The 72,089-nt window shown below is 39.0% G+C and overlaps 1 protein-coding gene and 1 non-coding gene across 2 annotated transcripts; one reads left to right on the top strand and one right to left on the bottom strand.

Annotated features, from left to right (window-relative positions):
• The first annotated feature begins 28,915 nt into the window (after window positions 1-28,915).
• Window positions 28,916-29,022, top strand: LOC141634809 (small nucleolar RNA R71). Its single transcript, XR_012539530.1, has one exon. It is a non-coding gene; the product is annotated as a small nucleolar RNA R71 (small nucleolar RNA).
• Window positions 29,023-57,978: 28,956 nt separating this feature from the next.
• Window positions 57,979-67,936, bottom strand: LOC141633569 (branched-chain amino acid aminotransferase 2, chloroplastic-like). The gene is made up of 10 exons (XM_074446017.1): window positions 67,726-67,936; window positions 67,553-67,638; window positions 62,797-62,971; window positions 61,741-61,917; window positions 61,503-61,634; window positions 61,320-61,418; window positions 60,723-60,839; window positions 60,396-60,491; window positions 59,329-59,441; window positions 57,979-58,205 (listed from the first exon to the last, which is right to left on the bottom strand). The coding sequence occupies exons 1-10, from the start codon at window positions 67,849-67,851 to the stop codon at window positions 58,088-58,090; spliced, it is 1,239 nt and encodes a 412-aa protein (XP_074302118.1). The 5' UTR covers window positions 67,852-67,936; the 3' UTR covers window positions 57,979-58,087.
• Between the last annotated feature and the right edge of the window lie 4,153 nt (window positions 67,937-72,089).

Raw genomic sequence — 72,089 nt, 5'->3', positions numbered from 1 at the left:
CCCATCGCGAGGCCTGGTCCAAAGTGGACGATCGGTGATTGAGACGATTGGAATTGGTTGGTTGTGTGTGTGTGTGATTGTCATTGTGTATCTTATTGTTGATATATATGTATAAATTGTGTGATTAAACCGACCCCGGTTGTTGTTTTGTAAACTGCGGTGATCCATTCGGGGATGGTGAGCAGATATTGAGCGGTATGAGATGAGTCCGGGATAGCCGGGATTGCCACGACATGATGATAGGAGCCTTCCGCTGTAGCTTATTAGTTATTTACATTTCAGTTAGAACAGTCAGTTTGAGAACATGTATTGCACTTTTGGTTTGGTTTTGAGAATTGTAATTCTTCACTAAGTATTTATATTTAAACGTTGTTTCTTCATTGTTTATTTGATTATCATTGCCTCGGGCAACCGAGATGGTAATGTCTTCATACCTGAGTGGTCCTGGTAAGGCACTTGGAGTATGGGGGTGTTACACTTACGATCTCAAGCCAGTCACATGGGGGGAAAAACAGTTGTATGCTTGAGTTCTGTGCGTTTTATATCTATAGTTTGAACCTTGTGCATGGTTGGATGAAATGATGAAATAAGTGGAATGTGATAGTTGTTGAAAGATGCATCGAGGATTGTTCATGTTAAACTTTGAGAAGGAATATGTTGGCATGTTAAGTGTTAGAACATGGTAAAATATGAAAGGTGAATTGTGAATTTGTATCTGATTGATATTGAGTATGAAGAATGTGATCATGTTATCTGTTTAATACAATGTTGAGCATGAAGTATGGTAGTGTTACATGTGCATATGAACATGATGATTTTAATGGTTGATTGTTGGTAGAAGCATGTGATTAAGGTCATGCGTCTATATATGTAAATGTCGTGTTTAATTTTAATGTGAGTATGATAAATGTTCAACTATGTACTGGTTTTTAGAGGTATTGAATTGTTATTGTTGCCTTATGTATGTTCAAGTTGTTTTGGCTTAGAAAACTTGATTTGTATAAAGAACGATTACGGAAGGGTTGTCTTAAAACTGACATAAGTCGATTTATAGAAATGATATTGCTATAATTCCAAGTTGAGGTCATAGATTGTCCTCTTACGATTATAACGATAGGTCACACGCCCAAAATGACCAAGTAACGAGTGAGATATGACTGTTTTACGAAAACTGGACGGTGTTGAGAACTGCGCCGATACTCGACCGCGTAGTCCCTACTCGGCCGAGTGTCTTTGATACTCAACCGAGTACTCCATATTCGGCCGAGTAATCTCTCTGTGATAATACTGTTTATCGTCTGGAGTCGTGAACTCGGCCGAGTAGTCTCATACTCGACCGAGTAAGGTCTACTCGGCCGAGTATTCCCAATACTCGACCGAGTAATCCTTCTGCGACAATTGAGTTTGCTTCTGGAGTCGAAAACTCGACCGAGTAATATAGTTACTCGACCGAGTACCTTGTACTCGACCTAGTATGTTATGTACTCGACCGAGTACCTCATTGGGCGGCCACTTTGAGCCGGTGGCTATGTTTTTACATTGTTTTGAGTCGTAGGGTATATACACATGTATGTTTTGAGTCTTAACGCATTCTTTTATATGTGAGATGGTCTTGATACGTAAGTTACCGGAAGTTATGACATGGAGAATGACGGCTTATGAGGGACATGTGTTGGGTAAGGAAGACATGTGTTAATGTGGTTGTGAAGGATAGTGGAAAAAGAAAAGGGAAGAATGATTAGCTAATCGAGGTAAAGAGCATGTTTTGTGAGATATGATGAGTGATATAGTCGTGTGTTGAGTAGTATAAAAGCAAGTGTATATGGGCAAGGGTGATGTAAGTGTAAAGAAGCATGAGAATGAAGGATTGAGATAAGGGATACGAATAGTGGCATATTTGGATGTGTAAGGGTTTATGGAGGAAGACAACTAGGATAGAGTTGCTTAAGGATATATGTAATGGAAGGTTGTTGTAGGAAGATAGGAAAGAGAGGTATATAGTGAACTTAAAGGAAGTTATGTCACGATGTGGATTTGTAGATAGTGGATAAGTTTGGGAAGTTGGAATATCAAGGGGTGAGCCTAGTGTGTAATTCTTTGGACAGTTAACGGTATGAAGTGAATTTTGGTTTCTAGAGATACGAAAGGGAGATACGACTAATTGAAGAGTAACTGTTAGTGCGTGGACTTGATGGTGACAAGGGTGAGTGTGAAGCAAGATGAGAGATGATAAATGATAAGAAGAATGATAAGATATTGATATGTATTAATGGAATTAGAGTTGTGGAGCTATGGAAAATAAACAAATTATTACAGAGATAGGTAGAAAGAGAAAGGAGAAGAATTATTAACTGGTATTATTGAGTAAAAAGGTAGAAAGAGGGATGGAAGTAAGTTGAGAGAACGTTGACCGAAGCTAATGAGCATGAAGGTAGGAAAATTATGAAATGTACGATATCCCCACTAGAGGGTGTGAGTTAATGGTTATATAGGAGAGCAGGACGACGTGTTAGCCGTGAGTTTCGAGGTATTAAGGGAATAAGAAGCTTGTGGAGTGTTGCAAGATCTGAGATTTTGGTGGAGAGTTAGGTAGCGATATGATAAAGGATAGAATTGGGAATAATGTTGAGGTATGTTCTGTTGATGGATTGGATGTTCGTTATTTGGAATGATAACCAAAGAGAGGAAACCGATTGTTATATTAAGAAGTGATAGTAAGAGAGTAGTCACATGAAAGATGTTGGTGTCATAGTAGTGTCACTAGTGGCTGAGGATGATGTTACTTTAGGGAAGTTAGTTGTTCTAATGAGGTTGATTTTGTGGAGGTGGTTAGTATGTTTGGTTGTGAGGAAGTATAAGATGTGGATATATGAGGTGTTCGCTGGAAGTTGGGTACTGATTTTATGGCTACATTTGCCGGAGGGGTGATAATTGTGTGTAAGAGAAGATATGTTAGGAAGGGCACCTGAGTTAAGTCCGGATAAGAGATATTCATTGTCAAGTGGTAACTTACGTGATCAGGATTGACTAGTTGGATGTGATTATGGGTCTAAGATGTATATAAATGTTTGTGTGAGGTTGTGACCTCACAAGAAGTGGTATGGTGTGATAGTTATAATGTTGTTATCTGAATGTTCTGTAATATATGTTGGATACAGTAACTTGATGGAATGATGATCAAAAGTCATAGTTTGGGTGGTCTGACAAGACTGGTTATACTTGCATGTGTATTCATGATATATGTTTATTCCATGGAAAAGTATGGATGGTATGCACGTGATTCTTGTCTATTTATTCCGTATGATATATGGTGTTGTGATCTAGTAAAGCAGCCTTGAGTAAGTTTTTCTTGTCCGAGATGTTATATTGAGTCAGTGTTTATGGGATTGTGTATGTTGTGATGCCTATCGGTGTGGTTGTGGTGCCTCCGGTGGTGATCCGGGCACGGTACTTAGTGTTGTGATGCGGGTATTTTCACACTGCGGTGCGGCTGTTGGTGGCGGTGTTGCGATACCGTCACTGGTTGTGGTGGTGTAGCTGAGATGATTATGATACGGGTTTTCGAAAGTGCATACCAGTTAAACATAGATTGTTGTTTTGTTTGCTGCTGTTCCTTGTGATTTTGGTTGAACATGTAGACTGTTGTTTTGCTTGTTGATGTTTCTTACCAGTTTCAGTTTGGGAATGAGGGTAGAGTATGATATGAAAGAGAGTTGTATATGTTTTCGTTGTTGTCATGGTATAGTGATATTCTATTGATGGGACACAGTTGTGAGAAGTTGTTACAGTAATTTTGATCTTGTTTTAAGATGAGGCATCGGTAGTCATAGTCATGGCAAGTGATTCGTGGAATATGTGTTGTAATGATCTGAAAGCGATATGTGGTTCATAATCTTTTGTTGAGATAGTGAGTGCAGGATATTGAGAATTGGTGTCATATTTAGTTATGTATGAGTTTTGCGGTAATGAAAGAAAAGAACTTGAGGATCTAGTGTGAGTGTACGTAACAGGTGTGGAGTGTGAGTTATGCTTTTGGTGATATGAGTTTTATATAGTTTATATAGAGAGGTGTGTCATGTTGCGGTAATGTGGAAGAGTTGAAGTTTTGGGTTAAGTTAAAGATTTTGAGGTATAGGTTAGGGGGTGTGACGAGTGAATTGAAGGATGAGAGTTGTTTAAGTAAGAGAGCCTAAGATATATGCATGGCGACTGTTCAGATTATAAGAGGTTATCTTTGACATGCGGTAGTGATGGGGATAATGAAAAAAATATAGCTAGGATTTAGTATTAGTGAGTTACGAGGACGTAACATTTATCTTAAGAGGAGTAGGATACGATAAAAGAGATTTTGATGGTTGTGCATATGGTAGTATAATTGGAAGTACAGTGTTGGTGTAGCATAAAGGACGGATATTTGTTTTGATTTTATTAAAGGTCATGACCATGCTTGTAGTAGTTCGATGTTTAGGAATAAGAGAATATTTCGATAGTGTTGACAGTTGAATGATGATGATTATGAGTCCGATAGTTTTGACAGTTGGAAGATGATGTTTATGTGTTTGAGTAAACTTCGAGGACAAAGTTCGTTTTAAGGATGGTAGAATGTAACATTCCGTTTTGATGGTTGATCTTCTTTTGTGGATTGAGTGCTATTGAGTGTTATGGAAGTGAGACAAGGTTGGCAACATTATATTGTGGTTATTAGGTAATGTTATGGAGTCAGTATTGGGAGCCTATGCTATAGTTGAGACGATATCGTGAGCCATGTTGTGGAAGGAAGAGTGGTTTGTGGAGTTAGTGTTAAGTGTCCATGTTTTATAGGTTGGGTTGGAACTTCGGGGACGAAGTTCTTTTTAAGGGGGAAGAGGCGTAATACTACGGATTTTATAAGCTAAGTACTCGGCCGAGTAGAGCCTACTCGGCCGAGTAGTTCCAAGAGTGTAGTTTGTTTGGGTTCTGCCGAGGAATACTCGGCCGAGTATGGTCAATACTCGACCGAGTAGAGGATACTCGGCCGAGTATACATTTTACTCGGCCGAGTATCCGGTCTGACGGGTTATATTTTCCGCGATTGATTTAGAAAGGATTAGAGTTATTTATAAACGCAAAACAGTTTCCTATTACATTTCATAAAACCTAATCACTCAAACGACGCTCTAATCCTCTCCAAATCTCCCCTTGTGTGTGTGTGTGATCATAGCAAGGGCATTCATCCTTTGTTTCTTTCGCCGGTGACGATGTGGTAATTGTTATGCATTTGTATGGTTGATTGCAGCGTAAGCACATTGCGAAACGGTAGGGTTTCCCTACTCAGTTTTTGTGTAATTGATTTGAGATATTTGTTGTATTGTGTATGATTGTTGTCTGCTGATCATCGGAGTGTCGGTGTTGTGGTGACGGTGGTGATGTGGTTGTGTTGTGACGGAAGTGGTGTTGTGACAGCTGTGATGCTGTGGTATGTGTGATTGTGGTGGAGTCACTTGCGGGAGTGGCTTCACACCCTAGTTCGCCCTCCGTGGAACCCGTCACGGGAGGGGATGTGCACATTAAGGGACAGGGATTGTTAGTCGCTCGTTGATGAGCTGGACTAGGTGGGGATGGGCCGCGGTCACCCACTGGCGGCGAGGATTACCTGTTGCGATGGGTAATCTGGCAGGGCTACACACTTCGGTGTGTGGTCGATTAATGTGTGAAATCGGGAGACCGAGGATGGAGGATAATCAGCCGGTTACATTAATTGTTTGTCTTATTCGAATTATGCGGTAACTGACCCCGTGTTGTTGTTTTGTAAAACCTGCGGTGATCCATTCGGGGATGGTGAGCAGATATGACAGGTAATGCAGATGTTTAGTTATGGGACAGACATGGGGAGACATCACTTCGAGTCTAGTTTCCGCCGTTACGAGTTTAGCCGTCAATGATTTCAGTTGTATTGAAGTTATTACACTTTTAGTTTGAGTTGGTTTGAGATAATGTATTTGCTAGCTCTTTATACTTTAATAAATGTTGTTTGGAAATTGTAACTTTGATATACTAACCTCGGGAAACCGAGATGGTAACAGCCTTTCATGCTAGGGTAGTCCTTGATAAGGTACCTTAGTATGAGGGGGTGTTACAGTACCGGCCTAGGCGTAGTACTAAAATCGCCACAGGGGGATAAGATAGTACAGGCTATAAGTTGTGCATTTGAAACTACCAACAATGAGGGTGAATATGAAGCCCTAATAGCTGGATTAAAGGTATGTATTGACCTTGGTGTACAAAATTTAAAGGTACGTACTGATTCCCTCCTTATTTCAATCCAAGTAAATGGAGTCTATACTGCAAAAGACTAAAAAATGATGCTCTATTTAGAAGTTGTTCAAAATTTAAAAAGCAAATTTCGTAATTTTAATATTGATCAAATACCTAGGGACTTGAATACCCAGGCCGATGCCCTAGCCGGCCTTGGATCCAATTTCAGCCTCCCTGATTTTGATAAAATCCCTATCATACATTTATTAGAACCTGCAATAAATAAACAAGATGAAACTTTCCCAATATATGTCGCCAATTAATGGACAAAACCTTACTATGATTGGCTCCAGCAGGGAATCCTTCCCCTGAATAAACAAGATGCCAGAGCACTTAAAATCAAAGCTGCTTCATATACTAATATTAACAATGTGCTTTTTAAGAAATCGCAGGCAGGACCATACCTTAGATGCCTGGAACCACAGGAAGCTGAACAGATACTATCAGAAATCTATGGAGGATACTGTGGCAATCATAAAGGTGGTAGGAGCCTGGCAAGCAAAGTACTCAGAATAGGCTACTTCTGGCCTACCCTGAGGGCCGATTGCTTGGAATTCAGTTCTAAATGCGAAGCCTGCCAAATTCATGGACCATATATCCACCAACCATCTGAGGAGCTACATTCCATATCCGCTCCCTGGCCATTTATGAAATGGGGCATGGATATAGTAGGAAAACTACCTCAAGCACCCGGGCAAAAAGTTTTCATGCTAGCAATGACTAACTACTTCTTCAAATGGATAGAGGCTGATTCATACAGGTAAGTCAAAGAGAAGGATGTCATAGCATTCATCAAACGTAACATCATATGCAGATATGGCATACCCTCAGAGATAGTATGTGACAATGGCACGCAATTCGTGGGAAAAAGAACATCAGCTTTCTGTGCTCAATGGAATATCAACCTGGTGACCTCCACACCAGGTTATCCAAAAGCCAATGGCCAGGCAGAATCCCGCAACAAAGTAATAATCAGTTGTCTAAAGAAGAAGCTAGAAAAAAGGGAAGGTAGATGGGCTGAAGAACTCCCTTTGGTCCTCTGGGCTGACCGGACCACGCCTAAAACATCCACAGGCCAAACCCCCTACTCCTTGGTCTATAGGTGTGAAGCAGTAATCCCAGCAGAAGTCGACATCCCATCAGCCAGATGCAGCCTGAATACAATAACAAGCAATACACCTTTAATGGAGGATAGCTTGGACTTAACAGAAGAACTGAGAGATGCAGCCAACATTAGAATGGCAGCCTATCAGCAAACAGTGGCCAAAAGCTACAACAAGACTGTTAAAGCCAAAGTATTCAGGATAGGAGACCTCGTCCTCAGAAAAGTTTTTCAAAATACAAAGCAGAAAAACGCAGAAAAATTGGCCCCAACCTGGGAAGGTCCCTACCTGATCGACTCAATAGTCGGTCGGCGCGCTACAAAGCTGAGACCCTGGATGGCGAAATGATCCCCAGAGCTTGGAATGTTGCACATTTAAAACTATTTCACATATAAAATGTATCCCCCAGCCCAGGTAAAATCTTTACCTTACCTCTTTTTGCCTGGCCTGATATGCAACTAAATGTATGATACTTGCCATTATATGAATAAATATCTTATATGATTCTTCTTATTATGTGCCTAAATACTTGTTAATGTTCTCGTTTTTCTTGTTTCCCCTACCAGGTAGAATCTTCAATATTTGTTTAAAATAATGCATTTAATTAACACCTTACTTAAAACAAATTTTCAATATTGAGGGACACTCCACTAGCATACATATTACTCATATACAAAAAATATCCAACTTTCAGTTGCAAAAATAGGACTTAAAATACTGAGCTCAGTTCAAATATACAAACTTGGGAAAACGTTTCCTGGATTGTATATCATAAATGGGTTATAAGCCCTCCAGACAGGCATGGGACGTAAGCCCTCCAGACAGACAATAACCCCACCCATGGCACAAAAGCCTGGCCAGATCCAGTGCAAGGAAACCTGGCCTGATCCAGTCAAATAACTGGCCCGATCCAGTACACATCCAATGCTACAAATATGCCTTATCCAACTATCCAACACACAAAGAAAAACTATCAAAGATCGATTGTTTAAAGATCGAAACAAAATGTTCATTCCAAAAACATCAACCCCAGAAACGACATACCCAAAATTACCGAAAAAAGAAACAAGTATCCATTCCAGGAACATCCCCCCTGGATGGGTTAAAACAAAAAACAAAAACACAAGTCTAAACAGGTTTCGAATCAGAAACCGACCCAAAACCTTCTACCATTTCCTGATCAGCAGATTTTTCCTTGGAAGGAGGAGAGTCTACTTCTTCTTCATGACCCATATTGGCCAAGTCAGGATACTGGGTGTCCAGAGCTGTCTCGTCCCGATCCGGATCCCACTTAGCCCTGTCAGATTCCGGATCCCTCATAGCATCAACCCGACCTTTCCCAAAGAATACCGAGCAAAGATCAAGCAAGCCGTGCCTCCACCAACTCCTTCTCAGCACCAAGATCTTCATTTTTCCTCGGTGATCCGCATTGCCCGCTTCTCGGCCAGCCAACTCTCTCTTAACAGCTTCAAGCTCTCCCCTTACAGCTTCGAGCTCTTGCTTGGCTACTTTCTCAGCATTTTTTGCAGCCACCTCGCAAACCTGAGTAGCCCTAGATGCCTTCCTGGCTGGCCATAGCTGAGACTAAAGTACTAACTCATTACCCCTGGACGTGTGCAAATCATGGTTAACCATGTCCAATTTTTCTTCCAAGCCAATGATTCTAGCCCGGGCATCCTTGAGCTGACAAGCAGTAATTAGCCCAGAGTCCAAGCCCTATAGAAGGATGAAAGGAAACCAATTAACCAAACCCAAGGGAAAAAAGGCAATACAAAAATACATAATAATAAAAGTAATAAACCCTTTGCAACTAACCTCCTTGGCTTGAGAAGCAAGAGCAACAGCCTTTGCCATAAGAGAAGACAGGAGAGCTACAACCTTAGTAGAAGATTCAAGGGCATTATTAGATAAAAGCTGGCCACTGACAATGGCAGAAAAATCATTTATCTGTGCCCGAACAACATCCATATCATCCAACTGAGCAGGCACCCCCCTGACGCTTCTTATTGGTTGGGCCTGAATAGGCTCCTTTTCTCCCCCTTCTTCCTCAGGGATAGTAGCCTCTCTTCTCCTCTTGGAAGGCTTGACAACCTCTGGGGACACAAGCGTGGGCGGCTCCTTATGAGGCTGAACATCAGAAACCAAAATATCAAGAGTCTTGTCGCTACCACTACCAGTGGCCTCTTGACTCTTGGATTGCTCAGAAATCCTAGCAACCCTTGACCTTCAAGTCGGCCGCATCAAGCTAGCCGCCTAATGAAGACCTATATACTGAATAAAAAAAATAATAATAAGTAGCAGGAAAGAAATAACAGGAAGACAGCAGTCAACACAAAAATATAAATAAGACATACAGGAGAGAGCGGTAGAGCTAGGCTTGCCTTTGGGCATTTTAACTACACTCAGCTTAGGCTTCATGTACCGGGGCAACAAATCCCTACCCAGACTACCAGGCCAAGTCCTTTCTTCCTCAGGAAGAGCAAGAAAGGCATCTATCCTTGAAACGGATTCCTCATCAAGAGGATCAAAGTTCCAGTCAGGTGCTGCAAACACCCCCAAAATACTCGGGTAAAAATTAAATATTTCGAATTCATACAATATAAAATGCAAATCAAGAATACAGGACACCTACTACTCTCCAAAGAAGGATATCTCAGATAATCCAGGCCAGACCCTAGGGTGTCAATCCGGATGAATAAGTAAGTCTTCGCCCAACCTTTATCGTCTCCAGAATCCAGATTAGTAATTAATGGAGACATTTTTGACTTAATTCGTAAATTAAAATGACCAGTAGAGGGGTTTTTCAGGTGATACACTGCCTTGATGTCATTGACAGTAATTGTAAGTTTATGTTTAGCACATAAATTCTCAATGGAATGGACAAGTTTCCAAACCATTGGCATAATTTGGAAGGGTGATACTTCCATGGCTCGTATAGTATCAATCATCAAAGGAGTAAAAGGCAACTTACAACCAGCCTTGAACGCCCATTCAAAGAAGCAGAACCAGCCAGGTGACACCCAATTAGCTCTGACCGGTGGTCGGGACTATATCTTTTCGGTAACTTGTCGTTAGAAGCACCTAGACCAAAACACAATTTATAGCTTCGCAAACAACTCTACAATTAGTAAAGAGGCAAGTAAAGGTCGGATCCCAAGGGACGGAAATTGAGATGAGATTTCTATTGCAACTAGTGGTGTCTTAGGGGTGTCACAATTGGGGTTGATGTAGAAGATCACTAAACTAAATAGCAATAAAAGTAAACAAGCAAGACGAATTAAAAGGGATGTAAACAATTGATAAAAAGCACTAGGGTGTCATGTGGTCATAGGGGATTCATGGGAATTGATCATACAAACATGTTCTCAAATTATAAGCAAGCAATTATTGTTGTGATGGATCGAGTTGGTTTATATCTTACAATCCTAGGAAAGTTTGTGTCCCGGAGCCGAATCGATTAGATTGTACAACACCTACAAGTCGACTTAGTCTTCCCTACTCAACAACATGCATGGTCTAATGAGACTCGAGTTGGTTTATGTCTTACAAGTCTCATTGAAAAGATAGGTGATGGGTAAAAAATGCAAGGATTCATAGGCTCACATTTCATCAAACATAACATGTGCATGAGTTGAGATCACAACAAGCAAGCAAAATAAACTATGAAAGCATATTAATTTAAGCATGAATCATTCCCCATGTTGGTTTCCCCTAATTACCCATTAACCCTAGCTAAGGAACTACTCACTCATTATCATGTTGAACATGCTAGCAAGGTTGTCAATCATACCAACAAAGTGAAACATGATGAATAAATGAAAGTAATTAGCAATAATTAAAAAGGGATTAAGAAAATTATACCTACTAATGATTCCAATAATAAAGCAAAGAATAAAAGAAGTACTTGATGCTTGATTGAGAGGTTGCCAATCTCCCAATAATAACCCAAATAATCTTCAATTACCCAAAATAAAGGATGAACAAGAGAGAGATTAAGGAAATAAAACTTGTATTAAAATTTGATTAATTGTTGATTACAAAATTAAAGAGAGATTTATTGATTGATATTAACTACACTAAAGATTGCTAAGAAGAACATGCTCTTCTAATTAGACTAATGGGGTATTTATAGTGGGGATTAGGTGTAGGAATTAGGGTTAACTAAGGGCTTAAATGACGATTAAGTCCCTACTTAAGGAAACGCCGGTCTTTTTGGAAGGATGGGCATCTTTCTTGAAGCTTGAAGAAATGAAATTGGTCTGCCTTGGAATCCGGGCGTCTTTAGCACGGGACGGGCGGATTCGGTGGTCTGTGCCCGGGCGTCTTGGGGTGAAGACGGGCGTCCCGAGTGCTTTGCCGGGCGTCTTGGGGAGAAGACGCACGGATTGTGGTGATGGAGACGGGCGTCTTCTGGAGAAGACTCACGGATTGCTGGGCAGTCTGCTTTCTTCTTCTTTTCTTCCTTTTTCTTCATAAAATCCTTGGGGATTTCCTCGGGGATGCAAGGATCTTTTCTCATCATTGCCCATCTACTATAGTATGTACAAAGGCCTTCTAATCTTGTCTCTCCTTGATGCTTGGTCATTTGAATTCAATCAATTTAGTCTCATTTTGCCATGAAAATGCAAGGTTTGCACTCCTTTCCTACCAAGGGATCAAAACCTCAAAGAATATGCAAAACAAAGAACTAAAGACAATAAATGAACCAAATATGCACTAAAAAGCATAGGAACAAGGCTAATTCGGGGACTAAATGTGCTCTAATTATGGTCACATCAAATATCCCCAAACCGAACCTTTGCTCGTCCCGAGTAAAGAGGTGACAAAGACTAGGACCATTATTTAAACTAACCTAATAACATAGCCGATATGAGACAATTAGCGGCTCTCACTTTGTCCCTTCAACTCACAACAAGACAACCATGAGGTAGGATGCCTTCTTGCAAGGCAAGGTGGGTCTTGCCAAAATGGCGACACATCCAAACATTAAGCACCCAAAATCAAATAATGGATGCATCTACAAAAGAATAGCCACTTTCCTCATCTAAGTGGCGGAAATTATCTACAAGGGAAGCAATTCAAGGGTACACACTCCTTCATAGATGCAATTTCTTCAAACTACTAAGCCTAGAAGGATACCAATAAATCACCTCCAAGTTGTGTCAAGCTAGGGTACCTTTGTCCTCAATCGTTAAATGCTTTTGTCAAGAGTAGACTCCCTATGGTGTTAGAAACATTGGAGGATCACGGAATTCCCCCTCTTGCCTAGACAAGAAGAAGGGTCGTCCCCTCTCTACCATGCACAAAAATGGATACGATGGATAAAGGGATCGATAGATATTTGAGTTTCACTTTGGTAGTTTGCTTTTGTATTTGTTTTTTTCCCCCCAATTTCTTGTGGCATATAACATTTGAGAACACTTTCTTGCCATTTCTTTTTGATTTTTGGCATTTCAACACTTGACAACTTTCAACTCTTCTTTGCATTTCTTTTTGAACATTTTCAAAGTCACCCCATATGTAGTGAGGGTGGCTTATATTTGAAGCTTTAGGAGTTCTATTGTTGCTCCTCTTTTCATTTGATGCATTTTTTTTTTTTGCAAACTTTCTTTCACTTTTCATTTCATTGAACTCAAATTGATTTCTTTTTGTGCCCATTCCCTTTGATGACAAAAATGTGGTAGAACATGGATGATGGATGGATGCATGGTTTCAAGGGTCACCTTGGAATAAACGGTAGCCAAGGAGTTATCACACCACAAGGTACTCTTGACTAGGCCTTAATCCATGGGTCAAAGGATACTAGCATGACACGTCCTAGGGTGTTTTACAAGTATTCTAACAAGCAAAGTCTTAAGAAGAAAAAGCATCTACAAGGGCCTGTATACACTTGTCAAGCTTCCCAAGTAGACGGTTTTGCAAAATTTTTCTAACATGCAAACTACATGCCATGATGCAACTAGCATATAAACATCCTGATGCAAATGATTCTACCAACTAATATGACATATACACTAAATGCAAGTCCTAAGTTCACATTGTTATACCGCATCAACCAAAATAAAGCCACATAGTCATTAACATAAAGAGGAAAAATGAGATTGGAAAGATCATACCATGCGGTCTTCAATATCCTCATGTCTCGGATGTGGCATAGTCGATTAATGTGAACAAGAATAAAACAAACACAATATATACAACACTATATACATGACTATACTACAAAGGAAATGAACTTGTTTTTGGTTTTTCAATTTTTCAAATTTTTATGGATTTTTGAATAAAAGTTAAGTTAGGATTCCCCATCCCCACACTAATATGGGCATTGTCCTCAATGGCCAAAATGATGGGAAATCATGCAAGAATGATGCATGAATTCTACACTAAATGCAAGCTATACTAATCTACACTACATGATGCATGGTTTTTTTGTTTATGACGGAGAGCGTAATTTAGATTACCTCCCGTTGTGTATGCATGTACTTCCCAAAACCGGGTTAGACATTATTTCTAATGTCCTAAGGTTGGGTGTAGTTCATGCACAGCAGATGGAATGCATGAAACTAAATTTGTCATTTTGGATTTTCAAAAATGGGAACAATGAAATAAGAACACCTCAATGGGGCCGAGGTGTTAGTCCTCTATGTTGCTAGGACTACTCCAACCATGATCAAGATAAATAAATAAAACAAAGAAAGAAGTAGACAAACTCAAGAGGGTAGGAGCCTCCAAAGCTTTCTAATCTTCCACCATATCATCATTAATATCGTCTTTCTCAATAGAAGTGGACTCATCACCACTTCCCTCTTCACTTTCTTGTTCACTTTGTTCATCATCCTCTTCTTCTTCTTCACTAGCCTCTTCATCAATGCTATCAATAACCGCATCACTTATAACCTCATCGTCACCCGGAATCTCACCTCTAGATGAACTCGGAAAGAAGACTTCCATATCCGTCCAACTAGGCAAAGGACATGAAGGATTAAGTAGTCCTTGCCTATCTAAATGAAGGAGGGGTGGATATTGGGCTAAGTAAGCATCTTCCCGATCCTTAAAAGCTTGCTTGTGCATCTCTTGCATAAGAAGAGTCATATAATCTTTGCTTGCTTCAACACCTTCGAGTTTGAACTCTTGGTACTTGAAAGGATAAGGTGGTGTGACAATAGAAGAGGAGGGCATTTCAATTTCACCCCTTTCTTGTCGGATGATGTATTCGGCTTCTTTTGAGAGGGGAAGGAGGTAGTTGGTCTGATGGACACTCAAACGACAAATCTTAGAAGGCAAAGTAAAAGATCTAGCTTCACTAGTGAGCCACCCATATTTGGTGTCAAGAGGGTTATGAGTAACCCACTTGTACTTGTTAATCATAGCATCCAAATTAATGATATGACCACCCTTTTTCGCCACATACTTGTTATCCTTTTTGAAGTTCGGATCAAAGTACTTAGCCAAAAGAGTGACTAGACCTCCATTCACAATAACGGTGGTGCCTTGCTTCCCACAATCAACATTTAGCCATCTTTCCACCAAAAGCCTTAGAGAATTGAAAGGCTTGGTGAATTCCCTTCTAATATTTAAGGCCGACTCAAGAAGAACACAATCGAGCTTGGTAAAGTGGTTGGTGTATTTTCTTGCAATGATGGTATTCCCTATGACCTTGTGCCACACTCTAATGCCCGGATGGTGGACTAATAGAGCGCGACTAGCATGATAGTTCTCAAATTTCCTTCCGGAAATCGCCTCCCAAAGAGGAGCGGGGTCATACTTGCCAATATTCTTGAAATAACTAGGTGAATCACTAAGACCCAATGTGTTTTAGCAGGATTTTCCCTGAATGGGTCCGGCTTGATTAAAGAATAATTTGGGTATCTAGTTCTATAAGTTTGGAATATTGTAAATGAATAACAAGGAATGACTAAGTATAAAGAATAATGTTTATATTATTTAGATAAGCTGAATACAAATTTGTTTAAGTAATTGGATACTCAGAAAATAATGAAAGATAAATAGTGAAGTAGTTCAATACTAATGAATAATGAATACCATTACCAATGCCAGATTACAATATTTATAGTCATACAAATATGAACGTTGTATTGATCTCCAACGTCCTTCTCTTTTGTCGGAGTTGTTACCGGATTAATAGGGCACATTCCCTATTAATTCGGTTGACTCGTTCTCTTCTGATTATTCTTCAACTCTTTCTCCTCTTGCACGTCTAGGTTCATGGGTGATATAGTCTTATAGTTAGACTTGGTCTTCCTTGAGAATAGGACATGAACATTTATCTTTATATAATCGTTTTGCTGCTCTTCAGCTTAATCCGGCCTGCTTAGGTGTGCTGCCAGGCTATTCCGTGCTTACCATCAGGCCTTCCTTCTGGGATTAAGTAGCCTATTTATCCTGTAATACTCTTCATCTACCAAATAATGGTTAGATTTGTCCGGTCTTTGTTTGCCTTAATCAGCCTTGTAAGGTCAGGCTAGGTTAGAATCAGACCAGGCTAAACTGGGCCTAACAATTGCCCCTTGACATTTTGCCCATGCTGGATCAAGCCAGGGGTGAGATGTCAACTTTACCGGGTTAAACAATAAAAAGAATTATATATGCTCAATGACTCTTAGACTCCTAGTTACCGTTAAACACTATAACGACTAATTTGTATGATGTCACGCTGACAGTTTTGTTTTTCCTAGGGTTTTTACACCGTTATTCCCCTTCTATAAATACGGTATTTGGGATGAGATTGTTTTTCACCAAATTTCCTCCACTTTCCTTGCTCAACTTTCTCTAAAATTCTCCCTTGTTTCTTAGGAGTCTTACTCTGCCAACTTATAATTTTTCAATAAATAAAATTCATCACAATAATTTAAATAATAAAGGATATGGGAGCCAAAAAGCGTCCTGCACCTCAGAAATCTGCTGCTGAACCTGAACCCAAAGACGTCCAGGAGGAGGAGGTGTTTGAAGTTGACCCTCCTGCTCATGCCATAGCTTTTAAATATCAGGATTTTATTTTTTCTGCCCTTCAATCTCTGGATCCTTACTTCCCTGAAGAGAACTTATTGAAAACAAACTATGACAGGGTTTTAAGGGAGAAGAAAATAATTCCTGAGTCGACTGAGGTATGGATTCCTGAGTCTTGTCCAGTCAGAGCTAACTGGGTGTCACCTAGTTGGTTCTGTATTTTTGAATGGGCGTTCAAAGCAGGTTGTAAGTTACCTTTTACTCCTTTAATGATTGATACCATTCGTGCTATGGAAGTATCGCCTTTTCAGATTATGCCAATGGTTTGGAAACTTGTTCATTCTATTGAAAATTTATGTGCTAAACATAATCTTGTAATTACTATTAATGATATCAAGGCAATATATCATATGAAAAATCCTGTTAATGGTCGTTTTAATTTGAGAATCAAGTCGAAAATGTCTCCATTAATTGCTAACCTAGACTCTGGAGATGATAAAAGCTGGGCAAAGACTTTCATGTTTGTCCTGAGTGAGAGCCTGGGGTCAGGCTTTAATTACCTGAGATATCCCCCTCTGGAAAGTGGTAGGTTTCCTGTACTGTTAATTTGCAATATATATTATACGACATTAGGACGTTTTGAGTTTTCACCTTTGCATTTGATGATTTTTGCAGCTCCTGATTGGAACTCTGATCCCCTCGATGAGGAAGCTATTTCCAGGATAGAGGCTTTCCTCGCTATTCCTGAGGAAGAGAGGGCCTGGCCTGCTAGTCTGGGCAGGGAATTATTGCCCCGGTATATGAAGACTAAGCTGAGCGCTGTCATGGTGCCCAAAGGCAAGCCTAGTTCCACTGCTCTTTCCTGTATGTTTTCTGCATGTTTCTGTGTTTGATTATTGTCTTGTTATGACTTCTCTTCTCATATTCATGTGCATTCTTTATATATTCTGTGTTCAGGTCTTCTGCTAGGTTGGCCACTTTACTACAAAAGATTTAAAGGTGGGGTGGCTAGAATTGCTGAAGCACCCAAGAGCCAGGAGGCTAGTGGGGTGACAAGACGCTTGACATTCTCGGTTTCGATGTCCGGCCTCCTCAGGATCCACCCAGGCTAGTATCACCGGAGGTATTCCAGGCTTCCAAAAGGAGGAGGGAAGATGTCGTCCCTGAAGAGGAGGAGAAAGAGAAGGAGAAAGAGAAAGAGCCTATTCAGGCTCAACCGATCAGGAGTATCAGGCAGGTGTCTGCTAGGATTGATGATATGGATCTTTGCCCGGCACGGATAAATGAATTTTCTGCCAAGATGGGCAGCCAGCTTTTATCTGCTAATACCCTTGAGTCTTCTACTAAGGTGGTCTCTATCTTGACTTCTCTTGTGACAAAGGCTGCTGAACTTGCTTCTCAAGCTAAGGAGGTTAGCTGTAAAGAGATATTTTATTTGTTATGTGTTCTTAGTGTCACTTTTATATTTGGCTGATTGATTTTATTTCTTGTAGGGGTTGGATGTTGGGTTGGCTACTGCTTGTCAACTCAGGGATGCCCAGGCCAGGGTTTCTAGCTTGGAAGAGAAAGTGGATAAAGTTAATCGTGAGCTGCATACATCCAGGAGTAATGATGTAGTGCTTCAATCTCAGCTGGGGACAGCTAGAGAGGCATCCAGGGCTGCTATAGTTTGTGAGGTGGCTGCAAAAAATGCTGAGAAGGCTGTCAAGCAAGAGTTAGAGGCTGTCAGGCAAGAGTTAAAGGCTGTAAGGGAGGAGTTGGCTGCTGAGAAGCAGGCTATGCAAGATCAGCTGAGGAAAAATGAAGAGCTTGGCACTGAGAAGGAACTAGTGGAGGCGCGGATTGCTGATGCTGCTCAGTACTTCTTTGGGAAAGGCCGGGTTGATGCTATGAGGGATCCGGATTCTGATCGGGCTAATTGGGACCCGGACCGTGATGAGGCAGCTTTGGACGCCCAGTATCCTGATTTGGCCAATATGGGTCAAGAAGATGAGGCGGATTCTCCTCCTTCCAAGGGGAAATCTGGTGATCAGGAAATGGTGGATGGTTGTGAGTCGGTTACTGGTGAGAAACCTACTTAGTTTGGAGTTTTTTCTTTTTGTTTTGGCCCATCCAGGGGGGGTGTTCCTGGAATGAATATTTAGGTATTTTTTTGCTCATCCAGGGGGAATGTCCCTGGAATGGATAATTAGGTTTGTGGCAAGGCCAGCTATTTTGGGTAAATAAATATTTGGTCTTTGTTGGTTCCTTTTTGTGTTTTGATAAGGCACTTTTGTAGTATTGGATGTCTTACTGGATTTGGCCAGTTATTCGACTGGATCGGGCGATTTTTGTCAGGCCGGATCCGCCGATTTATTGTGTTATGGGTGGGGTTGTTGCCTGTCTGGAGGGCTTATGTCCCCTGCCTGTCTGGAGGGCTTATGACCCATCTATGTTATACAATCCAGGAATAGATTTTCCGGGTTTGTATGTTAAGTTGAGCTCAGTGTTTTAAGGCCTGTTTTTGTAACTGAAAGTTGGGTATCAGTTGGATATTGGTGGGGGTGGCCCCCAATCTTTAAGATTTGTTTTAAGTAAAGTGCAGTATATAAAACAAGTATTAAAGATTCTACTTGGTAAAAAGAAATATGAGAATATTGACAAGTACTTGGGCACATCATGGGAGAAATTATATAAGGCATTTATTTATATAATGGCAAGTATCATACATGTAGTTTCATATCAAGCCAGGCAAGAAATGTCAAGGTGAAAATTATACCTGGACTGGGAGATATATTTTATATGTGAAATAGTTTTAAGTGTGCAATATTCCAAGCTCTTGGGATCATTTCGCCGTCCAGGGTTTGTAACCTATAAGCTCCCTGGCCGACTATTGAGTCAATCAGGTAGTGACCTTCCTAGCTTGGGGCCAATTTGCCAGCATTCTTTTCTTTTGTGTTTTGGAAGACTTTCCTGAGGACCAGATCTCCTACCCTGAATACCCTGGCTTTGACAGTCTTGTTGTAGCTTTTCGCAACTCTTTTCGATATGTCGCCAATCTAATCTTGTCGCATCTCTTAGCTCTTTCCGTTAAGTCCAGTGTTGTCCCTCCATTAGAGGTATATTACTTGTTATTGTGTTCAGGCTGCATCTGGCTGATGGAATGTCTACCTCGCCCAGGATTATCGCTTCACATCCATAGACCAAGGAGTAGGGGTTTGGCCTGTGGATGTTTTAGGCGTGGTTCTTTCACCCGAGGACCAGGGGGAGCTCTTCACCCATCCGCCTTTCCTTCTTTCTAGCTTCTTCTTTATGCAGCTGATTACTACTTTGTTCTTGGATTCGCTCGACCGTTAGCTTTTGGATATCCTGGTGTGGAGGTTACCAGATTGATGTTCCATTGAGCACGATAAGGTCATTGTTCTTTTCCCATTTTAATGCGTGCCATTGTCGCATACTATTTCGAGAGGGGATGCCATATCTACATATGATGTTGTGTTTGATGAATGCTATGACATCCTTTTCCTTGACTTGCCTGTATGAATCAGCTTCTATCCACTTGGAGAAGTAATCAGTCATTACTAGCATGAAAACTTTTTGTCCGGGTGCTTGAGGTAGTTTCCCTACTATATCCATGCCCCACTTCATAAATGGCCAGGGTGCGGATATGGAATGTAGTTCCTCAGATGGCTGATGGATATATGGTCCGTGAATCTGACAAGCTTTGCATTTAGAGCTAAATTCCAGGCAATCGACCCTCAAGGTGGGCCAATAATAACTGTTTCGAGTACTTTGCTTGCGACTTCTTCCACCTTTATGATTTCCACAAGTATCCTTCATGGATTTTCGATAATATCCGCTCGCCTTCTTGTGGCTCTAGGCATCCGAGGTATGGCCCACTGCGATTTCTTAAAAAGCACGTTGTTAATAATAGTATATGAAGCGGCTTTTATTTTTAGTGCTCGGAATCTTGCTTATTTAGGGGAGGATTCCCTGTTGTAGCTGATCATAGTAAGGTTTTGTCCAAGAATTGGCAACATAAATTGGGAAACTTTCATCTTGTTTATTTATTGAAGGTTCTAATAAATGTACGATGGGTATTTTGTCGAAGTCAAGGGGACTGAAGTTGGATCCTAGGCCGGCTAAGGCGTCGGCTTGGGTATTCAAGTCCTCGGGAATTTGGTCAATATTAAAATTGCGGAATTTTGATTTTAAAATTTGAACAATTTCCAAATAAAGCATCATTTTTGAGTCTTTTGCAATATATATTCCGTTTACTTGGTTGGAAATAAGAAGGGAATCGGTACGTACCTTTAGGTTTTGCACACCAAGGTCAATACATACCTTTAATCCGGCCTATCGTGGCTTCATATTCTCGCCTCATTGTTTGTAGCCTCAAATGCACAGCTTATAGCCTGTACTATCTTATCCCCCTGTGGTAATTTTAGTACTACCCCCAGTGCCCGTGCTCCTCATGTTGGCCGCACCACCGACAAAAATAGGGTCCATTCTAGGTCCGTTTGGTCACCGGGTGGGTTTATTTACTTCTTTTATTAGGTCGGGTTCTAGGGTTGGACTAAAATCAGCCACAAAGTCTGCTAGTGCTTGTGACTTAATTGTTGTCCTTGGTTCAAATGTTATGTTGTATGTGCTTAGTTTGGATCGACCATTTGCACATTCGTCCAGGACAATTCGGCTTCTTAAGTGCGGACTTGATAGGAAGATTGGTTCGACTATTATAGGGTGGCTTTCAAAGTATGGTCTTAATTTTATGCAACTCATAATTAAAGCTAAAACATATTTTTCAAGTAGGCCGTACCGATTTCTCGCATCCAAGTAGACTTTTACTTACGTAATAGACAGTGTTGTTGTCCGTCCGCTTCTTTGACCAAGACCGCACCGACAAAGAAGCTGTGGATCGACAGGTATATACTGTCGGGGTTCATCTTTGACTAGTTTTGCCAGCAAGGAGGAGGAGAGGATAGATATATTTTCGTGTCTTCAAAGGCACTGATGATCGGGGTCCATTGAAAGTCCTTGTTCTTCCTTAGCATATTATAGAATGATTTGCACCTCTCTGACGATCTTGAAATGAACCTGTTCGGGGCCGCTATTCTTCCATCGGATTTTTTGTATGTCTTTGACCGTCTTTGGTGGTTCTAGCTCCAGGATAGCTTTAATCTGTTCAGGGCTGGCTTCTATTCCTCTTTTTGTCACCATATAGCCTAGGAATTTGCTCACGAGACTCCAAAATGGCATTTTTGTGGGTTGAGCTTCATATTGAATTTCTCCAGTATTTGAAAGGCTATTTCCAAGTCTTTGACGTGGTCTTCTGCCTTTTTTGACTTGACTACCATGTCATCTATGTAGACTTCCATGGTATCTCCTATTTGGTCTTTGAACATCATGTTGACTAGCCTTTGATAAATTGCACCTGCATTCTTTAATCCAAAGGGCATAGCAGTATAACAATATATACCTCTCTCAAAAGAATGAAAGCTGTGCTTTCCGATCTGCAGGGTGCATCTTTATTTGATTGAATCCTACTGGAGGCATCCATGAATGTTAACATTTCGTGGCTGCAGTGGCATCCACCATTGCATCGATGTGTGGGGAAATGGATCTTTTGGGCAGGCTTTGTTTAGGTCGGTGTAGTCTACACAGACTCTCCATTTGCCGTTTTTCTTTTGGACGACTACTACATTTGCAAGCCAGTCAGAGTACATTACTTCCCTGATCATTCCCATGTCCAGTAGCTTGTCGACTTCTTGGTTGATGATTTCATGCCTTTCTGCAGTAAATTTTCTTCTCTTTTGCTGTATAGGCTTAAAGGATTTGTCAATATTCAACTTATGAGTTATAATATCAGCATCTATACCAGTCATATCAAAATGTGACCAAGCAAAACAAGACATTTTAGTTTTGAGAAAGCTGACCAGATTGGGTCTGACCGAGTCTGGTGCATCTGACCCTACAAGTACTTTCCTGTCAGGGAATTCTAGGTCCAACATGACCTCTCCTGTTTCCATCTGTGATTGTGCAATATACTCTTCCCTGATAGGTGACTTTAATTGCTATGCAAGGGACTTACCTGACTTTGAGGGTTTCAAAGCCTGAGTGTAACATTCCTGAGCCGTCCTCTATTCTCCCCTGATGGTGGTTATCCCCCATTTGGTTGGTATCTTCACACATTGATGGTATGTTGATGGGATTGCTTTGACATTGTGGATCCATGGTCCGCCCAGGATTACATTATATGAGGATATAGGCAATCCATTACTCCAAATCTTTCATATGAAGCCACGCCTTCCATATAGGTTGGCAGCCGATTTCTCCCAGTGTTCTTTGTTTCTCCGCCGAATCCAACCAGGACGCTGGATTTCTTGATGATCTTTCCTTCATCTATCTTCATAGCTTGGAGGACGTCAAGCATCACCAGATTGATTGAATCGCCTCCGTCTATCGGATTCTTGATACCTTAGTGTGCCAATTTGCATGGTGATTACCAAGCTGTCATGGTGTAGATCGATATTCCCCGCAGTCCGAGTCATCAAAAGTAATAGCAGGCAATGACTTGGACCTTGAAGGGGTCAAGTCCTGGATTCCCTGGATATTCTTTTGGCGGTGAGCTGGGTCGGACCACGATTTTCGATCCTCCATTTATGAACTTAACTTCATAGATGGGGGGAGGAGGAGAAGGATCTCTGTCGTTCCCTGAATCTCTCTTGTTTTGTCCTTCATCTTTGTTCTTTGGCTGCTGGATTAAGTCCTTCAAAAAGCCTTTCTTTAGGAGATATGCCACTTGTTTCCTGAGTTGGATGCATTCTTCTGTGGTGTGCCCGATGTCGTGATGGAAGTCACACCATCTTGTTGGGTCTTTCCTGGGGTTGTCGGATTTCTTGGGCCATCTGACCGTATCTCCCTGTGCTTTCAGCGTTTGATTAATCCTGCAGTATTAATAGAGAAGTTATATTCAGGAATAGTTGGAAGGCTAGAGAGGTTACCTTTGTGTTCTTGTGCCATGTTAACTTCAGATCGTTCAGGCCTGGAATAGGGTGCTGATCTGGGGTTACCTCCTTTCTGGTAGGAGCTTTTCCTGTTAGTGTGTCCATAGCCTTGCTTTCCTCCGGATGAGTTCGTCCTGAAATTGAGATCTTCTTCCAATCTGACATGCTCTAAGGCGATGGATTGAACAGTGGCAAAGGTTGGGCATGCTTTCTTGGTTAAATCTGCATAGATGTCACTATCAAGCAGGACTCCTTGCCTGAAGGCTTCTACCGCTGTCTCTTCATCACACCTGGGAATGGCCACCTTCTCTTTGACAAATCTTGCCAGGAATTCTTTGAGAGATTCTTTAGGAAGTTGCTTTACCCTGAACAGTTTCCTGGGTCTCTTGGCCATATCTCTGCTGCTTGCGAATTGTTGATTGAAAGCATTGATCAATTCTGCAAAATTCTTGATACCTCCATTTTGGAGATTAATGAACCATTGCAATGCTGCTCCGGTCAGGGTTGTACCAAAGCCTTTACACATGCAAACCTGCCTGAGTTCACTCGGTATTGAGGCAGCTAGCATTTTCTGTTTGAATATAGCAACGTGATTTTGTGAATCAGAGGTTCCATCATAAGTTCTCATGGATGGGACGGTGAATTTCTTGGGAGGTCAATCTTTGCAATTTCATCCGCAAGGGCTTAGTCGACAAAGTGTCAATTTCTACTTCACCACGAGGTCTGGCACTCCGGGTATATTTTCTATTTTGTTGTGGAGTTTTTGAATTTCCTGGAGCATAGCCATCATTATTGCTGCTTCAGTTTTGTTTGTTTCATCGTTGGGAGTGGTCCGGGTACCGGATAAGGTATCCTTCTCCGGAGTTCCAAAATTGAAAAAGTAAATGTTTTTGATAATGGATGAGAATGGGGTTCCTGGCTCGAATTTGGTCTTGGAACCTGAAGCCTGATTTTCCAATTTCTTTTTCAGGTCAGACTCAGATTCCTTAAGCCTACTGATTTCTGCTTCTGCTTGGGCTGCCTTCTCTTGGATTGTCTCCAATTCCTTGATCTTGGCCAGGGCAGCCGCTAGTTGTTGTTCTGGGGTTAGTTCCACCATTTTTGTGTGTGAATATTAAATGGAAAATGGTAAAAGGAATTTTTTTTTTTATTAAAGAACTAGATGCCCCACGGTGGGCGCCAATTGTTTTAGCAGGATTTTCCCTGAATGGGTCCAGCTTGATTAAAGAATAATTTGGGTATCTAGTTCTATAAGTTTGGAATATTGTAAATGAATAACAAGGAAAGACTAAGTATAAAGAATAATGTTTATATTATTTAGATAAGCTGAATACAAATTTGTTTAAGTAATTGGATACTCGAAAAATAATGAAAGATAAATAGTGAAGTAGTTCAATACTAATGAATAATGAATACCATTACCAATGCCAGATTACAATATTTATAGTCATACAAATATGAACGTTGTATTGATCTCCAACGTCCTTCTCTTTTGTCGGAGTTGCTACCGAATTAATAGGGCACATTCCCTATTAATTCGGTTGACTCGTTCTCTTCTGATTATTCTTCAACTCTTTCTCCTCTTGCACATCTAGGTTCATGGGTGATATAGTCTCATAGTTAGACTTGGTCTTCCTGGAGAATAGGACATGAACATTTATCTTTATATAACCGTTTTGCTGCTCTTCAGCTTAATCCGGCCTGCTTAGGTGTGCTGCCAGGCTATTCCGTGCTTACCATCAGGCCTTCCTTCTGGGATTAAGTAGCCTATTCATCCTGTAATACTCTTCATCTACCAAATAATGGTTAGATTTGTCGGGTCTCTCTTTTCCTTAATCAGCCTTGTAAGGTCAGGCTAGGTTAGAGTCAGACCAGGCTAAACTGGGCCTAACACAATGCTTTACCCATTTCCTAAAAGGTGACGCGCCTACTCACATTAGCTAGCCGGAACTCGATGTTTTCCATAGTCTCTACCTTTGTAACTTTCAAAGAACTCAAGAATTCTAAGGTAAGGGAGGGGTATGTCAATTCTTTTGTAGCAAACAATTTTCCCAACCCCATGGCTTCAAAGAACGCTTTGGTTTGCTCAAGGACACCCAACTTATCTAAGGCATCTTCACAAATAAACTTCATGGATAGAAAGGATTTTCTAGCATACTTGGCAAAAGTTTCCCTATGGGAGTTAGAGATGAAAATTACCTCCGGATAGTTCGAAAGTTGAGCAATTTCTGGAGTTGTTGATGTTGTTGCTTCCAAGGGAGGTTATTGTTGTTGCACTTCCAAGTTTGAGCTAGCTATCACCATAGCCAATGAGGCTTTCTTTGCTTGAAGACTCTTTTGTCTTGTTGAGAGTGCCTTTGCCTTAGGTGCCTTTGTTGCTCCTTTTGTCCTTGCCATTGATGATTTAACCAAGAAAAGAGTGAAAATCTTCAATTTTCAAGTATACCCAAATTGATTTTAAGGTGAAAGGCTTTGCCTTTATAATTTCAAAAATCGACTCAAAGGTTGAAGATTTTGGTGCTTGATTTGATTTTTGTTGGAAGAGGAGTGATTAATTTTTGTTAGAAGGATGATTTGATTTGATTTTGATGAATGTGGTTGAGGAAATCTTGTTTTGGTGATGGAGAGGATGAGGGTTTTGAGTTTTGGGGTTTATGGGTAGTGTTTTGAATGAAGGAATGAAGGAATGAATGGGGGATGGGGGATGGGGTTTATAAAAGACCCGAAAATTTTGAATTGCAGGGGGAAGACGGGCGTCCTTCCTTCGGGATGCCCGGATTCTGCCTGTTTTGGCTTCAGAGTTCTCGCCTAAAGACGGGCGTCTTTCAGCAAAGACGCTCGGATTTTTCAACTGCGGGACGGGCGTCTTTCACTGAAGACGGGCGGATTCCTTTCCAGTGATTTTTCTTGTTTTTCTCAGCCAAAAAGACGGGTGTCTTTTCTTGCAGGACGAGCGTCTTTCTGGAGACGGGCGGATTCTTTTGCAGGACGCTCGGATTTGTTAACAGTCCCAAAATTTCAAAAATTCAGCTCAGAAGGACGGGCGTCTTTTGACAAATACGCCCGGGTTTCCTGAAGACGGGCGGATTCCCTATAAAACGCTCGGATTCTGCCTCTTTTACCCGGATTCAGTTCCATCCGTGTACTTGCATATCCCTTGTCATTTTTCATTCTTCAAAATCCCGTGTTCTTCATTGTGGGGGCACTACTAAGGCATGAATAGCCTAGGCAATTGCTATCCCCGCACTAAGCTAAAGCACTACACATCAATTGAATCATTAGTCCCTCCCTCACTTCTCTCAAAAATGATAATTATCTTGATCAAAGTATAAAAATCAAAGAATGACAAAAATGCAATGTAAAAATTAAAATGCGAGTTAGGGAGTTAGAAATATATACAAATGGTGGTTTAGGGAGGACTCCACCAAACCTTCATCCTTAGTGAGATGTCATGGGGGCATGTCCAAGGTGTTGTTGATGTTGCTCAACACCTTGAAGAAGTAATCAAAAGCTTTTTCATTGTCATGATAAAGATCTTCAATAGATCTTTGCCCTTGTTGTCGGTCTTGATCGATAGCATTACCAATATAGGGATTGAAAATACCTTCAAACTCATCGTCCCAAAGACCACAAACTTCATCTACTTGATCACTAAAGATCTCTTGAGTTGATAGAGACAACTCTCCCACTTTCTTGTCTTGGCCAATGAGGCCATCCTCTTCATTGCTTGACTTTGGTGAGCTTTTCAAGCTCTCTTTGCTACAATTCACTTGCTCTTTGAATGGAGCATCTTCAATTTTCTTCTTCCATTGAAATTCCGACTTCTTCCTATCATCCTTCCGGCTATAATGATCAATCATAAAACATGGTTCATGCAAACGGGGAGCTCTCATGGTCTTGTCAAGATTGAAAGTTATGCTCTCATCTCCCACTTCTAGAGTGAGCTCTCCATGCTTCACATCAATCACCGTACCCGCGGTGTGTAAGAAAGGTCTTCCTAGAATGATTGGAATGTTGGAATCTTCTTCCATGTCAACAATGACAAAGTCCACCGGGATGAAGAATTTCCCAATTCGTACGGGAACATCTTCCCATATCCCTAATGGTGTCTTCGTCGATCTATCGGCCATTTGGAGTGTAATATTGGTGCATTTAAGCTCTCCCATCCCGAACCTTTTACTCACCGAGTACGGCATAACACTCACACTAGCCCCTAGATCACATAAGGCTTTGTTGATCGTGGTGTCGCCAATGGTACACGGTATTGAGAAGCTTCCCGGATCTTTGAGTTTTGGAGGTGAAATCCCTTGAAGTATTGCACTAATCACCTTAGTGAAGGCGATAGTCTCAAGATTCCGGATCGAATTCTTCTTTGTGAGGATGTCTTTCATGTATTTCGCATAGGCCGGCACGTGATTGATTAATTCCGTGAAAGGAATTGAGACTTCCAAATTCTTCACAATTTCCATAAATTTTCCAAGTTGGTCATCAAATTTGGGCTTGGCTTGACGACTTGGAAAAGGAAGTCTAATCACAATGGGCTCCTTCTCCTTGACCTTGTCTTCATTTTTCTTTGAAATTTCTTCTTTTGATGGTTCTCCATCCTTGGAGTTTTGCACAATTTCTTCTTTATCACTAGCTTCCACAACTTCATCCTCAACTTGCTTCTTCGGTGCTTCATACCTTTTACCACTCCTCAAGTGAATGGCACTAACCGTTTCATGTCTTGGGGGATTACTTTGAGGTGGTAATTGCCCCTTTTGTCTTTGTGAGCTTGAAGATGCTAGTTGGGTCAATTGGGTTTCCAACATTTTGGTGTGAGCTAGGATGTTGTTGATGGTGGTTTCCTTTGCTTGACTATGTTTTTGCATTTGAGTGAAAAACTCTTGTTGATTTTTTTGCATTTGAAGGACCGCTTTTTGAACATCAAAACCTTGGTCATTTTGTTGATTGTATGGAGATTGATTTTGGTAACCTTGGTTTTGGTTGTAAAAGGGTCTTTAATTTTGGTTTCTCATGGGAGGTAGGGTGTATGTTGTTTGAGGGTTTTGAACATTTTGGCTTTTGTATGAGAGATTTGGATGGAATTTGGTGTTTTCATTGTAATAGTTGGAATAAGGGGTACCACTTTTGTATGCTTGGAAAGCATTCACTTGTTCATTTGTTCCCCTACATTCACTTTGGTCATGTCCCAAAGTTCCACAATTCTCACATATCCCACTTGGGATTGATGAAGATGCCGTCATGGCATTAACATGATGCTTTGGTGATTTTGAGGCTTCTTCAAGTCTAGCCATAGCCTTTTCAAACTTCAAATTGATGGTATCAATGTGAGCACTAAGTTGAGCACCCAATTGAGTAATGGAGTCCACTTCATGCTTTCCTCCTCTAGTAGCCTTGCGAGGTCTACTATATTGTGAGTTATGGACTGCCATTTCCTCAATTTTGTTCCAAGTTTGATTGTCATCAACTTCGGTGAACATTCCATTTGATCCCATGTTGAGAATGTTCCTTGAATCTTTATATAGACCGTTCCAAAATTGTTGTACCAAGAACCACTCGCTAAGTCCATGGTGAGGACATGAGCGACAAATTCCTTTGAACCGCTCCCAAGCTTCATACAAAGATTCTTCATCCCTTTGCTTAAAACCCGTAATTTGAGCTATTAGCATGTTAGTCTTTTCCGGTGGATAGAACTTTTTGTAGAAAGCTAGAGCCAACTTTTTCCAAGAATCAATTCCGAGAGTAGCCTTATCAAGGCCTTTCAACCATTGTTTGGCGGTGCCAATTAGAGAAAAAGGAAATAAGACCCATCGAATTTGGTCTTGAGTTACACCAGTTTGAGAAATCGCATCACAATAGTCATAAAAAGTCTCCATATGAGAATGAGGGTCTTCACTAGGCATCCCCCCAAATTGGCTTCTTTCGACTAATTGGATAAATGCGGATTTGGCAATAAAATTTCCGGTTAGATGTTGTGGTGTGGGAGTACCATTAGGTAGGTTCTCCTCGGTAGGTACGGAATGTGATGAAAACTTAGGCATTGTGGGTTGATTTTGTGTTGGGTTCTCTTCACCTTCTCTTGTAAAAGGGTTGATGAACTCAATAGTATTTGATTGAATATCTACAACCTCACCAATACCTCTCAAATTTCTCCTAGCAAGTCTTCTATTGGTTGTCAAAGTTCTTTCAATTTCACGATCAAAGGGTAACAAGTCACCTTGTGACCTTCTAGACATGCAAAATAACAAACAACTCGAAAACAATTAGAACAAACCTTGAGGAGTTTTACTTCCCCAAGGCAAAGAAAGACACAACTAATAACAATAATAGAAAATCTAAATCAAGTTAACACCGTCCCCGGCAACGGCGCCATTTTTGGTCGGGACTATATCTTTTCGGTAACTTGTCGTTAGGAGCACCTATATCAAAACACAATTTATAGCTTCACAAACAACTCTACAATTAGTAAAGAGGCAAGTAAAGGTCAGATCCCAAGGGACGGGAATTGAGATGAGATTTCTATTGCAACTAGTGGTGTCTTAGGGGTGTCACAATTGGGGTTGATGTAGAAGATCACTAAACTAAATAGCAATAAAAGTAAACAAGCAAGATGAATTAAAAGGGATGTAAACAATTGATAAAAAGCACTAAGGTGTCATGGGGTCATAGGGGATTCATGGGAATTGATCATACAAACATGTTCTCAAATTATAAGCAAGCAATTATTGTTGTGATGGATCAAGTTGGTTTATATCTTACAATCCTAGGAAAGTTTGGGTCCCGGAGCAGAATCGATTAGATTGTACAACACCTACAAGTCGACTTAGTCTTCCCTACTCAACAACATGCATGGTCTAATGAGACTCGAGTTGGTTTATGTCTTACAAGTCTCATTGAAAAGATAGGTGATGGGTAAAAAATTCAAGGATTCATAGGCTCACATTTCATCAAACATAACATGCGCATGAGTTGAGATCACAACAAGTAAGAAAAATAAACTATGAAAGCATATTAATTTAAGCATGAATCATTCCCCATGTTGGTTTCCCCTAATTACCCATTAACCCTAGCTAAGGAACTACTCACTGATTATCATGTTGAACATGTTAGTAAGGTTGTCAATCATACAAACAAAGTGAAACATGATGAAAAATTAAAGTAATTAGCAATAATTAAAAAGGGATTAAGAGAATTATACCTACTAATGATTCCAATAATAAAGAAAAGAATAAAAGAAGTACTTGATGCTTGATTGAGAGGTTGTCAATCTCCCAATAATAACCCAAATAATCTTCAATTACCCAAAATAAAGGATGAACAAGAGAGAGATTAAGGAAATAAAACTTGTATTAAAACTTGATTAATTGTTGATTACAATATTAAAGAGAGATTTGATTGATATTAACTACACTAAAGATTGCTAAGAAGAACATGCTCTTCTAATTAGACTAATGGGGTATTTATAGTGGGGATTAGGTGTAGGAACTAGGGTTAACTAAGGGCTTAAATGACGATTAAGTCCCTACTTAAGGAAACGGCGGTCTTTTTGGAAGGATGGGCATCTTTCTTGAAGCTTGAAGAAATGAAATTGGTCTGCCTTGGAATCCGGCGTCTTTAGCACGGGACGGGCGGATTCGGTGGTCTGTGCCCGGGCGTCTTGGGGTGAAGACGGGCGTCTTCGGAGTCTTTGCCGGGCGTCTTGGGGAGAAGACGCACGGATTGTGGTGATGGAGACGGGCGTCTTCTGGGGAAGACGCACGGATTGTCAAGCGATCGCTTTCTTCTTCTTTTCTTCCTTTTTCTTCATAAAATCCTTGGGGATTTCCTCGGGGATGCAAGGATCTTTTCTCATCATTGCCCATCTACTATAGTATGTACAAAGGCCTTCTAATCTTGTCTCTCCTTGATGCTTGGTCATTTGAATTCAATCAATTTAGTCTCATTTTGCCATGAAAATGCAAGGTTTGCACTCCTTTCCTACCAAGGGATCAAAACCTCAAAGAATATGCAAAACAAAGAACTAAAGACAATAAATGACCCAAATATGCACTAAAAAGAATGGGAACAAAGCTAATTCGGGGACTAAATGTGCTCTAATTATGGTCACATCAACCGGACAAGATTCAGGGTGTGGACAAGGCCCTCGGGAACTGCGTCCTCGGGATCCACACTAGGCATAATCGACTTGAGGTTCTTTCGAATCGAATTAAGACAAATTAGAGTCGCCACCAAGTTTTTTGGAAACTTGGAACCGTTCAAGTCAACTTTACACCTTTCATCGAAAAGCATAAAGCCAATCGACTACGAGTGATTAAAGATAAAGACTTGTACCCTATATCACTCGATTTGAATGACTCTCGTAATCCAATGGTATTTAGACGGATCCGCAAACCATAGATCTTGAGTAAGGGGTGAGGGTACGTGTTAGGAAGCCCATAAGGACACCTAACCCCGCCCGTCGATAACGGCCTCTACTAAGTCAAGTGTCGGATTTCAAACAAGGTCATAGCTACTATGATATATGATATGCAAACATCGTTTTCAAAACCCTAGCATGTGAAGTTTCTATGTCGATATAGATGCAACTAAACTAACTTTGTCAAAGTTGTAATTTAGCATGTGGGTTGATTGATCTAACAACATACAAACAAAACAAACAAGGCTTAAGGGGGAATGGGGGAGCCGTGGGATCTACCTATTACAAACCAGGCATTTTATGCCGACACAACAATTAATTAAAGGTACAACTCGATCTAAATACAATTGCTACATACGACGCCATACACGACACATGGCCATTCGGCCTAGGAAAACATGCACAAAGGGGTGACTCACGGCCTACATGACTCACGGCCTTGGGTCACTCCTCGTAATGCGTGCTCCCACTTAATCTTATCGAATTAGACATTGGGTCACACACCAAAGCATGCATTAGCATAAATCGGGCCATGTTGCTTTAAACAACATGCGATTTACTACGCTCTTACTTGCATTGGGACACAACCGTCTAACTAAACAAAACTAAGGTTTTTAGAAATCGTTTTGACTCGATAAAAGTAAACTAATTACAAACAAACTACTAAACATGACTCGATAAACAAAGTAAATACAAGATACGAAATAACGAAATAAAGATAAGAAAACAACGAGAAAAGGACCACAAGGACACGGCCAAACACGGCCTACACGTTCTAGCCTACCCTAATTCTTAGGTTAGATTCATTAGTTAGATCAATTGATTGCGAATCGGGATAGGAAACAAGTTAGAAAACGAGTTAGAAACGACGTTGATCGATTGGAAGGATGTCGCGCAAAGGTGTATTCTACACGGCCTAAAAGGGGTCAAATTAGGTCAAGTTTGCTAATTAAGTTAACTCATCGAGTGTTAATAAGAAGGTGCTAATCACGCACTCTTATACTAGCGAGAAATTAGGTGAAAGAGAGAGATGCGTTCATTAAGTTACAGAATTGTTAGTTGATTTTTAAAGCTACGTCGATGTACCCTAATGTGTATAATTAGTTTATCAAATTGATCTAATGTCATCTAAATAAGTCATATGTTAACAATCAGAGGTCATATTAAAATGTAAATGGTCCTAGGGTGTGTCGAATTGGCCAAAACAAACAAAGGGTCAAAAACGAGGAGCGAAGTTAGAAGTTCGTTTTATTTATGTCCTACCTTGAACACGAGGATATGTAAATGAGACGGGGGTGTACGACCGACTGATTTAGCGGTTTCTTTCCCATCTCAAGTCAACGCGGGTGTTCATGGTGGTACTTTAACTCATACTCGGACTAAAATAGTTTCATAGTTAATCAAACAATCGATAAACAAAAACGATAAACGAATAAAAACAAACTATAAAAAACAAACATAAAAAAACGAAATAAAAGGGAGAAAGAGGAGGATTTGATGCACCCTCAACCTACATGTATCGTTGACACCATCTTGGGTCGTAATCGATGGTATATTTTATCTCGAGAGGCCGTCGTCGACGAAGAAACAAAGCAAACACGCGTTTTTATCGAATCTGGACAGCAACTTTCAAACAGCGATTTCTCTCTCGTTTCACGATGAAAATTCGATTTAAAAGATGTTTTGAAAACTAGAAAGAGAGGAGAACAGATATCTTAAAGCAACCCCTGCTCGTTTTGAGTTATTGGGCACGAAAAACGAGCACAAACAGAACTGGACAGACAGGAACAAACCGCGAAAACAGAGTGTATAACACTCTGTTTTTCGAGGGATTTCGTGTACTCTCAAGGGCAATTTGGCTCGTAAATCTTTGTCTAATGTGTAGATGGATGTTATATGGTTAATTAGGAACAAGAAACTCGAGTTTTAATGGAGGTTTGAAGGAGGAACGAATTGTTTTTCGAAGAGGACACACAAACTGTTTCAGTTTGGATGTCGGTTTTGTGGAGGGTTTTTGAGAGGCAATTAGGATTTGTTTCTGAGGTTTAGAGCTTGTGAGTGAAGGTAGTATGTATGGAGAACTTAGAGGAATGAATTTATGGTGAAGGGGTGGTATTTATAAGGAGTTAAGGTAGGGTAAAAGGGGGGAGAGGCAGACGGGCTTGTTCGTGCATAGCTGCTGTCCAGCAGCTTTGGTGAGGGTTTGAGAGGCTTTTTGAGGGGTTTTCTTGGTGGTTAATCTAAGGTAATATGGGTAGGATACTAGGGTATGGGTTAGGGTTAATGGGCACGGGTTTAGGTGGTATTTGGAGCGGGTTTTGGACAGGGATTTGAGCTGCAAAACAGGGGGGGCTGCTTCGTGTTTGCGGGCTGTTTGGGGGTGATTTGGGACGGGATTTGGGCCGTGGATATGGGGTTCGAACTGGGGTTGGATGGGTAGAGGATTAGGTTGGTTAGTGTACTCGAGATTCGTGTCAACTCGTAAAGAAAACGGGCTCAAAAACCGAGCTATAATCGAGCTCTAAAACACGTGTTTAAAACGAGTTTTTTTCGATTTTTAAATCGATTTTTCAAATCGATAAACACATTGAAATAAATGACTTTTCAAATCAAATATACTCATAAAATGATTTTTAAAATCAATTATTTATTTTATTTTCAATAAAATAAACTTGAGAAAATAAACTCAAAATAAAGTGAAATGAATTCACCTTAAAAAAGCTTTAATTTAAATATCATTTAAATTAATAAAATACTCCGTCGACAACGCTCATTCTACATCGTAAAAGGAACCCAAATAATAACAATGACAACTAATAAATACATGTGTCCTATCATCATCGGGTGTTTGTCGGGTTCTCTATAAATTCCAATATCGACGGATACGGGTATCTACAGAGCCCCCACTTTGACTGAGGCTTGGACAAGGCGAAAGTCAAAGTACACCCCAGGTCCCTTTCGACCTGAGGATTCTGCGGGTCGTTTATAGTCCATTAGACTTGCGTACATAAGCTCGCCAGCCATAAGAAGAGATCATACCTGAAACTTCGCTGGGGATTGACTCTAGCTTTTGTTCCGTCAAATTGTCATCATTGGTCGTCGACCCATAAATTGCATATATGGTGGGTTGAGCCTTATCCTTAGGCGCCTACGTATCCGTTTCTGACGGAATCAAACCCGCGTCGTAGTTCGGCAACTGTTGACACATGCCCAAAGTTTATCATCTGCTGGCGTATGTCCAAAATTCATCATCTGCTGACATTTGCCCAAAATTTATCATCTGCTGGCACTTGTCCGAATGGGACGGGACTTTCCAAGGAGGTTGCCGCCGCTTTCATCATTTGCTTTCAGCTACGGAATTCTTCCATTTCTTACTCTTGTAATTGAATTGAATTCTTGGTGGATGTTATCCTTTACATCTTGATAATGGTCTCTGAAGCCAACGGCTTCAGAGCCCCCAGTTTGCAATGGCTCTAAAGTCGAAGACTTTAGAGCCCCCAGTTGAAGCATATCCTGCTATATTTGAAACACAAAAACGTACTAACAATAATCATCACATAAGCACATTTGGATCATCGATCTTGAAATTGGATCATTTGAAATACTGGGTCATCGACCCAAAAATTGAATTTGAAAATTTTGAATGATTAGGTCATCGACCTGAAAATTGAATTTGAAAATTTTGAATAATTGGGCCATCGACCCAAAGTTTGAATTTGAAATCACTTGGAATGTTGGGTCATCGACCCGAAATTTGAGTTTGAAAGACTGGGTCATCGACCCGAAATTTGAACATGTTGCAAAATTTTGAATAATTGCGCTATCGACCCAAATTTTGAATTTGAAATGAATCACTTGGATGTTGGGTCGTCAACCCAAAATTTGATTTTGAACTTTGAGATTTGAACCTTGACTTGGATCATCTATCCATAATGCGCAAAAAGTTTTTGAAATTTTGAAATTTTGAAATATCTGGCATTTTGAAATCGAACCTTGATGGGTGAGCATGAAATACGACTCAGACACTCTGTATGACTCGTAAACCACGTGGGCGTAGCCCGCTACCGTAAAACAAAAAAGGAAAAAAAACCGTAAGTGTGCACGGGTTTTAATTTAAATATTGACTTGCTGGGGGGTAAAAATGTAAATTGGCCATTCTGGCACCAAAAGATGGCAAATGGGAAACACAAGGTCGTCGGACTTGGGATGGAGATATCGTATGGCATGGGCGTGGTCCCAAGGGCACATGGGAATCAAGATCACTTGGCATTGACAAGGTGGATTAAACTCATGGAGCAACAACGTTGGCTTCGCCCAGACACTAAACACTGAAGATCGATTTTATGAGAACACTTAGACATCACACATGACTTTTGTTGGGAACATTTTGTCACTCTTCTCCTCGCCTCCTTTCTTTTCAGCGAGTATTCATCATTTCTTGCTACCGCCTTCTTTCTTTTCAGCGGGCTTTTACTATTTTTTCTTCCACGCCTTCTTTCTTTTCAGCGGGTTTTTCATATTTTCTGTTCCGAACACAAACCCACATCTATGTGACTCAGCATCTTTGCCTAAACCGTTAGATAAAGCTCGTTCTGAGACTCAATACTATTCATCGGAACCTATATCCTCATCCTAGCCTACATCGAGTGCTAAGACCGACTCAAACAAATGTGGCTTCATTTGGACTTGGTTAAGACCCGTAAGAAACCGACAAGATGACAACTTGGTTGATGAGTGGATTGAATCCCTTATTTCAAGGATCGCCTACGTATTCGCGTGGAGCGAAATCAAATCTGACGTAGTTCGATCATGGTGCATAAACATGGCATTTTGATTGTGTGTACACACTCGAAGGTTTCACCTATGGTATCATGTCGTATCCCATTCTAGCCTGTAAAGTACCGTTAAATCCCGTGTTTGGGGTTAGGTGTAAAAGGCTTGGATCTTTTGGGATGTGGAGCTTGGTAATAACAAGTTGGAATGGTTAACCATCATTCTGAAGGTTTGTTTTGTGGTGCTAAGGCCAAGGGCTATGGTTGCTGATGTGGTTGGAATGGGTGTCTCGGGTTTGATGAACCACAGTGCAAATGGGTTGAAAAATGATGTGGGTTCAAATTTCCATGTCTGGACCCTAAAGGTCGGGGTGTAACAAAGACAAGCGGAATGATTCTCAAAATTCCTGACTATCCCCTTGTAACCGTCTCAGGAAGGACTTAGAGGGTAAAAAGGTCACTACTTACGCTTTTGGGCTTCGCCCATTGAACCTCAACTATGGGTACTTGACTTGAATTCTGGCTTCCGTAACTTCGACATTCAACCAAAAAGCATTCCGCAATAACTTCAACATCTTTTTTTCTTTTTTCTTTTTCTTTCATCTTTTTTTCATTTTTCTTTTTTTTTCATTTTTTTTCATTTTTATTTTTTTTTCATTTTTTTTTTTCATTTTTCCAATTTTTCTCTTTTTCTCATTTTTCATTCTTTTTCATCTTTTTTCTCTCTTTGAAAATGATCTTCTATTCATTCTCTTAGTCATAAATGGATACCTCTTGAAAACTGGGCTTCGCCAACTAATTTGGGTAGGAACTAACAATTCCTTGTTAGAACGGATTGATATCTTCTCTTTTCGAGATGGGATGATTTTGTTGGGTTTGGCTTGCCTTCCATCATCGATAGGGGAAACAAGGAGCTAGTCCGGATTTGTCATGGAATCATCTAAAAGCTTGTCAACAAACATTGGTTCAGATGGAGGTTTTCTACCACCAGACATGGAATAGGTAAAGGAATCAAACACGGGATCCTAGTGTACCTTACATTTTGGAACGGGACATATTTCTACCCCAGGGATGCCTTTGAGTGTGTTGTGTATTTTATCATATTTCGGAATGATTGAGGATGGGAAACAAGACATATTTGGAAACGAAACTGCAACTTTTTATTGGAAAGGCAATTGCTTAATAGACTCAAAGGAACGATTCCTAGGACACACCCTAGGTCATCGCGGGACAAACGACTCAACTTCAAGAAAAGAAAGTCCTAGACTCGACTCGACTAAGATAAGAAAACATATCCCGACTCATAATTTTCAAATCTGGTCTTGAGCTTTCTCTTGTTCAAGCTGTCACTTAGATGCTCGGCTCTTGTCCTTGATCCCTTTGATGGTCGGCCTCCATCCCGAGGTAGTCCTCTGAGGATCTACGCCAGTGATGAAGGTTGGTGAATCGAATTGTCCTTTATTAACTTCGTTAATGAGAGGAGAACATTCTATAGCAAGACTCCCATCATGAATTTCATTCTTCGGGTTTGGCAAGAATTCAAAGCAATCCACAAATATTTTCCCGATAAACACCCCTTTCAAGTGACATGGGCGGATAAGATGGGAATAATCGACATTGTCTTCGACAGAAACAAAGTTAGTGTGATCGCCAAATGGATTGGTGATGTTATTGGGTTTAACAGTTGGGATCGGGAGTGTTCCATTCTCAATCATGTCTTGGATTTCGTGCTTCAGTCGATAGCACCTTTCAAGTATCATGGCCTTTCCTTGGTGAAAGGCACGTGAGGCATTTGGTTTATACCATTTACCTTGTTGATTAGCGGGAGGGTCCGGAGTTGGACCAATAGGCTTCAGCTTTCCTTGGGCTATGAGCCTTTGGAGAGCGTATGTATAAGTGCATCCGATATCGGTGAATGCCCTAGGTGTTTGGCGCTGCGACTTCTTCGATTTCCCTTCTAAGAGATTGATGGTTCATCAATATGGGCCGTTGCTGGAGCCTTGCCCTTAGACGATGAGGCCCCTTGGTACCCTTTCGGCTTTTCAGCCTCAGCCTTTATGACATCATCTTCTACCTTTATCCCGATTCTTATCAATTCTTTGAAAGAGCCAAAATTCTCGTATTTCAGAGCATTGCGGTAAACAGGTCGTAGATTCTTTACGAACTTATCTACCATTTCAACTTCATCAGGCTTCTTGGCTAATTTCACGCTTTCAGCGCACCATCTTGCAAGGAATTCAGTAAAGCCTTCTTTTTCTTTTTGTGTCATAACCTCCAATGTTCTTATGTTGGTTTGAATCTCAACATTGTCAGCATAGTGCTTGCAGAACTCCACCGTAATATCTTCGAAAGTGGGGAAGTTCTTAAGGTCAAGATTATAGAACCACGCCTTCGGGTGTTCATCCAGAGATTGGGCAAAAATTTCAGAGAGCATGTCACAGTACTCCCTTCAAAGTGCTAAGTACCCTTTATAGGCCTTAACATGTTGGATGGATCTTGGTGCCCTTGAACTTTGGGATGTCGGTGAGTACCATGTTCGTGGGCAACTTATCCGAATGGGGCATAAGCCCTAGCATTCTCATAGTGGATGTTCTTCCCCAGGGAGAGTTTCGGCGGTCTTCAATGAACTTGAACCGTTTCTCCGATCAGTCGAGGTGGGGTAAATGGAGGGGAATCTTCACCCAGCTTAGATTCAATTGCATCCATGCGGGTCATCATGAGGTTCACGGCCTCGTAAGCTTGTTAACAAAGCATCTTCCATTGCTTGACGTCGGGTTTTGGCGGCCTTTCTACAAGAAAACCCGTCGAGTCAATATTTAAAGTAAGAGCCCCCTCGCACACTTAAGGACACGACCCCAACTTGACTCAAACAAAGACTCGACTTGAGATTGACTAACCAAAGGTTCGACTCACGGTTGGATCTAGACCTTGGTTCATTTTAGACTCGACAAAACGACATGACTCAAACTGTCATAAATCGGTTATAAACCGGACTCGGTGTGGCAAAACCCGTGATTGGACTAACATAGCCCATAGGTTCGGGTGAAACGCCCTAAATGGCCTAGCTCGGGCGTTTTTGTGGACTATCCTAGACCAAAAGGTCGACCAACATGACTCAAGGCCCAAGAGGTGAGCTTGGGTGACCCAACAAGGTCGTGTTCTAGACTCTTAGAATGAAACACACCCGGCCTAACACGGCCATGACCCGGACACGACTTGACGCATTTCATGCTTGGTTGAGGTTCGAGAGGCACTTTGGATTGATTTTGAAAAACGAAAGATTGATTCGAAAATGAGATTTGAAATGGGCAGCATGCCGGCTATAAAAGCTCATTTTGGGCCAAAAATTCTAGTCCTATTTGGGCAGCATTCCGCGTTTTTAAAACCATGCTATTTTGAAAGTAAGTTGTTCAAAAGTTCGGTTTCGAAAAGGACATGGAAAATTTCGAAAAGACTCGGGAAAACAATTTGCACATTGTCATTCTCATGTTATAAGGATGTATGCTCCTAGACATCTCTAAGTCTCGGCAAGTCTTCTACAAGAAGGTCTATGCCCTCCATCCTTTTGCGGTCTTATAGAGCAAGGTGTCTTAAGGTAGAGTACCTAGAAGATCGTCCCCACCATCAAGAACCACGCGAGGTGAAGTGGAAGCGAGCAATGTGCAGCTTCCTAGCATAGTGGGACGTCTCCCCCCACGCATCACGAAGAAACGCTGGGACGGCCCGGGCAAGTCCTTAAGGGTTTATGCATGAATCGTAGCACTATGAGTAATGTTTTACTTTCCGACACTTTCTTTTCAAGTTTCACCTCGGAGGAAAAGACCCTAGAAACAAAGTGTAACTAGTCCTCTTTTCCCAGTGAGTCGCCAAAGCGTGGACAAGGCCCTCGGGAACTGCGTCCTCGGGATCCACACTAGGCATAATCGACTCGAGGTTCTTTCGAATCGAATTAAGACAAATTAGAGTCGCCACCAAGTTTTTTGGAAACTTGGAACCGTTCAAGTCAACTTTACACCTTTCATCGAAAAGCATAAAGCCAATCGACTACGAGTGATTAAAGATAAAGACTTGTACCCTATATCACTCGATTTGAATGACTCTCGTAATCCAATGGTATTTAGACGGATCCGCAAACCATAGATCTTGAGTAAGGGGTGAGGGTACGTGTTAGGAAGCCCATAAGGACACCTATCCCCGCCCGTCGATAACGGCCTCTACTAAGTCAAGTGTCGGATTTCAAACAAGGTCATAGCTACTACGATATATGATATGCAAACATCGTTTTCAAAACCCTAGCATGTGAAGTTTCTATGTCGATTTAGATGCAACTAAACTAACTTTGTCAAAGTTGTAATTTAGCATGTGGGTTGATTGATCTAAAAACATACAAACAAAACAAACAAGGCTTAAGGGGGAATGGGGGAGCCGTGGGATCTACCTATTACAAACCAGGCATTTCATGCCGACACAACAATAAATTAAAGGTACAACTCGATCTAAATACAATTGCTACATACGACGCCATACACGACACATGGCCATTCGGCCTAGGAAAACGTGCACAAAGGGGTGACTCACGGCCTACATGACTCACGGCCTTGGGTCACTCCTCGTAATGCGTGCTCCCACTTAATCTTATCGAATTAGACATTGGGTCACACACCAAAGCATGCATTAGCATAAATCGGGCCATGTTGCTTTAAACAACATGCGATTTACTACGCTCTTACTTGCATTGGGGCACAACCGTCTAACTAAACAAAACTAAGGTTTTTAGAAATCGTTTTGACTCGATAAAAGTAAACTAATTACAAACAAACTACTAAACATGACTCGATAAACAAAGTAAATACAAGATACGAAATAACGAAATAAAGATAAGAAAACAACGAGAAAAGGACCACAAGGACACGGCCAAACACGGCCTACACGTTCTAGCCTACCCTAATTCTTAGGTTAGATTCATTAGTTAGATCAATTGATTGCGAATCGGGATAGGAAACAAGTTAGAAAACGAGTTAGAAACGACGTTGATCGATTGGAAGGATGTCGCGCAAAGGTGTATTCTACACGGCCTAAAAGGGGTCAAATTAGGTCAAGTTTGCTAATTAAGTTAACTCATCGAGTGTTAATAAGAAGGTTCTAATCACGCACTCTTATACTAGCGAGAAATTAGGTGAAAGAGAGAGATGCGTTCATTAAGTTACAGAATTGTTAGTTGATTTTTAAAGCTACGTCGATGTACCCTAATGTGTCTAATTAGTTTATCAAATTGATCTAATGTCATCTAAATAAGTCATATGTTAACAATCAGAGGTCATATTAAAATGTAAATGGTCCTAGGGTGTGTCGAATTGGCCAAAACAAACAAAGGGTCAAAAACGAGGAGCGAAGTTAGAAGTTCGTTTTATTTATGTCCTACCTTGAACACGAGGATATGTAAATGAGACGGGGGTGTACGACCGACTGATGTAGCGGTTTCTTTCCCATCTCAAGTCAACGCGGGTGTTCATGGTGGTACTTTAACTCATACTCGGACTAAACTAGTTTCATAGTTAATTAAACAATCGATAAACAAAAACGATAAACGAATAAAAACAAACTATAAAAAACAAACATAAAAAAGCGAAATAAAAGGGAGAAAGAGGAGGATTTGATGCACCCTCAACCTACATGTATCGTTGACACCGTCTTGGGTCGTAATCGATGGTAGATTTTATCTCGAGAGGCCGTCGTCGACGAAGAAACAAAGCAAACACGCGTTTTTATCGAATCTGGACAGCAACTTTCAAACAGCGATTTCTCTCTCGTTTCACGATGAAAATTCGATTTAAAAGATGTTTTGAAAACTAGAAAGAGAGGAGAACAGATATCTTAAAGCAACCCCTGCTCGTTTTGAGTTATTGGGCACGAAAAACGAGCACAAACAGAACTGGACAGACAGAACAAATCACAAAAACAGAGTGTATAACACTGTTTTTCGAGGGATTTAAATGTACTCTCAAGGGCAATTTGGCTCGTAAATCTTTGTCTAATGTGTAGATGGATGTTATATGGTTAATTAGGAACAAGAAACTCGAGTTTTGATGGAGGTTTGAAGGAGGAACGAATTGTTTTTCGAAGAGGACACACAAACTGTTTCAGTTTGGATGTCGGTTTTGTGGAGGGTTTTTGAGAGGCAATTAGGGTTTGTTTCTGAGGTTTAAAGCTTGTTAGTGAAGGTAGTATGTATGGAGAACTTAGAGGAATGAATGTATGGTGAAGGGGTGGTATTTATAAGGAGTTAAGGTAGGGTAAAAGGGGGGAGAGGCAGACGGGCTTGTTCGTGCATAGCTGCTGTCCAGCAGCTTTGGTGAGGGTTTGAGAGGCTTTGTGAGGGGTTTTCTTGGTGGTTAAGCTAAGGTAATATGGTTAGGATACTAGGGTATGGGTTAGGGTTAATGGGCACGGGTTTAGGTGGTATTTGGAGCGGGTTTTGGACTCGGGATTTGAGCTGCAAAACAGGGGGGGCTGCTTCGTGTTTGCGGGCTGTTTGGGGGTGATTTGGGACGGGATTTGGGCCGTGGATATGGGGTTCGAACTGGGGTTGGATGGGTAGAGGCTTAGGTTGGTTAGTGTACTCGAGATTCGTGTCAACTCGTAAAGAAAACGGGCTCAAAAACCGAGCTATAATCGAGCTCTAAAACACGTGTTTAAAACGGGTTTTTTTCGATTTTTAAATCGATTTTTCAAATCGATAAACACATTGAAATAAATGACTTTTCAAATCAAATATACTCATAAAATGATTTTTCAAATCAATTATTTATTTTATTTTCAATAAAATAAACTTGAGAAAATAAACTCAAAATAAAGTGAAATGAATTCACCTTAAAAAAGCTTTAATTTAAATATCATTTAAATTAATAAAATACTCCGTCGACAACGCTCATTCTACATCGTAAAACGAACCCAAATAATGACAATGACAACTAATAAATACATGTGTCCTATCATCATCGGGTGTTTGTCGGGTTCTCTATAAATTCCAATATCGACGGATACGGGTATCTACACAGGGATTCAAACCTCAGGTGAATCAGGGATCAATTTTTTCTCCCTTAAAACCCCATCGTAGTTCGTTTTCAATAGATTCTCTTCAGGAAAAGAGGATTCAAGTGATCGGAGAGCAGAGAAAACAGAATCCTGGTATTTAAACGCTATAGCACGAGCAGGAGGATCAATCTCAACCACCTCCTCTTCATGGATATCTGCTGGTTTAGGTTCAGCTGCAGCCTTCTGAGAAGCAGGACGTTTTTTGGCTCCCATACACTTTATTGTTTCTTTAGATAAAGATTTTTGTGAAAGATTAATGAGATTTATTGAAGAATTGCAGGTAGCAGGCTAAATTCCTGGGAAGATAAGAAAGAATTTCAGAGAAAATATAGTGAGAGAAGTAGAAGAATTTTGGTGAAGAATAAACTTACCATCAATACCATATTTATAGGAGAAAAATAATGGTGCAAAAACCCTAGAAATTGCAAAACTGTCAGCATGACATCATCTTGCTAGCCGTTGCAGTGTTTAACGGTCACTTGAAGTCTAAGAGTCATTGAGTAATTGTGATTCTTTTTTATTTTTGAGCCCGGTAAATTGACATCTCACCCCTGGCCTGATCCAGCACGGGTAAAATGTCAAGGGAAAATTGTTAGGTCCAATTTAGCCTGCTGATACCGTCGTAGAGTATCAAAAATAAAATTTATAATCCAAACTACTACTATAGATAGTGGCAGTCGGGGTCGAACCACAAGGAGGTAAGCAATTTAAAGTTGTCTAATTTAAGTTTAAAGTAACAGTTTCGGGGGGTTTGATTTGAATGATTCTATAACTAAAGGCAATAAAATTAAAACTAACTAAAGCAAATAAATGAGCAATTAAAGAAAATAAATGAAATCAAATATTAAAAGGATGCTAAGATGGTCGGTTCACTGTAGTTTCGACGGCAGTATCCTAGGTAAGTCTGAAATAATCACGTAAGATGGGAAAATAAGAAGTCATTTTGGTCCATTCTTAACAGGTAGCATCTTTCGATCTTGCTACGGGTCCCTAAGTATCACTAGTACTGACTCTCGCCCTGAAAAGTGATTCTTAAAAGCCTAAATTTTATCTATCTTTCGATCTCAGTATAATTTAGTCGTTTCAATTGGTAGTCTAATTCCCTCCCCAATCTTTCGATCTAATGGGTCGGTCAATTACTATGTATTCAACTAGTCGCGTGCACTCGATTTATCGAATTAAGCAATTTAATCAATTAAAACGGAGCAGGTCTTACGTGAGCCGGTCGGTCGACCAACGGGCTCAGTCGATCGACCAAGACCCGAATCAGGTTTACGAATTCTATGCCGCCTACACTACAGGTCCCTTACATCTTAGCACAAAGAGTTTAGCTACTCATGATAAAATTTATAACAACAACGAAATTAACAATTAACGAAATTTGATGCAAGATTAAATAAACTAAGCAAATAAGATGCATAAACGAAATAAGGCTTTGGGAAACTACTCTATGCAATCCTAATCTATGAATGAATAAAAGTAAACTGAAATCAAGGAATCAGAATTACCGAATAAAAGCAGGAAGAAGAATCTGAAAGCACGAACTTTGTTAACGAAAAATAAAGCTAATTGAATGTTTATTAACTAAATTCTAATTTATGAAATCTGATGCTAAAAACTTGATATTGAATGCTAAAATTTTCGATCCCCCCAAGCATTAAGAAGGAGTTACGTTATATAGAAGTGTCACGTAAAACCCTTCTCCAAACCTAATTACAAGTGGGCTTAGGTTAAAATCTTTTAATTCTCGTCTTTAATTTGCGTCAGAGTCGCTGTGTGGTCGATCGACCACTAGGACCAGTCGATCGACCAAGCTTCACTGAACAGTAGCTTCTGATCTGATTTAAGAATTGTGCTCTGGTCGATCGACTAAGGGCACCAGTCGATCGACTGCTTCAACAGGTACTTTGCTCCAAAAGCCTCGTAAATTTGTCTTTCAGGCCTCGATACGCGCACCAAGTTCATTTCTCGAATCACTACTTCATGTCAAATCCTATGCCAAGCACTCGGGGACGGATTCGGCTCGATTTCCGCTGAATTCTTCACATTTCTGCAATATTACACAAAAACACGAAAGTAGACGGAAAAAGGGAATATAGTAGAATAAACTACACATCTGAGCTCTGAAATGCGTGTAAAATAGGGTGTAAAACATCATATTTTAGACACGCATCAAACTTCCCCAAACCAAACCCTTGCTTGTCCCCAAGCAAGAACTAGACTCGATCCTAAAACCTAATGGAACGCGTTCATTCTCAGAGCTAAATGCAAACTGCAAAGCCTAAACCAGTCTAATGCTAAAAATCAACAATCAATTAGTAATATGAATCATGCAAACGAGTTATGTAGTCGTAAAAACTGCTGAACCGTCAACTATAGAGACTTATCATTATGGACTCTCACGGGTCGTTCATGTCACACATAAGTACAGGTGAATATATGCAAAAGATAGAAAAAAGTAATTTTGTAATGACACTCACCTAACTAAGACCTATAAGAACATGCCTGCAATCTAATATGAAAATAATCTCTACAACCGTACATATGCATTCCAACCATAAAAAACCATGACACATGCCGAGGATACAATTTGGATATGTGAGGCTATGGGTAAGAAGGGGCTAAGACGAATTTGGTATGAACAGAGTTATAAGCCAAGCTAGTAACTAAGGGAACCAAATTAATAAATCATTCCAACTTCTTGCTCAAGATTAAACGATAGAACGGTGCTAATAGTAAGCACAAATGTCACATTCTCCATACAAACTTAATTCCCCAAATAATATTAATCGCAACATGGGAATACAAAATCACCAACTAATGAAGATTCAAGCATGTGATATTTCTCTTTTTTTTTTCTTTTCTTTTTCTCATTCTTTTTTCTTTTTTTTTCATTCTCATCTTTCTTTCAACTTTTCCTTTCTCATCTTTCCAACATCATCTCAATAAGAGCATATGCAACCAAAAATGAAGTAACAATCCCAAAAACCAAAACTACTAGCTTGACAAGGGCCGGCTAAATATAGGATGTAGTTAACAGGACAAAAAGGCTATTTCTGGCAGTGTGAGGATAATGGGAAAAATGAATAAAGGGGTGGCCTCTTCCACATGTGTCAACCAACCACAAACCCGAATGCATACAGGTATTAAGCAGATTAAGTTCATATTTATGCATATTGATATAACATGTATCATAAGGAGTATTACTCACATTCCTAAATAAACCGGTCATGGATGTCACCAGTTATAGGGCTCTAAAACTCAGAATATAATGTAGTTTGCCAAAAATCTAAGTCAAGTCTCAAGATTCAGCGAATAAATTAACGAAAACTCGTAGATATGCATATGTGATTCTACTAATAACATGTCAATTGAGCACGGCTTAGGCGTAAACAGATGAAAATGCAATGTCATCATTGAACTACTACCATTCCTACTCGACCTACATGCTAAAATAAACGTGCAATTTTTTGAATTTTTTTGAAAATTTTCAATTATTTTTTTTGAATTAATTTTCTGTGTATAAGAGGAAAATAAACAACAATGCAAGACAAAAATGTAAACGTGAATGCAAAACAGAATGAATGCAACGCAAAACCCTTCCCCAAACCAAATCACACAATTCCCTCATTGTGCAAAATCATATGAGAAAATAATCAAGGGAAATGGGAATTTGCGATAATATTAACTAAAAAGGCATGAAGGAGACATGGGGAACTCACAAGACTTTAAGCGCAGCAAAAGGAAACCTCCCCAAACCAGCGTGAGCTAGGAGGTTTCAGTAGCCAGCAGTGCTACTATAAGGTACCTGAAAACACAAAAGTACCGCACATAATTCCGAGAAAACAACTAAGGAACAAGAAATATGTGCAAAAGAATAAGAATAGAAGAAAGCGATAAATGAATGAAAAGGAAAGAAAATAAGGAGAAAACTCCCTAAAACTCCCTTTCGTGCTCCGCAAAATGACCAAACACAGCAGGGGAATGATCGAAAATGTACAAAGGCGGAAGCGGTCGATCGACCACACAGGCCAGTCGATCGACCAGGGCATCTGAAACAGAAGCTCCTGTAGCTGCAGTGGTCAGTCGATCGACCACACAGGCCAGTCGATCGACTGATATACCTGACGAGGATAGTGCTTTCTTTGAATTAACTCAATAAATTGGGTTAACTTGGTCTAACAACCTGCAAATGCACATAATACAGCGCCCAAACTTGCGGTAAACCCAAATGTAAAGTCTATAGCCTAAATATATCCCAAGCAAACCAAATTAAAGCGAAGTTTCGCGCACACCAAAAAAAACAGTAAATAGTCTAAAACGGAATAAATAGTAAATAAATTGTTTTAAAAGAATTTAATCAACTAATAGTTGATCAAGAATGGCCACGGAATGGCCCACTTGCTCAGCTTCTGGCTACAAGAAGTAGCCTCTACAGTGCTCATCCTCTCAGCTACACTCCTAACAACTCCAATATCCGCCGAACTCAACGGATCAACATCTCTAACATGTTCCCAATCACGGGCCTCGTTTGGCTCATCAAAATCCAAATCGGACTCCGTCACTTTGACTAGCTCCTCATCCGGCTCCTCATCAGTTGCATAGCTCAGACACCCTAGACCACCTCTCTGCACAATGGGCTCTCTCACAACTGGAGTAACATGCGGCTCTAAATTCCCAAAACCAGCTCCTGCAATAGTCAAAACAGAAGGATCTTCCTCCAATTTGCTCCCAATCTGGGGCGGAGGTGTTATAGCAGAATTAGGCATAGGGGCAGGCATATCAGGCAACACAACATAAGATTTAACAACATTGCAAGTTACTGGGTATATACCATCCTTCTTCTTATAGGTCTGGGCAAAAACAATGGACTGTTTTCCTATCTTAAAGGTCAATGTCCCTGAGCCAACATCTATAACTGCACCAACAGTGTGCAGAAATGGTCTACCCAAAATGATAGGAATGTGAGCATCCTCGGGTATATCTAGCACAATGAAGTCAACTGGGAAAAAGAACTTTCCTATTTGCACAGGAATGTTCTCTAAGACTCCTATAAGCTGGACCGCAGAACGATCAGCCATCTGTACTGTCATGTTTGTAATTGCAAACCTAGTCAATTTCAATTTCTTAGCAAGACTCAAAGGCATAACACTAATACTGGCCCCTAGGTCACACAATGCCTTCTCAATAGAAAAGGTGCCAATATTACATGGGACTGAAAAACTACCTGGGTCTTCTAGCTTATGAGGTGCAGTATGAGTCAAATAGGAAGATGACTCCTCAATTAGTGCGACAAATTGCACAGTATCAAGTGACTTATTTTTGGACAACAATTGTTTCATAAATTTCATATAGGCAGGCACTTGATTAACTAACTCTAAGAAAGGAACTTGCACATTTAAACTACGAATAACATTTTCAAACTTGTTAAACGATACCTATTCCTTTGTCGGCACCAATCTCTCTGAATAAGGGGCTGTAAGAAGCAACTTAGCCCTCTCCTCTAGGTCTCTCATACCGACATCAGTTGACTTAGGCTGAAAATCCACTACTTTGTCCTTGTTGTAGCTCGAACCTTCTTCAGACCGTCTCAGGAATGAACCATTAACCGTCGTAGGGTCATACTTTGGAACCGGAACTGACCCATCAGCATTTGGATCTTGCCTCGATAATTTCGGAGTCGTCGTACACCGAAATAAGTAGTCCCTCAAGTTATCTGGCATTTGAGGATGAAAAGGTTCATGATCAGACGTATCTTCAGTCGATCGACCATGTAGGTCAGTCGATCGATTGGCTTCTGCAAGATCAGAAACTTCACTGTTACATGAGCTGGTCGATCGACCAGGTGTGTCAGTCGATCGACTGATGTACCTGTTGATCGTCTTTTTCTTGCTACTGTTCATTCCAGCCCTTTTCTTACTCGGTTCTGCCTCATTTTTTTCAGTAACATCTTCGACCATAGTGGGCCCATCAAGGGTAGACCCACTCCTCAAAGTCATCGCATTTAGAGTCTCTTTTTGATCTGGCTGCGACGGTAAATGCCTCGGAGCTCTAGTTGCACTTTTGCTTGCCAATTGGGCAATTTGACTCTCCAACATTTTTGTAGAAGTCTCTCTAGCTAGAGACTCCTTTTGCAGCAAACCCGACAAATTCTGAACCATGTTTTTCAATTCGGAAATATCAGAACTTTGAAATTGCTGCTGCTGAGGCACATAGGGAGGCTTTTGATACTGCTGCTGCTGCTTATAAGGGGGCACATAGTTTTGCTGCTGTTGCTGTTGTGGACCCGGATTAAGGACATTCTGGTTAGTCCACCTCAAATTGGGGTGGACATTAGAGGGATCGGGATAAGCACCAGTCTGCCTAAAATGTTGAAAGGCAGCACATGTTTCATTCGAACTAGTACAGAATTCCGAAACATGTCCCTCTCCTCCACATCTTTTGCATGTAAAGGGGCCGTCTGAAACTTCATTAACTTTATATATCCCACCTTTTTGGGATCCCCCAAAATCTAACTTGTCGAATCTCGCAGTAAGGGCCTCTATTGCAGCTGTAGTAGGAGATTCAACTGCTCTTCTCTGATTTCCTCTAGAATTCCCATGCTCAGCTTTATGGGTGGCCATATCTTCAATAATCTTCCACCCCTTAGTCTCTCAACTATTCTCCTGGAATCTGCCATTAGCTGCAGCATCCAGGATAGCCCTCTGATCATCATAAAGCCCATTATAGAATTGATTACAAAGGAACCATTGCTCGAACCCATGGTGCGGAATAGATCGCACCAGTCTCTTGAAACGGACCCATGCCTCATGAAAATCTTCATCAGAACCCTGTTTAAAGCTTATGATTTGAGCTCTAATTGCATTGGTCTTCGATGCAGAGAAATATTTTTTATAAAATGTTAGGGCCAGCGAATTCCAATCAGTAATCCTATTAGCAGCTCGATCCAGATCTCGGTACCACTCCCTAGCAGCATAACGGAGCGAGAATATGAACATTGTCTCTTTTATCTGGTCCTGGGTCACACCTGCTGGTGGGGGTATGGAACAACAGTAGTCAATGAATATCTCCATATGCTTAGCTGCATCTTCATTTGCAGCTCCCCCAAATTGGTTTCTCTCAACCAAGTTAATGTAGGACGGTTTTGCTTTGAATTTTCTATCCGTCCCAGCTGGCAACGCGAATCCCTTATAGAGATTCTCAGCTTTTGGCTCGGAATGACTGGCTATACTTGCTTCTTCAGCCATATTTGGAAATGTAACGGTCTCAGCTAAAGAAGTAGAAATAGGAGACGAAGGTGGATCCTCCTCAAATAACTCGTTCTCGTAATAACTGGACAGAGTACTCAGCTCTTCCTCTGTCGGCAATACTCTAGATTATCGTCTCAACTCACGCAAAGTCTTCTCGATCTCAGGATCTAACGGTCGTAATTCACCACCCTGTGACCTGCGCATAAGAGGAAACTACAAGTAGAATATGAGAACAGTTTAAGGAACAGGTGTCCCTTAAACCAAGAAAAAGATAAAATAAAAACAACTAAAAATTAAACAATTGCCTCCCTGGCAACGGCGCCAAAATTTGATACCGTCGTAGAGTATCAAAAATAAAATTTATAATCCAAACTACTACTATAGATAGTGGCAGTCGGGGTCGAACGACAAGGAGGCAAGAAATTTAAAGTTGTATAATTTAAGTCTAAAGTAACAGTTTCGGGGGGTTTGATTTGAATGATTCTATAACTAAAGGCAATAAAATTAAAACTAACTAAAGCAAATAAATGAGCAATTAAAGAAAATAAATGAAATCAAATATTAAAAGGATGCTAAGATGGTCGGTTCACTGTAGTTTCGACGGCACTATCCTAGGTAAGTCTGAAATAATCACGTAAGATGGGAAAATAAGAAGTCCTTTCGGTCCATTCTTAACAGGTAACATCTTTCGATCTAGCTACGGGTCCCTAAGTATCACTACTACTGACTCTCGCCCTGAAAAGTGATTCTTAAAAGCCTAAATTTTATCTATCTTTCGATCTCAGTATAATTTAGTCGTTTCAATTGGTAGTCTAATTCCTTTCCCTATCTTTCGATCTAATGGGTCGGTCAATTACTAAGTATTCAACTAGTCGCGTGCACTCGATTTATCGAATTAAGCAATTTAATCAATTAAAACGGAGCAGGTCTTACGTGAGCCGGTCGGTCGACCAACGGGCTCAGTCGATCGACCAAGACCCGAATCAGGTTTACAAATTCTATGCCGCCTACACTACAGGTCCCTTACATCTTAGCACAAAGAGTTTAGCTACTCATGATAAAATTTATAACAACAACGAAATTAACAATTAACAAAATTTGATGCAAGATTAAATAAACTAAGCAAATAAGATGCATAAACGAAATAAGGCTTTGGGAAACTACTCTATGCAATCCTAATCTATGAATGAATAAAAGTAAACTGAAATCAAGGAATCAGAATTACCGAATAAAAGCAGGAAGAAGAATCTGAAAGCACGAACTTTGTTAACGAAAAATAAAGCTAATTGAATGTTTATTAACTAAATTCTAATTTATGAAATCTGATGCTAAAAACTTGATATTGAATGCTAAAATTTTCGATCCCCCCAAGCATTAGGAAGGAGTTACGTTATATAGAAGTGTCACGTAAAACCCTTCTCCAAACCTAATTACAAGTGGGCTTAGGTTAAAATCTTTTAATTCTCGTCTTTAATTTGCGCCAGAGTCGCTGTGTGGTCGATCGATCACTAGGACCAGTCGATCGACCAAGCTTCGCTGAACAGTAGCTTCTGATCTGATTTAAGAATCGTGCTCTGGTCGATCGACTAAGGGCACCAATCGATCGACTGCTTCAACGGGTACTTTGCTCCAAAAGCCTCGTAAATTTGTCTTTCAGGCCTCGATACGCGCACCAAGTTCATCTCTCGAGTCACTACTTCATGTCAAATCCTATGCCAAGCACTCGGGGACGGATTCGTCTCGATTTCCGCTGAATTCTTCACATTTCTGCAATATTACACAAAAACACGAAAGTAGACGGAAAAAGGGAATATAGTAGAATAAACTACACATCTGAGCTCTGAAATGCGTGTAAAAGAGGGTGTAAAACATCATATTTTAGACACGCATCACCTGATCTAACTTTAGTCTAGCCTGACTTAATTAGGCTGATTGGGGCAACTTTATTAATCATATTTCAACAACCAGTAGGAGCGTAAAATCAATTGTAACGTTAGAATAGAAAGAGTATAAATAGAGTGGAGGAACATTTGTAAAGGATACGAAGTAATATACAAAAAAAACATATATAATTAGCTTGATATTCTTACTACACTTTCTTCTTACTTTCATTATTATCATTCAACTTATCCAGGAAACATAAACATTATTGCTCTTATATAATTTATTTCATTCATCACTGTACATTTTTCCTTAAATATTAGAACTAGATACCTACACTACAAAATCTTCAGGCCGGATCCTTTCAGGGGAATTCGTGCTAAAACAGTATATGTTCTGTCTTTCTCAAAAATGCAAATTTTTAAAACAAAAGGCTAAGAAATGGAATCAGTCTACATTTGGTAATATTTTTAGACAACTTTCAACTGCTGAAAGAAAGTTAAAAAATATTCAAAAACAACTAGGCTCTTCTCGTATTACTCATTTAGAAAACGCACAATTGAGATGGCTGAAAAAGCATGATGCACTTCTTGACTATAAACGTGTCTATTGGCAACAAAAATCTCGTATAACCAAAGCGAATTTTGGAGATAACAATACCAAGTTTTTTCAAAGTTATGCCACGATTAGACGTAGTAAAAATGGTATTAAGCAGTTTATTAATAAGAATGGTGCTTGTATTACTGATCAAGAACTTATTAAACAAGAAATTTCTGACGAATTTAAACTTAGATTTACAAAAAATCAACTTTGTAATTTCGACAAAAATGAAGATTTTAAGTCTATTAGTGGCTTAATTACAGATGAAGATAAGAAATTTCTTACTAGTAATATCACTATGGAAGAGCTTAAACAAACTGTGTTTAGTTTAGCTGCTGATAAATGTCCAGGTCCCGATGGATTTCCAGCCGAGTTTTTCCAAAAATATTGGGATATCGTAGAAAATTCTGTTACTAAAGCAGTTTTAGCATTTTTCCACTCTGATAAATTAATAAAATAAATAAATCATACTTTTATAGCATTGATTCCAAAAGTTGATAATCCTCAAACAGCAAATCTCTTTCGCCCTATTAGTCTGTGTTCAACAATTTATAAAATTATTTCAAAAATAATGGCTAATCGTCTCCGAAGTGTCTTGCATAAGATTATACATCCTTTTCAAGGTGCTTGTACACCTAATCGCTTTATTCAAGATAATATTCTTTTAGCACACGAGATTTTCAACTCGTTTAAACGCAAAAAAGGCAAAGGAGGTTGGATTGATTAAACTTGATATGGAAAAAGCATACGACCGACTAGAATGGAACTTTATTGAGGAAACTTTTAAGCAAATGGGTTTTAATGCTAAGTGGATTTCCTGGATTATGGAATGTATAAAAACTGCTTCTTTCTCGGTGTTAGTAAATGGAACACCAGGAGACGTCTTTAGACCCACTCGAGGTATTCGACAGGGAGACCCACTTACCCCGTATATATTTATTATGTGCGCCGAAATCTTAGCAAGATCACTACAAAGAAAAAAGTGATCTTAGTTCTAGTGATATTGGTATTAGAATTGGAGCTGGGGTGGAGAAAATTCTATATCTCACTTTTGCGGATGACACTATCATTTTTGCTAAAAATTCTAATCAGAGTTGTAGAACTATTAAGTCTATATTAGATAAATTTTGCACGATATCAGGACAGTTTGTTAATTTTGACAAATCTACTTTTCAATGCACTAGAAATATTGATCGTTCTCTTCGTGAATCATTTAGGGGCATTCTTCATATGAATGAGGAAGCTCATTTAGGTAAGTATTTAGGATGTCCTATTATTGACAGCAGAGTGACTATAAATACTTTTGAAAGTATTATTCAATCTTCTTGCACCCATTTATCGAAATGGAAAGCGAATTCTTTATCGCAAGCAGGTAGACTAGTTCTGGTCAATGCTAATATAGCCTCGAAGGAAACTTTACAAATGCAAAGCTTCCTCCTTCTTTCATCGATCCATAATAGATTAGATAAAATTAATAGAGACTTTCTTTGGAATAAGAATCCTTCCCAGCGTTCTCCTAATTTGATTGGTTGGCATAAAGTTTGTTTACCAAAGTCGGTTGATGGTTTAGGAATTAAATCTTCTGAAGCAGCTAATAAAGCTCTTCAAATGAAGCTTTTATGGAAATTTCTTATGGATGAGGAAAGTATATGCGTCAAAGTGGTAACTAAAAAATAGTTAAGAAATTGTTCACTCTTTGATCATAAGCCTAATTCAGTCTCTTCTTGGCAATGGCGTAAACTTATGAGTTTTCGGACTTTATTTAAAAAAGGACTGAGATGGCAGGTAGGTAATGGTATCAACATTAAGTTTTGGTCTGATAATTGGGTTTTTTCACACCACTTACAAGCAGTATGGTTGATGATGATAATAACCGTGATCTTAATCTTTTGGTTAAAGATTACATAACCTCAGACAAACAATGGGATGTTTGTAAATTATCCAGTTTAGTGAATAACGATATTGTTAATCAGATTATTAACATTCCACTGCCACATAATGATATTCCAGATGCCCTCATTTGGGGGTTGTCCGTAGATGGAAATTTCTCTACCAAAACAGCAACTTGGTTAGCGCAAGGTTTGTTCGATCAAGCTCTTGAGAAATGTGAATTTCAGTGGATTTGGAAATTGAATATTCCTCCAAAATGAAATTTTTTTCTTTGGAAAGCCTGTGTTGACGGTCTTCCAACAAAAAATAGACTTCTCAAGAGTCATATTGATGTCCCACCTCAATGTGTTCTGTGAAACAATCCTAATGAAAACGAAGGTCATTTCTTTTACGAATGTCCCTTGGTTGGGTCTGTCATCCAAGACCTGAACATTATTAGTTTCAACGAGTTTTTGTCAAATTATGATAATATTATAAGTCAAAGTTTTCTAACGAAACTTAATTATCTCAAAGATAATTAAACCGTTGCTTTCGTGAAGCCAACAAGGTTGCTGATTTCATGGCTACTATTGGACATTCATATCCAACTCTTTCGAGGTGGTTTGATTGCCGGTGGCTTCAACTTATCTCATTCATTCGAAAGGATGAGATATGTTGGTCTTACCCTATAGGATCAGCCTAGTTTTCTTACCTAATAAAAAAAAAAAGAAAAAAAAAGCGAAGTCTTTCTTTTTGCTTCAGCCGGGTTAACGAAAGAGCAAATAAGGGACCCGAGCAGTTTCAGAATGGACCCGAGCGGGTTGGATTCTCGACCCGAGAAGGAGTATTTAACCCGGGCGGGTTTACTTGGACCTGAGCGAGTTTTTATCCTCAATTAATTGATTTGGGATGTACCCGTCAAAATTCCGCTGGACGGAGTCGAATTACACCGGCCTGCTTCAGATACGCCGGACACATAATGTCGATCGGTGTTGAGCTTGATTGTGGGTCTGAAACTGTTGATGCTCCGGTGTAGATTGGTGGCCTGATGGTGATTTTGGCGCCAATTGTTATTGGGTTTTGGTGCCGTATTGAGGAGCAGGTGGTGTGACGGTCGAATTGTTGTGGTGGTGGTTTGCTTGATGGTTGAATTGAGGCGGAAATGGAGTTGGGTGCTCGAGCCATGGTGCGACGGAGTAGTGCTGCTCCAGTATCGGGTTTTCGGCGAAGAAACATGGATATGGAGGAGTTAATTGGTATTTATGGTGGTAAAATATTCCCTCATATTCACAATAAACCTCTCATTTCATTTTGGCACAAAAATTAAGGAAACACACTACCCCACCATATAATTAAATTTGGACCACACAAATACACTACCCCACCATACAATTAAATTTGGACCACACAAACACTTACCAAAAAAAGGAAATAGGGAAGTTATTGTGAATAGACGGAAAAGAAAATAGAGAAGTTTATTGTGAATAGGAGGGAGTAAGATTTTTCATGGTTGACAATGGTCATCAGAGGAGCTTGGTTTATAGTTTGATACTATGGCATAATTAATTGAAATTGTTGGTGTTGTAGCAAAACGAAGGAACCAGGAGGTTTGTTTATTTTGGCAAAAATCAATGGTCAAACTTTACTTCCTTGGTGTAATAAATCCATTTTCACCCATTTGACCCGCTTGTTTCACTCGATCTCACTTGACCTGGTACCTATATGACAAAAAGACCGGAACAATAGCAAAATTCGGACAAATAATATAATTTAACACTAAATCACTTACTCCCTCCTACTCTCTAACATCTTGCACATTTCCTAAAATGATAAATTCACTAAGATCTTCCACTTTTTTTATTAGTCCATAATTTGTGATTCTTAAGACTTGTGACTCCACATTTTCTCCTACTTTCCATTTCCTCCATTTTCTACCACAAATCTCATTTATCTTAAAAACTCCTCAAAAACTAATGTGGAACATCATAGTGAATATGAGGTACTCCCTCCATTATTCAATATAAGACGTTTTAGCACTTGATAGAATTTTTTTTTTAGATGACGTTTTACACTTTCCAAAGCAATAAACACTACTTAATTAATGTATTAAATGCAGAATGCATGCTATTTGTTTTCCATTAATTTGCTATTAACTTGAAAGATTTAACGTGATTGGTTAATTTGCTTGGGAGGAGTACATTTTCTATTTTCAAAGCCCATAAATACACCTTAATTAATGTTATTATAGTGAGTAAAGAATTTTCTTAATAAGTGTGTTCTTTTGTTAAACGTCATATATAGTATAATGGAGGGAGTAGTAAATAACTAATATACCCCCCCACAATCCAAACTACCCATTTGACTTTTCACGGTCTACGAGATAACACTTTGACCACGTTTTTCTTCATTTATATATTATTTTTTGTGTCAAAATTATAATTTTCCGAAACTTCTTTTATAAGAAACATAAATATGTCAATTTTACGTATAAATTTTAAAAATTTGATTAAATATAATCGATGTCAAAATTTAACAAGATTGACTTTAAAAAGTGAGTGGATAGTTTGGATTGGATTGGAGGGAGTACAACTTTATTCCAAAACCAGCTAATTATACTAACTTAAGCTATTAATTCTGACTAAATAAGGGATAAAATATGGGCTAAAAACGGGTATAATATAGTGTTATCAACTATAGTGGATTAGTGAGTATTGTCCTCAACATTTTTCATATGCGCAAGAATCGAGACAAAAACTCCGATAATATAGAAGGAATTGTAAACAGTAGCAACATTTAACATTCTCTGGATTGTGTAAAGAACATCAGAAGAGGAAAATTATGAAAGCACGAATCACTTAAGTTTGACTATCCAGCCCATTTTATCTTCAGAAAGACCCATTTGTAGACTGGTAAGTGCACTGTACAGCTGCTGCGCTACAGCCCCGACCTTTCCATCTCCAAAACTGTACCTGTAATTCACAACATCGCACATTTACAGTTGACTACAAGCACCGAAAACAGGTTAAATCTCAAAAGTTCCAATATTATCAAAAAAATACGGATAGTTGCCAAAAAAAACTTCCGAATGCACTTAAAATGGGCCATATCTTGCTCCACAGAAATAGCTACTTGAACTAGTTCCGTGTGCGCATGGCTTCGTGGTTAAAATCTACTGCAAATTAATGTCCTTCAGTAGTTGCATCAAGTAGAACTTCAATCAAGTGAATGTTAGGCATGTTTTAATTGATAATTTGAACTCATGTTGTCTAAATCAGTTTGGGGGTGTTCGGAAACCTGAATTTCATTTAAAAGCCCAGATCTGAAATTGGGAAACAGAAATAATGAACCCCAAATGCAAATTCATTGTTTGGCAAATGTAAGTATTTCAATCCCAAAATTTGGATTTCAAATGCGGTAAGACACTAATAAATTGATTTGCATAACACTAATATTTGAACCAAAATTGGAAATTGATCTCACCTAATTATATTGTAGCATGACACTTGCAACCTTTAATTAACTCATCATTGAAGAGAAAAGTTAAAAGTATGAGACTGAGTGAGGATCGAGAAGGTAAGGGTGAGAGGTTGAATTTCAAAATGAAAGGTCATAGGGTGCCATATATTTTAGGCTTCTCCAAATTTCTATCAAATTCTGAGTATTTTGCCAAAATCCAAAATCCAGTTGATTGCCAAACATGATTTTTGGGTCAAATTCAGATTTGAGATTCAAATTTCAAACACTGGTTTCCAAACAGGCTAGGAATACAGCAACAACATTACCCATTTACCGCAGTGCCTCAATAGCTCCCGCAAATTGCGAGGTAAGGGGGTCGGAAGTACGCAGTCTTACGGTCTTACCCTTGCACAAAGAGTGTTTCTGAATGACCCAAGATGAAAATTCCATCGAAAACTAAATCGAATGACTGGTACTTCACAATATAAAGAAGCGCAGTCACTTTAGTGAGCCATTTTGCTTTATTCCATCATAATCCGGAACCAAAGAGTAATGAGTCTTTGGCTCCAAACAGGCTAGGAATACACAAGTAAAATCGTTTTCATGTTAATAAAAGCAAAACAATATGAAGGTTACCTTTCATCCTTGTATGTGATACTTCCAACAGGCGACACAACAACGGCAGTGCCAGTACAAAATACTTCATCAGCATCAAGAAGCTCATCCACTGACACAGGCTCCTCTACAACCTATTCAGCAAAACCAAGAATAAACCAAATTACAAAAGCTTGCAAAATCTATGATGCAACGTATACTCATAATTCAATAAGACAGTCACAGAAAAATTGAACCGAATAAACACCTTTTATAGTTGTTTGCTTTTAAGTCAACTTCATGAGGAATGGGAAGACAGAAATGGATTGATGAGTTCCATTCTTCCATGTTCTGATACACTAGTCCTTTAGATGTCACCACTACCACATATGATTGGCTAATTACTAGTTTTGTCAGTGTAAACTTATCCCAGTCAATACTCAACACGACGCGAGATGTAATATATCTAAGCCAACATGGTATACAAATGTTGGGTTACTATATGTTCTATAGTGCTATGCGTGACTAGTCAATACTACCTGTTACTTTCCAAATGAAAATTGATAAAGTGGGGAATTTAGAATGGTGTATGATGTAATTGGTTCAATGTTTGGCTATTAATATATTCTTACATTCCACCCAAAAAAAAAACAATGGTGTGAATTTGAGGAAAGGAAAGGAAATGAACTATCGTTAACATGGAACATCAACTCAAATTTCAATAAGACGTCAATAACTAAGACATTTGGAAAATGTTTCAAAAAGTTCTGGCTGCACAGGCCAAAACCTTTCATGTTACATCCTTGACATCCCGATACTGCGACAACCTAATCGCCATGGCAAATGAAAGTGATACCACATTTTTGTGCAATGGAAGTCAGCAACAGCTCAACAGGGTATATAATCAACCACAAACGGAAGTCCTCAGTCCTCACGTAGATTCAGAATTAAACAAAACGGTTGCTCACTTGTGAACAATGATCTTAATACACTTGATTGCCATGAAGGGAAAACTGACTAGGCAGTTCACACGGTTTAGAGGCTTGAAGTAAGCAATTGTGTATATAATAAACACTTGATGAGAAAGAGCCTGAGAGATTACAGAATACCTCAAATCCTAGACTACGAGAAATATCAATTATACTTTTCCTCGTTATACCAGGCAGAATGGTTCCTTTTATGGCAGGAGTAGAAATCTTGTTACCCTGCAAGATTATATAACCAGATGAACATTAGAATTGTGATTTGCAGATTTAGAAGAAAAAAATGACAACCAGGATGCTCCATGATAGTACAATCTAACTATTATAACATGGTCAGCGAGCTGCCAAAGAATGATCAATTAAATAATAAGCTATACAAAACAAAGTATAAAGGAACAGATGAACTCTGTCTACATATTTAAATGCCAAGAGAGAGGGAAGAGAGGAACACACCTTAACAACAAAGACATTACAAGAGGAAACCTCTTCCAGATATTTCTTTTGTAGACAGTCCAGGTATAGTACATCAGAATAGCCGTTGGCTTTAGCAGCAGAATGAGCCTTAAGAACCTACAAGAGAAGAATGATAAGTTATACAAAAGAACAACGAACACCAGAGAGTATCTTAGTAAAGACGCATCACCAAGCAAAGTTAACAGCATTAACTACTGATCACTCTAGAGGTGGTTTCCAGCGTCGTCTTATGAATTCAGCAAATACACTTCAACTTGGTCAAGTTTTACCCATGACTCTTAACCAATAGCTTTTATATAAATAGGTAAGTATACCATCAGGCCTGCATTTTCAAAAATATTCCTCAGCATTTTATTTATAGAAATTCAATTGTGGAGAACAATCTAACCAAATAATTGATTATTGGATACTCAGCCTTTCCTTGGCAAGAAAACAAAATGACTCAACTATAAGCAATGTGCGCAAGTGAAACAACATTTTATTGCTTAAGAGACTAAAAGAAAAACAAATCATCTGAAAATAGTGCACACAAGAGTATATGTAATGACACATCAAAAAGATCTAAGAGTGCTATACCGCTGCATAGTTTCCGATAGTCTTGACTCCTCCAGTTCCACCAGGACTAGCACGATGAAAATCAGTTTCAATCACCAAATTTATGGGCGCAAGACCTTCCTGTTATAAGATCTTAATATGTGACAACAGATTCACAGTTGAATAGAAAAGGAACGTATACAAAGAGGACGACTGTTTTCTGACCTTAAAGTAATTACCAACAGGTGATGTGTAAATTATAAAGGTGTACTCCGGAGCTGGTGCAATTCCAAGAACAGAACCGCTCCCCATAAGCACCGGCCTAATATATAAAGAGCCTTTACCCACAGGTGGAATCTACAGCACAAAGCGTAGTCAATTTAGTAACTATTTCACAGCAAACAGAGGGGAAAAAAATTTAAACTCGGATGTTTGCAGCCAAGAAAGATAAATTGTTATATACCCAGCGCTCATTTGCCAACACTGCCTCCTTAACAGCCTCCAGAAATTGATCAACAGTTGGAGCAGACATGCACATCCTCTCTGCACCATTTCTCATCCTTAAGGCATTCTCCTCTGGACGAAAAAGCACAATATTACCATTTTGTGTTCTATACGCTTTTAAGCCTTCAAATAACCCCTGAAACAAGAATTGAATTGATTATATAACAAGAAAACCCCAACAGGTCACAGAGGTTGACCATAAAAGCTGGTTATAAACCTAAAACCCTCTTCCTAGTATTTATGAATAAATTTGAAGATAGTACATCAGATAAGAATTCAATCTTTTGCAAATAGCTGTACAGAAGTGAGTAGTGACACCACTAACAACCTTCGTGACAGTAAGGGTATGTTTAGATTGATGGATTTGGAGGGAAAGGAAAGGGAGGGAGAGTAGGAGACTTAAAATCCCTTGTTTGGATAGGAAATAAGGGTGGAGAGAAATGGAGGGGGAGAGATTGGGAGGGATCCCTTTTCCCTCCTCCAAGGCAAATCAAAATCTCTCCCCAATAGGCAATATTTGGAAGGAAATTGTATCCAAACACCAACATCCCCTTTCCCCTCCCCTTCCCTTCCCTTCCCTTCCCTCCCTTTCTCTTCCCCCCTTCTCCCTCCCCTCCCTTTCCCTCCACTTTTGCTATACAAACACACCCTAAAAGATGGCATACAACAATTCAAGAAAAAAAAAAATGTTAGCATATGTCATTAGTATCTTTCGCTCAATTATCATCCGAAACAGGATTTGACTTGAAAGTTGAAACCATATTTTTTGTGATAAAAAGGGTTTTCTCAAATCCATGGGTAGGCTGCAAGCATTAGAACTCCATTCCTTAATTTGAGCTACGTAAGAGCTCCACTAAAGACATTTGGGAACGATATAGTACATTTGATGAAAGAAAGGAAAAACTACAGGTACAGATAATTAGGGAAGATGCATATTGCATCAGCACATATATGCAAGGCCATCGACCAGGGTAAGCGAGACAGTAGGATGGGATGAAAGAATAGGAGACTGCACCTGTCCATAATTCAAGACTCCGGCAGCGGGACTCATTTCAATGTTCCCGTATCGTCTTAGTTCGCCTTTTTGGAAATTTTCACCCCGAGCACACTTCATTACATACATATAATCAGTAGGCAAGAGTCCAAAACCGAGGTTGTCCCAGTCAATGTCGGCTAATGTGGATGTCTCACTGCAAACGGTGATAAATATTAGTGCCACGCAAGAGAAGAACGATAACTGCTTAAGATGACCTTTATATATAGCATCCGGCAATAAGAGAAAAAGAGTAGTCTGGAGTAATTTTTTTTATTTAAAGTAAGGTCGATTGTTTTTCCAGTATATATTTGGTAATGGCCAAAGACTCATTATTCTTTGGTTATGGATTATAATGGAATAAATCAAAATGGCTCACTAAAGTGGTTGCGCATCTTTTTTTTGTGAAGTAGCGGTCCTTCAATGCAGTTCTCGACGCAATTTTCATCTTGGGTCATTCGGAAACAGCCTCTTTGTGCTGCTAACACAAGGGTAAGGCTGCGTACATCCGACCCCCCCCCCCCCCCCCTACCCCGCAATTTGCGGGAGCCATTGAGGCACTGGGGTAATGTTGTTGTTGTTGTAAAGTAAGGTCTATTGTAATTTTTTACCTACAAAAAAATGAGCAAAACACTTGTAACCGAGTCCGAGTAACCTATACTAACAGGTTATCGATAAATTTCATTTAAACTGCTGTCCAACTGAACTCGAAGATTCTAATTTCGCCAAGTTTCCTATTGGAACTTTTTCTACACCCAAAGTACCTTCTCTAAACCAAATGGCAACTTCACTGCTCTAATATAAGTCCATCAAGGAAGAAGTTAGCTATATGGAATATTCAATGCAGTCCTAACTTTCGAAATGGAACAAGCACTTAAAACTTGCTCAGACTGAACACACCCTTAATAAGCTCAGGACCATGTAAAAGCCAAAACAAAACGCAAATATGAAAACTAGATTAAAACAGACTTATTCTAGAAGTCATAAAATTGCTTCTGAAAAGACGTAGCAAAACGATTGCAATGTTTGCCAAGGGCAGAAAGAGAGATTGCTCTTTCTCAATACCGTCGAACATTCTATAGTCTGGTCTAATCAGCTACGGGAAAAAGAAAAAAAAATCTTTTCCTTTCATTTTTTTTTTGCCTAGGCCCAAAAGCGATGAATTCTGAATGATATAGGTATCCCATTCTTCATATAATGAAAAACAGGCCTTTAACACAGTCACATAGCTCAAGATAGCTGTTAGAGTAAATTACTAGTTTGATAGATATGGAAAAACAAAAGGCCACCAATATGCCCATTTTGATCTTCCTCAAGGCACGAGGCGCATGACTTGGTGAGGGCCCGTGGCAGTGAGTCGATGTGTGAAGGCAAGCGTCTCATACCCACAAGATGCAGTGTTATTTGCAAACATACTTGCATATTAAATGTCTGCATTATGTCTTTTTTTTTGGACTTTAAAGAAGGTTAATACATGGTTATGTCATACTGTCATTGGGGTTTGGTCGGTCGATCTTTGAATCCAATCGTCCATACAGGAAGAAAGTTGTTCCAGAACTACAAAACAAATACTGAACCATGCAAGGCCGGGTTACCATACAACTATACAAAGAAGTAAAAAGTATGAATAATGAAGCATGCGGAAGGGGGAAAATAGAAGTTAAGAACAAAACGATACGGAACTTGTGGAGTAATCCTCCTAGTTACTTGCACCTTGTCTATAAGGCACACCTAGAAATACATCCTGAGGAGTTTTGCTAATGCCTCACTTTGTCTTGTGCCTATGGCCAAACGATTTCCAAAACCAAGAGTACCGCTTAAAATCGCTCATTTATAGTATAACCTACATTTTAGCATTATTTCCTCGACCATGTCAAAAGAGAAATAAAAAAACTACGGAGTATACAACAACAACAACAACAACAACATCAGAGCGTTAATCCCAAAATGATTTGGGGTCGGCTGACATGAATCATCCTTTAGAACCTTCCATGGGTGAACGCACATCTCAAAATGCGAATAGAAAAGGGAAAATGAAAAACAAAGGGAGAGCGAAAATGTAATGCAAAGTCAAGTTAAACTTACAGGTTTTAAAATCGAATTCCGGATTTCTTTTTATAAAAACTTAAAGCTTAAATCGAGAAAAAATATTAGAACGATTTTGAAAACCGAAATAGAATTAAGGATCCGGAATGCCTTAAAAGTAAACCAAGTAAAATATATAAGAAAGTGGTTGGTAAAAAAAGTGTAATAAAGGAGAGAAAAACAAATAATTTAATTTTTTTAAATTAAAAAAACACTAAATATGTCATAAAAACATCAAAAACTAAAAATCCACATGTATCATTTCCCTCCATTGTGCCCTCTCCGTCCCCATACTCTCCTCAAGCCCCAAAAATCTCATATCGTGCTCTATCACTCTCAACCATGTCTGTCTTGGTCTTCACCTCTAGGGACCTTTTCTGTTCTCCAGCCTCCTAACTGGTGCATCCATAGGCCTCCTTCTCACATGGCCAAACCATCTTAGTCGGTTTTCCATCATCTTGTCCTCTATTGGCGCCACTTTTACCTTTTCCCTAATCACCTCATTCCTTAATCGATCTTTCCTTGTATGTCCGCACATCCACCTCAACATACGCAACTCTGCCACACTCATCTTTTGAATGTGACAATGTTTCACGGCCCAACACGCGGAACCGTACAGTAAAGCAGGCCTAATTGCCGTGCGATAAAATTTTCCCTTTAATCTTTGGGGCATATCTTTGTCGCATAAAAACTACGGAGTATACCCAAACAACAACAACAACATCAGAGCCTTAATCCCAAAATGATTTGGGGTCCGCTGACATGAATCATCTTTTCGAACCGTCCATGGGTGAACGCACACCTCAAAATGCGAATAAAAAAAGGGAAGATGAAAAACAAAAAGGAAGAACGAAAATGTAATGGAAAGTCAAGGTAAACTTAGGAGTATACCCAAAAAAAAAAAAAAAAAAAAAAAAAAAAAAAAAACAACACACAAATCACCACTGTGTGCCAATTAGGTACACAAATTCATACATTCAGTAGCCAAAAGTGATCCATTGCCATCCTCGCTTCATATTCACCACACAATCTCAAGGCCATCCCCTAAATACCGACATTACACAAGTTGAACACACCTGGCAACACAATATGATTTCTACCTAAATCAGTCCTCATTTTTTCTCAAATGACATTTAATAAACAATGACTGCGAGGATCTTCCCCAGAACATTGTTAACTTTGCTTTGATCGACATCGATTTAATGCATTAAACCCTCGTTGGGTTCTTTCAAAAAAAAAAACAATGACTAAATCACATAAATTCGCTTAAAACAAAAAAAAAACAATTCATTTCAAATTCTCACAAATTACTACGGAGTACAATACGATGAAGAAACCAATAACAAAATATAGACTAAGTTATTTTATTGGTCAAACACTTGTTTATTTAAACACTCGTGTTTATTACTATAAATAAATGAGTGATTTTATATACTACCTCTGTCCCGATCATTTGTTGTCTTTTTTATATTGGGTGTCTTAGTGAGTTGTCATCCTTTATTTTAAGAATGAACTAGATGAACAGACTCATTTTGTTTCACTTGTCATTTAGTAATTAGCCCCTTACTCTTTCCTTGGTCTTTGTGCCAACACAAAAGGACAACAATTGACCGGAACGGAGAGAGTATAAAAGAAGGTAAATTATATCCTGCAGCCAGGAGTAGGGAGAAGGATATTCCCACAGAAGTTATTGTAACAATAAAAAAAAAATTATTAACCAAAAAAAAAAAAAATTATAGAAAAAAGTTAACTACCCAGTAAATAAATAACTACCCATTACCCACTACATGTTTCATTTTACTTTATTTTTCTTTTCCAAATTACTTGACTTATCAAGTTTAAAATTATATAAAATTCATCAAATTTATAGTTTTCATCTAATCGTACTCAAATCTATCAAGTTTATAGTTCATAATCATCAAATTATACCACCATATCACTAAACTCAAAATGAATATAATAGTCATTGAGTGAATATAACATTAAATCTCTCATATCCATCAAATTACACTATCATATTCACTGACCTCAAAATGAATTGAACAATGTCATATGGTGAATATGACATTACATAATACATGTTCATTGAATTACATTATCATATTCACTGAAGTCGAAGTGAATATAATAATGACATATGATAAATATGATACTATATAACACATATTCATCAAAGTAAATTATCATATTCACTAAATTAAAAGTGAATATGATACTGCCATAAGATGAAACTCAACCCCAAAATCACAAATCTAATAATGAATAATCAAAGATAAAATATAAAAATTCAATTCAATCAATACACTTACCTGATAAGTTAGAAGATAATTAATCAAAACACAAATTTAAGATTACAAAGTTAATACGTAGATGGGATGAAAAAATTAAACTTTGTGCATGATTTTTTTCAAGTATGGAAGATCTAGGTTTGGGAGGGAAGGATGATTTTTTGTTTTTTTGGTAAATGGGATGAAGGGTTTATGGTAAACTTGTTAACTGCTTAATGATGTGGGCTTTTGTCTTTTAATTTTATTAATTTTATTTTTTAATTATAAGAATTGATAAAAGAACCATCTCACACAATAATAGGTCTTACACAAAAATTACTGCCAAACAGTCACTGCGAGAAATCAAATCAAATCAAATAACAAACCTAATAGTATCGGACAATGTAGCGCCACATTTCGCCGACAAAGTGGTAGGAACATTAACATTTGAGATTGATAAATGCTTCTGAAGCTGCAAATCAAATACATAAAAATATCCATCAGAAACAGTAATTTTCATCAAAATAACACAAAAAAAAGGTACTGAAAAACAAGAAACCTTGAGAGAAAGAGGATGACGAAGGCGTTTGGAGGAGGAGAAGAAGAGAGGAGCGTTATAAACGACGTCGTTTAGGGGAGGAGATAGAAAAGTTTGACTAAGCAGAGTGGCGGCTTTGCTCTCCATTGTTTTTCGCTCTTCTATCTACTGACGGTTGTTCCCTTGTTTGTGTTAGTTTGGTTTATTAGCACGAGTATTAAATATTCTTCAATGCTCGTTTGGTTGTCCGTTGGAATCTAACTCTGTAGGAATATCGAAATCATGGAAATTAAGTTCCCACATGAAATTTATGTGATTTTAGCAAACCTATTTGGTTACCTACACAGGAGTTTGCAATTACCTAGAGAGAGCTAGGCAATTGAATTCCATTGTAACAAGTCTCTCTTTTCTAATTTATGAGATTTTTAAACTCCCATGAATTTTAAGGGGTAACCAAACAAGCACTAAAGTTTATACTTCCTCCCTTCAACTCCACTCTACCTATTTCCATTTTCGACCCTATTAAGAAGTATTCATTTAATCTCGATTTTCTCTCAATACATAAGTGAAAATATATTCATGTGGATCTTGTTTGATTCGTCTTTACGAGTACATTAAAAATATCTAACTTTTATAATTTTTGCAAATACGTAGCTAACGATATTTACCGCGTAAAATACGCGTTGACGAACGTGAAAAAGCAAAGTGATAGAGTGGAGTTGAATGGAGGAAGTATTTAACATGGATATATTCGTTTTAAATAAAATACGGATCAAATAGATTCCGTCTAATAAGAAATGCTGATAGATTAGGTTTGATATGGTACTTGGGTTCTGGTATAGAGTATCAAGAATCTAGTGACAACTTTTCACTTTGTAAAATCTTGTCAATATAAACAACTAAATTTTGTGCTCGTGCGTTGCACGGTTTCTAAATTATGTTTTATTTTTAACTGAAGTGGTAGAATATGTAAGTTCTTGAATGTGAGAACGGTAAATTTGCTATCGTAAAGTAACTAACGACTTTGAAAATAAGTGTAGTCGATGTTGTGAATTAATTTAAGTTAGTCTCTCTAATTTCAATTAATCTTTTGTACGGTTGTGTTATATACTGCTCCGTATTATACGGTCTTCATTGACATATTATGAAATCTTTATTGTCATCTTAGATATGTATGATCGTGTTTGTCAGTATGTGCCCTAATTATAATCAGCAAGTCTCAATTGTGACGATATTTTGTCTTAACTAAACACATGATTAGTAGTTGACCTGTTGCAAGTTTGTGTCGGATATACCCGTTATAAATGAAAATATGTGAATTCAATTGTGACGATGTTTTGTCTTAACTAAACACATGAGTAGTAGTTGACCTGTTGCAAGTTTGTGACGGATATACCCGTTATAAATGAGAATATGTGAATTATAATATGATAAGGATTCCTATATGTCAAACTTCACCCTACAATTAGTGAAGAACTTATACAATCATTGACTCTTCAATATTATGTCTTCTCTCCTCTCTTCATGCTACTTCATTATTATCGCATGCTTCCTGTAAATCCTAACAATTGAATGAACTAATAAATACCATGTAAATCCTAAAAGAAAAATACGAAATAGAAAACAGAAAGCACGTAAGAAAACATGTATTACTCACCCCAATGTATAGTGGAAATCGAATATCACATAAGAAAACATGTATTACTCACCCAAACGTACACCATATCAGCGGCTCCATGAATAGTTATAGTATATCATTATTCAGTCGCTTTTCACAAAGAATGGCCAAATAAATTCAAATGGCCTCCCCTATAATTATTGTATATTTTTTCATGTGCTTGCTATATAATACACTAAATATATAGTACACAAATTATTTTCTGCGCTCCCATCACCAGAACAAAAAATCGGTTGAATACCCATTGATCATCGTCTTCTCCTTGTGCTTATAACAAAAAAATCAGATCAGTACCAACTATAACAAACTTGTGTATGGGTTGTATGCTTGAACAGGGATTCCCGGACCATATCCGTTGGTCGCATTAGGGTTCCCAAAGGGGTTCATAGTCGGTGGATCGGTGTTGTGGGCCCATCATCATCTGTTCTTTGCAAAGAAGAAAGGTTATTCTTGATTGGACATAGTAGCCATCGACCAAAATGTGGTGCGGCCATAGAGCTTGAGTTGAAAAAAGGGTTGTGAGACGGTATCATTGAAGCCTGTTCCCAGGGATTGTAGCTTGTTGGCTCATTATTTCTTCTCATCGCATCGTCATATAGGCTGTGGAGTTTATATATAAAACTATATTTTAGTGTTTAGTTTGATCTTAATTGTTTACGGAGGATTATTTTTTATTACTTTGTTTATGTTTGATATATTATCTTTTATTCTATCTTTTAAGATTAAGATTAAAATTCTGTTTTTGACTAATATTATTATTTTAATTAGAGCGTTTCAAAAAACTTGGAGTCTATTAATTGATTTTCCTATTTTAGCGATATTTTGTTTTGTTATTAATAGTGAGTGAGTTTTTTTTTTAATAAGGTAAATAAACTAGATTGATGAAAATCAACCTATATCATCTTTACGAATGAGAACGATAAAAAAATCGAAGATTTTCAAATTAACAGGTAACAAGAATAAATAAAAGGGCATCAATAGGAAACTCTTATAATGTAAGAATGTCACTTTAAAGCCCATAAAAGAATTAAAGAATAATAAAACGCTTAAAAGATAGTTTTATTAAAATCGAACGGAGTAACTGGAAACAAGTAAACTCGGAGAGTATGAAGAAATTACAGATCTATAATCCTTTAAAAAAATCAAATTTCCCTTACTGTTCCAACAACAATAAGTCATCCACATACCACTTTCCCCAAATTCACCTCAAAAACAATTCACCTCAAAACAAATCCCTTACTGATTTCAATAGAATTATTGAAATCTAAAAGGAAGGTCCAAACACATTATCATATACTTACATTCTAATATCAACAATGATATGATACAATCAATCAAAATGAAGATAAATTCTTGAAGAATTACTCTTTAGTTCTTGATTTAAACTTTCTTTAACTAAGACATATGACTAAAAAGAACTCTCGTAGGTTAATATGGAGAGTAAATTCAAGTCTAGTTTTTGAGAAAGTGAAAATCAAGAAAGAAAAATGAAAAAAAAATTCAATTAAAAGACTAAAAAAAGACAAAAAAATCTACATAATCATAGAGAAAAGGGAAGATGATTATGAAGAAAGGGGTTGAAGAAGATATATGACATACTAGGGAAAGGAGAAGAAGGAAAAAAAATTCCTAGGTCTCATTCAAGTTTCTGGAAATTTGAGAGAGTTTCTCTCTCCACTTTTTCTAGGAGCTTGAATTTTAGTTCACAATGTGAAAATATTAGTGAATATTAATAGTAATTGAGGTTGATGTATTATATTTCGTACTATGTATTGGGTATATTTAAAAATTTATTACGAGTATGAAATATATTATCCAAGTGATTTTATACGGATGTAACTGATCATTTATGTAGGTGACTAATATGTATATAAAATATTTGCTTGTTTTAAGATATTTTCATGCATTTGTTAAAATTATGTGAGAAAAATTTGAACAAACGTATGAAAATAATTTGAAAGGAGAAAGAATAAATCAGCAATTTTTTAAAAAATATATAAAATAAACCTTACTTTTAAACTCTCTTGTAATGGCTATACAAATATACAAATTACAATTTAGAAAGTATTTGAAATGAATATGAGTTATATGACCATGAAGAAGGTGAAATCATGCATAACCAAAAATTTATACTAATCACAGGCTTTTTTTTCTAGGATTTTCTCCAAAGGTTTCTGTTTACGTCTAGGGTTAGGTCTTGGTTTTCTCCTCCGTCTAGCGGCTTTTCTCACGTGTTTTCATGTGAGAACGACTCCTTTTGCTTCTGTTATTGTCGTTTGTTTGTGCAGAGACAAAATTTTGTTTGATCCGATAGCTTCTACGTCAAGAAGGGGTAAAGAAATCATGGGAAGTGAAGATAGTAGGGGTTTGAAGGCTATTGTTTGGGACGATGGCACTGAAGAAGAATCTGAGAAGGGGAAATTGATGCTTGTTGGCAGAATTTGGGCGCAAAAGTCGATTAATGTTAAAGCAGCAATTGAAACGATGATAAAGCTATGAAACCCTTTGAAACTGATTATTGGCAATGTGGTTGATGCAAAGGAGAAGATATTTGTGTTTCGCTTTGGGACTTTACGAGATAAGGAGAAGGTGCTTGATAATCAACCATGGCATTTTGAGAAGTTTGTATGGTGCTTTAGCGAGCCTAATTCATCGGGTAAGATCACGGACATCCCTCTTTATCACATACCATTGTAGGCAAGGGTGT

This window comes from Silene latifolia, chromosome Y (genome assembly GCF_048544455.1).
Source record: "Silene latifolia isolate original U9 population chromosome Y, ASM4854445v1, whole genome shotgun sequence".
Classification (NCBI taxonomy): Eukaryota; Viridiplantae; Streptophyta; class Magnoliopsida; order Caryophyllales; family Caryophyllaceae; genus Silene; species Silene latifolia.
This window is presented reverse-complemented; position numbering and strand designations above follow the sequence as displayed.

Excerpts from the sequence above, each read along its gene's own strand:
- LOC141633569 (XM_074446017.1), bottom strand. The coding sequence starts at position 67,851 with ATGGAGAGCAAAGCCGCCACTCTGCTTAGTCAAACTTTTCTATCTCCT. Across the intron at positions 61,918-62,796 it reads GAGTCTTGAATTATGGACAG|GGGTTATTTGAAGGCTTAAA; the intron begins GTGCAGTCTCCT and ends TTCTTGTTTCAG. Across the intron at positions 61,635-61,740 it reads TGTTGGCAAATGAGCGCTGG|ATTCCACCTGTGGGTAAAGG; the intron begins GTATATAACAAT and ends TTTGTGCTGTAG.